This window comes from Terrapene carolina, unplaced genomic scaffold, assembly GCF_002925995.2.
Source record: "Terrapene carolina triunguis isolate 2854851 unplaced genomic scaffold, T_m_triunguis-2.0 Scaffold836, whole genome shotgun sequence".
Classification (NCBI taxonomy): Eukaryota; Metazoa; Chordata; order Testudines; family Emydidae; genus Terrapene; species Terrapene triunguis.
This window is the reverse complement of record NW_020665187.1, coordinates 1,795,705-1,855,798: the sequence shown is the minus strand read 5'-3', so window position 1 is coordinate 1,855,798 and position 60,094 is coordinate 1,795,705. Positions and strand designations below refer to the sequence as shown.

Below are 60,094 nucleotides of genomic sequence, written 5' to 3'. Positions count from 1 at the left end.
CGGGGGCGGGCTCCGGCGGCCCGGCGCTCGGCGGGTGGGGCAGCGCGGGGCTCGGCGCTCGGCGGGGGGGTTCCGGTGGCGCTCGCCACGGGGGGCGGGCTCCAGCGTGCGGCGCTCGGCGGGGGGGCGTCGTGGGCGCGGTGCTGGAAGGGGGTTCCGGCGGCGCTTGGCGGGCTCCGGCGCTCAGCGGGGGGGCTCGGGGGGCGGCGCTTTTTTTTGCTGCTTGGGGCAGCAAAAAAGCTAGAGCCAGCCCTGGGCCTGGGTTAGACAGGAGGTCAGACTAGGTGATCGCAACGGTCCCTTCTGGGCTTGGAATTTATGAATCTTTGAACCTTGTTCCAAAAATCTTGCAACCTGTGCAGATTGTTCCCATATTATATATTGATTGTCTCCGCCCCGCCCAGCCCCCAGCTCTCTTGGCCTGGTCTAAGGTCTACAGAAGTTATTACTGAAGACCATTCTGTTCAACAATAGCACAAGGGGTTGCTTAAGGATGCAGATGAGAATTGGATGGTTTAGGGGGTTGGAAATGGGATAAATCTTCTGGTAAATGCAGGAGAGGGGCTGTTTTTTTGTAATTGCGGGAGAGGGGCTGGTTTTCAGCGGGGCCCAACTTGAAGGGGATGATTCTCAGGAAATGCTGGGCACCCGCCCTCCGAAAATCAGGCCCCTTTTAGGAGACTCATGTTGGGCCCCTCAAATCACTGGCTTCCATCGCTAGGCTGTTCATTGACATCTAGCCCAGATCTAGAATGACTGAAGGTTGTTGCCATCTGAAGACTGTCAGATAGCTTATAAGAAAGGAATCTGTGTGTGTGTAGCAGGGGGATTCTCATTTGCTAGAGGCACAGATATCCATATTGCATTAGCCACTAGCCCAGTGATCACTACGTAACCCTCTGTTGAATGATCTCAGCACCCAGGCCAAGAACTGAATGGATCATGGAGACTGGACTCCGTTAGGTCAGGGACAAAGTTTACAGACAGGAGGAGGCGTGTGTATGGTGGTGGGAAGGAAGTTTGTGGGACATCTGCCCACACTGGCGGAATCAGATGCCTTTTGCTTTCCAATCTGGCACGTTGCACCAGTGCTAAATTCATTTTAAAAACATAAGGCAGATTGGGGTTTTTCCCCCCCCCTTGTTAAATATTGGCATGAAGTCCTGGTCTGGAGGAGGATCCGGCCCTTGGCGCCATTGTATTCTCAGCATGTGAACTATAAATTAAGAATCTCTGTTTCAGCCGCGACACACGAGTGTCTGTATCTATCTAGCAGAGGCCAGGCGCCACCATCGATTCCACCTCTAGGGAGTGTCAGATGGGAGCTCCAGGATGCTCCAGCTTTTGAAGTGCACTGTCTGATCCTAAGATAAGGCCAAAGGGGGCTGGGGCAGGAGGGAGATGAAATAGACATCTCTAGAGATCAAAGGATGGAGAGATAGCAGCCTAAAATCCGGAGGGAGGCTCAAGGAAGGCCCAAGGGGATGTCGTCTCTGGTTTAAAGGGGCAATGCACAACCACATTCAAACCCACTCAGAATAGACACAGGATTTTAGGAGGGGAACCGAAAAGCTTCAGAGCCAAACTCTCCTGAGCAGATTGCGCTTCTCGTTCACGCCCTCGCCAGAAATTGGCCTCCTTTTTCTGCCCCCACAAGCTACTGTTAGGATTTTGATTATGGTCCCCTCAAGCATCCCCCAACACAGTAGGCACCCCATTGTGCTGGGGGCTGCCCAGTGATACTCCCTGCCCCCAAAGAGCTTGGAGGCAAGACAAATAAAGGATGGGAGGAGGGGAAATAAGCAAGGAAGAGCACCAAGACTTCCTGATTCCCCATCCAAGGGCATACTCCTCCCGAGTACACTGCCTCTCAGCTGTTTAATTCACAGCATCACAGGCTCCGTTGAGTCCATTTCACAGCAGAATTACTCAGCCCTGGATGGGGGGGTCAGGGGAGGCAGGGAGGGCCAAAGGTGATGTGGGTGAGTGGCCAGGGGAGGCAGTAGGAGGCTGGAGCCTGAAGCCCTGTGGCCAGAGGACAGAGCCTAAGCCATGCGGCTGGAGCCCAGGGCCCAGCTCCACGCAGCCAGAGCCCGGGGCTGGAGCCTGAAGCCCCGCGGCCAGAGCCCGCCGCTCCAGGGCTGAAGTCCAAAGCCTGAGCCCCATTGCCCACAAGAAGGCGGGAACGCAGTGGCTGCCTGCTCCCCCAGCATTGTGCCCCTGGTATTTTTTTTTTTTCTAATGGAGATATCCCATCTCTTAGAACTGGAAGGGACCTTGAAAGGTCATTGAGTCCAGCCCCCTGCCTTCACTAGCAGGACCAAGTACTGATTTTGCCCCAGATCCCTAAGTGGCCCCCTCAAGGATTGAACTCACAACCCTAGGTTTAGCAGGCCAATGCTCAAACCACCAAGCTATCTCCAGTGGTGGGCAGGATCCAACCCCTGCTGGCAGCCTCAGCAACCAACACCAAGGTGGTGCATCCAGGAGCACCAGGGACGGGGAGGAGCCGTTGCTTTGCTCCTCTGCCCCCCTCCCGCAAAATCAGAGCCCAGGAGGCTCTGGCCCCAAGAAAAGCCCCTGGTGGCCGCATGGTCTAGGGTGCCTCATGCTTTAGTTGCTCATTTGAACCCAGCCCTGGTTTAAAATGACTTGTACCAGCTGACAGGAGTCTGGTGGCTCGGGGCTCGGTCCAGCTCCCCAGGCCGGTTATCTGCACCACAGTCAGTGGAGAAGCCAAGGAGTGTATGAGGCCCAGAGAGACTCTCTCCCCATGTCTAGAGGGGATCACCGGTGGTTGTGGGGGAAGGGCTGTTGGAGATGGGGAACTTGCAGTGCCCAGACTGAACCTGCAGTGTGGCTGAAGGGATGACTCCAATGATGTCAATCCAGCACTTTTCACAAGTATGACGTGCACTTAAAAATACAGGCAAAGAAATAGATGTTAGTGTGAAAGTATTGCCTGATGCTTAGAGCAGGGGAGTGGCTGGGCAGACTTGGCTCTATTCCCAGTTCTCAAATGGGGTCTATTGTCTAGAGGGGGCTGTAAGCATCAGGACGCCTGGGTTCTGTTCCTGGGGAGTGGGATCTAGTGTTTGGTGAGGTGGCTGCAGATCAGGACTCTTGGGTTCCATTCCCAATTGTGGGAGGGAAAATGGGTCTAGTGTTTAATGATACCTAGCTCTTATATACCACTTTTCATCCATAGAGCTAAAAAAATAAAAGCACGTTACCACATTTGCCCCATTTTACAGAAACCGGGAAACTGAGGCCAACTGAGTGGCAATTCTTCAACAACAACAACAACAAAACTTCAAAACAGACTCCAACGTGAAACTGCAGAACTGGAATTAATTTGCAAACTGGACACCATCACATTAGGCCTGAATAAAGACTGGGAGTGGTTGAGTCATTACAAAACCTAAACCTAATTTTCCCCCTTACTAATTTCCCCCTTCTGTTACTCACACCTTCTTGTCAACTGTTTGAAATGGGCCACTCTCATTACCACTACAAAAGTGATTTTTTCTCCCTTGGTATCCTGCTGTTAATTGAATTGTCTCGTTAGACTGACCTCACACTTGGTAAGGCAACTCCCATCCTTTCCTGTATTTATACCTGCGCCTGTATTTTCCACTCCATGCATCTGATGAAGTGGGTTTTAGCCCACGAAAGCTTATGCCCAAATAAATGTGTTAGTCTCTAAGGTGCCACAAGGACTCCTCGTTGTTGAGGCCAAGAAGTGACTTGCTTATGGTGACTCCACAGAGCAACAAATAGAACCCACAGTTCCCGAGCCCCAGACTAGTGCTCTATCCTCCGCTAGGCTACACTGACTGGTTAGAGGAAGGTGGATGGACATCAGGATTCCTGGATTCTATTCCCAGTTCTGGAATGGGGACTGAGATCTAGTACTAGCTGGGACAAGGCATCAGGACTCCTGGGTTTGATTTCTGCCGCTGCCTTGCTCAAAGCTACCTTTGGCCCCACTCCCGTGCTGTGCCTCCTAAGAGACACGGCACCGGATCTGCCCTCCTGTTGCTGACTCAGGGCACAAAGGCTGGGGGGAGGGGGGAGGTGCGCCTTTCTTTCAAGGTGGGCAAAGGGAGAGAGGGACAGTTGGGGTGGGGGAGAAAGGGGTAGGGTGACCAGATGTCCTGTTTTTAAAGGGACAGTCCTGTTTTTTTGGGACTTTTTCTTATATAGGCACCTATTACCCCCCACCCCCTGTGCCGTTTTTTCACAGTTGCTATCTGGAAGCCTGCGGAGAATGGGACAAACGGATTCAGCAAAGCTCATTGCTTCCCATGTGGCAAAGCCGGCATGGAAAGAGGGTGACCTGGGTGGGTGGGGGGGGAGTTGCTCTCTGATCGGCCCCCTACTCTGTCTAAGGGTATGTCTACACTACAGGATTAATCCGAATTTAGATAATTCGAATTTGGGAAACAGGTTGTATAAATTCGATTGTGCACGGCCACACTAAGCACATTAATTCGGTTTTTAACCACATTAATTCGGTGGTGTGCGGCCACACTACCCCATTTATTTTAATCACATTAATTCGGTGGTGTGCGGCCACACTAACCCTAATTCGAATTAACAAAATCGATTTTGACGCTACTCCGTTCGTCGAGGTGGAGTACAGAAATCGATTTAAAGCGCCCTTTAATTCGAATTAACTGGCTCTGTAGTGTGGACGGGTGAAGGGTTAATTCGGATTAACGCAGCTAAATCCGAATTAAAGTCATAGTGTAGACCAGGCCTAAGGCAATGTCCCCATACCGCAATGGGAGGAATGCTCAGCTAGAGGCTGAGGAGATACCATCCCCCACACCCACTCCCTGTGGGCAGGAGATAAGGCTGTGTGGAGGGCTGGTGCTTCTGCCTAACCCCTCCCTGCTGTGTGCTAATCTAGATGACTAGCTGGGTGAGTCACCATCCACAGCACACAGTGTGTGTGTGGGTGTGGTGAGGAGGCTCAGGGAAGGGAGTGGGGGCTGGGCTAGTGATTATAAGAGGGGACTGGGAATCAAAACTCCTGGATTCTCAGCCCATCTGTGGGAGGGAAGAGGTGGCTAATGGTTGGAGTGGGAAATTGTGGCCCTGCTGTGTGCCTCAGTTTCCCCTCAGGGCAAATAATACTTAAGAGGCGAGTGTGATGCTTGACAAAATCTTGGCTGTAATGTGCTCAGGGGACGCTCAGATGAGAGTCACTAGAGCCTGTTTTCTGTGAGGCTGGAGATCAGACCTGCGAATGGCCAGGGGTCAACTCAGCAAAACACAAGGCCAGCCACTGTGGTTTGCTGCCCAAGAACATTCCCTGTCTGGATTTTGGTGGTGGCGGTGGGAGCAGCAGGAGGGGTTGCAAAAAACCCCACCACTTCTTGCAGAAAAAAGACTATTAACTAGCAGCTGCTCAGAATAGCTGGGGCCACCCAGCAGCTGGGTGTCTGTCTGTGCAGAGTCTCTGAGGGCAAGTCAGAGCAGCTCAGGCTAGACGCCACACCCCGGCTGGCTGGGGTTTCGGGCATTGAATCCAACACTGGGCCGTCCCCCTGCTTGCCAGCCCGGCCCCAAGGGCTGGCCCAGGCCCCACAGGGAGGGGAAAGAGGATGAGAACTGGCAGCTTCACATGGCTTTGTTGTCTTTCTTTTGTGGCTTTAGTAGGATCAACCCATTGAACCGGGTTTTAAAGAGACAGGCCATCTTTTCAAACCACAGTGAAGGATTGCTACAGTTCAGCTCCCTGGGTCATGGTTGTTAGGAACATAGATTCATCATAGATTCCAAGTTCGGAAGGTTCCATTGTGGTCATCTAGTCTGAGCTGTATAACACAGGCCATAGAACATCCCCAGAAAATTCCTAAGGCAGATCTTTAAAAAAAAAAATCCAATCTTGATTGAAAGCATGGCTTGTACTCATATAACTGTAATATAATATATAATAACACCTAGCTTTGGTCTATTGCTTTTCTTCTGTTCTCAAAGTGCTTTACAAAGAAGGGTGGTATTATTATTCCCATTTTACAGGAGGGGAAACTGAGGCAGGGAGAGGCAAAATGAGCCAGCAGGCCAGTAGCAGAATCCAGGTCTTCTGATTCCCAGTCAAGTGTGCTATCCATTAGTAAACACTGCCTCCCATACTATGTTGGCTAGCATGTCTGCAGGGATGCCTTCTACTGGATGCAGAAGGATGGCAGGATGGGAGACTGGGCTGGGATTCAGGAGACTTGCATTCAGTTCTTTGTTCAACCAGAGGCTGATCTAGTTCAAGTGGTACAACTTTTGTATGTGTACAGGGCCAAAGAGCAGGGGGGGAGGGAGGAATTAAGGCACAGAGAGGGGTCATACAGCAGGTCAGTGGTACAGCTAGGAAAAGAACCCAGGTCTCCTGAATCTCCATTAGCTTCTTTTGGTTGCATTCTTCAAAGATGTATTATTATCCCTATTTCACAATTGGGGAATTTAGGTCCAGAGAGATTAGGGGCCATATATTCAAAAGATCTCAGCTCCTGTTTAGGCACTTAAATTAAGTGGCCGTATTTGTCCACCATAGAAGAGCTGGGAGTAGAACCTATGCCTCTAATATGGTGAATCAAAACTCACCCACTTAGCCGCACCAAAACAATCTACCAAACCTCCCTGGGGGAAAAAAAAAAGTGATCAGGTTGCTAAAGGCTGTCTTCTAATTCATACGCACAAAGGGGGCAGAGTTAAGGTTGGAGGGACAACCTTAATTTTGGCATTTGCTAATTATTGAGTGTTTCACTTTGCAAACTTAATAATGTTTTTGAACAAGTTTTGTTGTTGTTGTTGTTGTATGAGACAAGGTGGGTGAGGTAATATCTTTTATTGGACCAACATCTGTTGCTAAAAGAGACAAGCTTCATAGAGTTCTTCTTCAAGTTTTCACGGGAGAGGTTGTATGTAAGATATACGCACATCCACAAACACATCAGCAGCTTTCACCAAGACTCTCCAATGTACTTTAAAAATGTGAGGCCGTGTGAAAAGAGTGCCCAAATCCCTTAGGCCAGGGCTACACTAGAAACTTTTGCCAGTATAACCATGTTGGTTAGGGGTATGGGTTTTTTGCTACATTACCATACTGGCAAGAGCCCTAGTGTAGACATGGTTATTCCTGCATAAAAGTGCTTTTGCTGGTATAGCTTATTTTGCTCACTGAACCAGTATAAGCTATACTGGGCAAAAGCACTTTTTGCTGGTATAAACTGTCGCTCCATCAGGAGAGTCTGCTGGTATAGCTATAGCAGTACGGCCGCAGGCAACTTTGAAAATCTCAGTCTTAATAAATAAAGCCACCTAGCCCTTGCTGCCTGGCGGCAAATTGTCTCTCTGTTCTATAGAGGAGGGAAACTGAGGCATAGACTGGCCATGACTTACCCAGCAAGTCAATGGTGGAGCTGCGGAGAGGATGTGGGTTTCCTGACTCCCAGTTAACTCTGCAAGCCCTCTTGGGATATGACTGTTATGACAGATGCTCTGCAGAATGAAGCTGCATTGTAATAAATAGCTAGTCATCTCAATGGCTCATGGGCTGCAGACTGGGAAAATAAAACTTCTTCCAGGCAATCCAAAGTAGGAATCCAGACTCTAAATCTGGGCCTCTCTGGTGCTATAGGCCATTGTGTTTGGCTACTGGTGGTTTGAGGCCATGCAGCGATGTCAGAGCCTTGGGCTTTTGTTTGGAAGGCAATATTGTCTAGTGGTTAGAAGGACTGAGGCTATGTCTACACTACAGCCTATGTCGGCATAATGTATGTTGCTCAGGGATGAGAAAAAACCAACCCCTCTGACAAGGGCATTGGAGCCTTCCCAAAAGTGGGGAGCTGGGGGCTGGCTTCCCCCCTGGCTTCACACTGGCCTGGCCATGGGGTAAGATCTGGGGGGGGGGAAGGGAAGGGGGAAGGGTCCTCCCCAGCAAAAAGTGGACAGGGTAGGCCCCCCCTGGACCCTCTGGTTCTGGCACCCCTGCCCCCGAGCAACATAAATTACACCGACATAAGCGGTCATGTGCACAGCACTATGTGGGCAGGAGAGCTTCTCCTAATCTACTAATCCAGATTCTCTAAAAAGATGGTAGCCACTAGCAGGCTCTGCAGCTGAAGATTTGAACCAGATGCCTAGAAGGGGAAGCCCCTGAACCATCCCACGTTTTAGCCCTTATTTTCTCTCTCTCGCTAATGTGGAGGCTATAGAGCATTAGATATGTATTAAGGCCTGGCCTAGACTGTGATCTTCATCTCCAAACAGGGACCTTTCAGGAGGATGGGTGTGTGTGTGTGTGTGTAAAATATCCAAAGCAGAATTTACAACACTCAAAATTGGATTGTTTTGGCATTGTGAAATCTGTCTTGTTTTCACAATGTTTGCTTGAAAAGGGAAGCCATGCTCAAGCAAAATGGGTTTAACGAAACACACATTAACTTTTGCAGCCAAACTTCAAGCAATATGGGAAGTAAAACAGGTGAAAACAAATTTTAGAAAAATGTGCGCCTGACCTTTCTGCAATTTCACCCTGTCCTGCAGCTTTCTCGATTTCAGCCTTAATGGGCAAAGGGAACATGAAATGCACCATTCTAAGTTGAAAGCCCAGCATGGCCTTCCTTCCCTATCATCTGTTATAGAGCCATTGACCCATGGCCTTGCTCTGCCAATGATGCCAACCTTCATTATCCATGTGCTGAATTTTCCATGTAGTTTAAACTAAATTAGCTCATGAACACTCAAACCAAGGTTGTCCTGTACAACCAGCAGTTCTATGAGGTCCTCCCTACTCACCACTACGAAATCTAAAATGGCATCATCTCTTGTTGATTCGGCAACTATTTGATGAAGAAATCTGTCAGATATCACATCCAGGAAAATCTGGGCCCTACTATTATTAGTAGCACTTGTCCTCCAATCTATAGCTGTGAAATTAAAATCTCCCATAATCACACAATTCCCAGTAGTATTTATTTAATTAAAAACATTAAAGAGGTTTCTATCCATATCCAGATCAGATCCTGCTGGTGGTCTGTAGCACACCCCAAGCACTACCCCAGGGGAGGCTCTAGTAGCTTTCTCCCCCCAAAGTGATTTTGGCCCAAACCGACTCTGTCTTATCCATTCCATCACTTCTAATTTCTTTACAGTCTACCTCATCATTGATATACAGTGCTACTCCATCACCTTTGCCTTTATTTCTGTCTTTCCTGAACGGGTCAGACCCTTCAATACCTGTACTACAGTCATGACTACTATTCCACCAAGTTTCTGTTAGCCCTATAATATCTGGTTTCACTTCCTGCACCAGTAGTTCTAGTTCCTCCATTTTGTTACCCAGGCTCCTTGCATTAGTGTACAAACATCTTAATTGTTGCTGCTTGGCTTCACCCACATTCCTCGCCTAATTGGGTACAGTCATTCTACTGCCTATCTGACTGGTATCAGCACTATCCTTCCTCTTAATGTCCATTCGCATTGACCACTGCTGTTCCTTTCTCCATTGCTGTTTCCTTTCTTACTGGATTTTCCTCCCTCTCAATGTTAAAATCCAGTGTAGAGATTACCTGAGCATCTCCCAACCATCTTCCCAGAATTTCTAGCTTAAAGCTCTTTTAATAAGTTGTGCCGGCTTCAATCCCAGAAGCCTATTTCCTTCAAGTGGAGTCCATCTCATGAGAACAGTCCTCTGTCCATGAATGCCTCCCAGTGGTCAAACATCCCGCCAAAGCCCTCCTTAGAGGACCATTGCCTGGGCTATCTGTTGATCATCATAATCTTGTCTTCCCTTTGTTCTCATCTTGTAGGGACAGGCGGAATCCCACTGAAGATCACCTGAGCCTCCATTTCCTTAAGCGTCTTCTCCAGCCTGGCATAGTCTCCCTTAATACGTTCAAATCTCTCCTTAAAACTTCCCTCTATTGTGAACCCTCCAGAACACAACAGCTAGATGTCCGGTGTGCTCTGACCACTGCTTATTAAAATTACCATCATCCTTTCAGTTGCATTGAGCACTTCCCAACTGTTTGTTGTATCCACCTGTTGTCTCTCATCTTATATTGTAAGCTCTTTGGGGCAGGCACCATGTTTTTGTTATGGGTATATACAGTGCCTAGCACAACAGAGGCCTGATCCCTGATTGGGGCCTCTTGCCACCCCAGTAATACAAATAATAAGAACCGGTTTGACTTTTTGCTTATACTGGATCCTTGTACTTTAAAAACCCGTCGGCGTTATTTTAATCACTAAAGCTGTTGCAATCTGTTGGCTGGGACACACTGTTATTGGTCTTTTGCTGCTCTCTGATCTCCCGGAGTGAAAAAAACAAAAAACAGTTCTGTCGGAGGTAGAGTGAGGTCATATTTAGTGACAGCAGAATTTTCCAGCTGCTGAGAGAAAGAAAAAAAAGACAGCCGTCACTCTTAAGAGAGTCAGTCCAGGAACACTGAGAGGGATCAGACCAGGATTTTGACCTCTGACCCTTTGGTCTCAATGAAACCTCCAAAATCAACAAGAAGCGAATGTTTCACTTCATCTCATCAGCGTCAGGAAAGCCTATCATGAACTGCTGCAGAACTGTTCCACTCACTTAAAGGGATTGTACTCACGCTGTGGCCACTGGCCGAGTGCACCAGACTTATTTGTATTTGTCATCATGGCACAAACAATAAAAGACATCAAATTGTCTGCAAACCTTGCCGTTTTCAGTCACCTCCACTTTTTATGTTGGTGTATTGCATTTCCACCATACACAAGTGCAGCAGCTTTCTGATTTATGATTGGTCTCTGTAGGCAGTACAAAATAAGAAGAATTGTGAAAGCATTGAGAACAACTGCAGAAAACTGCTGCCAGCCAAGCAAAAGTGTCTTTATGCCCCTACCTCGGGCCCATTCATCTCAGCTAGGTGTGAACTCTACCCATTCAGCACCTCATTCGTTCAAAAAGGTGTCAATTTCACCTTAGTTGACCCCATTGACTGCCACAATATTAGGATAAATCAAGAAACAACATACAATCGGGAAGGCAGTGCAGTAATTCATCCCTGGTGGAACTCCAGCTTCATTGTTGGATGTGAAGGAGATTCCCAAACCTGAGCCATTCTTTTTAGGTGACAGATCTGAGGAACTGGCCCAGATTAAGGTATCATTAGAGGAGGTTTTGGAACAAATTGATAAATTAAACAGCAATAAGTTACCAGGACCAGATGGTATTCACCTAAGAGTTTTGAAGGAACTCAAATGTGAAATTGCAGAACCACTAACTAGTCTGTAACCTATCATTTAAATCAGCTTCTGTGCCAGATGACTGGAGGATAGCTAATGTGACACCAATTTTTAAAAAGGGCTCCAGAGATGATCCCAGCAATTACAGGCCAGTAAACCTGACTTCAGTACCGGGCAAACTGGTTGAAACTATAATAAAGAACAATATTGTCAGACATATAGATGAACATAATTTGTTGAGAAAGAGTCAACATGGTTTTAGTAAAGGGAAATCATGCCTCACCAATCTACTAGAATTATTTGAGGAGGTCAACAAGCATATGGACCAAGGGGATCCAGTGGATATAGTGTACTTAGATTTTCAGAAAGCCTTTGACAAGGTCCCTAAACAAAGGTTCTTACGCAAAGTAGCTGCCATGGGATAAGAGGGAAGGTGCTCTTATGGATTGGTAACTGGTTAAAAAATAGGAAACAAAGGGTAGGTATAAATTATCAGTTTTCAGAATGGAGAGAGGTATATAGTGATGTCCCCCAGGGGTCTGTTCTGGGACCAGTCCTATTCAACATATTGATAAATGATCTGGAAAAAGGGTAAACAGTGAGGTGGCAAAATTACTAAAGATAGTTAAGACCTAGGCAGACTGCGAAGACCTACAAAAGGATGTCTCAAAACTGGGTGACTGGGCAACAAAATGGCAGATGAAATTAAATGTTGATAAATGCAAAGTAATGCACATTGGAAAGCATAATCCCAACTATACATATAAAATGATCGGGGTCTAAATTAGCTGTTACCATTCAAGAAAGAGATCTTGGAGTCATTGTGGAGAGTTCTCTGAAAACATCCACTCAATGTGCAGCGGCAGTCAAAAAAGCGAACAGAATGCTGGGAATAATTAAGAAAGGGATAGGGTAATAGCACAGAAAGTATCATGTTGCCGTTATATAAATCCATGGTATGCTCACATATTGAATACTGTGTGCAGATGTGGTCGCCCCATCTCAAAAAAGATATATTGGAACTGGAAAAGGTTCAGAAAGGGGCAACAAAAATTATTAGGGGTATGGAATGGCATCCGTATGAGGAGAGATTAATAAGACTGGGACTTTTCAGCTTGGAAAAGAGACGGCTAAGAGGAGATATGATTGAAGTCTACAAAATCATGACTGGTGTAGAGAAAGTAGATAAGGAAGTGTTGTTTACTACTTCTCATAACACAAGAACTAGGGGTCACCAAATTAAATTAATAGGCAGCAGGTTTAAAACAAATAAAAGAAAGTATTTCTTCACACAACGCACAGTCAACCTGTGGAACTCCTTGCCAGAGGATGTTGTGAAGTCCAAGACCATAAGAGTGTTCAAAAAAGAACTAGATAAGTTCACGGAGGATAGGTCCATCAATGACTATAGCCAGGATTGGCAGGAATGGTGTCCCTAGCCTCTGTTTGCCAGAAGCTGGGAATGAGCAACAAAGGCAAAGAAAAAGCAGACGACTTTTATTATTTTGAAGCCATCTCATGATTTTTGGGAGCCTGTGTCATGATTTTTGAATGGCTCATGGGCAGGTTGGTGGGAAAGAACATGGCTTCCGTTCTCGCACAGTGCTGGGCCTGGCCTTCCAGTGAGGCCTGGCAGGGAGAACATTGTCCACACTAAGGTGGGCCCAGACCCTCAGAGAACTCTCGGTGGCAGCGTTTTAGGGGACACAGGAGATGTGGTGACAACTCAGGAAACACCACAGTGTTTTGGGGTGGCAGGGAGTGGTGTGGGGAGAATTTTTGGGGGATGCGCAGGCATCTAGGGGAAACACATTAGCATCTTGGGAGAACATGGAGTGGATGTCTTGGGGGGACGTCTGTGTCTCAGACGTTCATGCTGACATGACAGGGTCTCAGCGTGTTGTGTCAATATCTTGACGGGAGGTGTGCGATGTGACAGCTAAGAATAACATGTCTACATCCTGGGGAGACATGGAAGGACTCTCAAGGACACTACAATTAGGGTGACCAGATGTCCCCATTTTATAGGGGCAGTCCCGATATTTGGAGCTTTTTCTTATATAGGTGCCTACAGGAGCGCTGCCAGCTTTTCTGCCGCCCTAGACGGCGGAAGGTCCCGCCCCGAAATGCCGCCCCCCACAGAGGCGGCGGAAGGTCCTGCTGCCGAAATACCGCTGCGGTCGCCACCCCCCAAATTGTAGCACCCTAGGCGACCGCCTAGGTCACCTAATGGGTTGCGCCGGCCCTGGGTGCCTATTACCCCTCACCCCCTGTCCTGATTTTTCACCCTTGCTATCTGGTCACCCTAACTACAATACCCACGAAAGCTTATGCCCAAATAAATCTGTTAGTCTTTAAGGTGCCACCAGACTCCTTGTTGTTTTTGCAGATACAGACTAACACGGCTACCCCGATACAATGTCCCGTAATAATGTCTTGGGATGACGTGTAAATCCTGAGGAGACGTGTGTATTAGTCCCAGTGGGATATGGAGGGCTACACACTCATGGGATGCTGTGATATTTGGGGGTGACAAGGCTGTGTCTGTGCGGGACAGACTGTGACAAGACTGTGTTCTGGGGTGATGTGTCTGCATCCTGGGGATGGATATCCTGACATGATGGAAGCACGTGCTGTCAGGACAGGAACTCAGGGAGACGTGTTGTTGAGGGTTACGCGGGAGGTGCTGACATGACAAGATCTTGGGGCGACACATGTTGTTCTGATGGGGTCCCACTAGGGGAACACGCTATCACGACAGGGTCAAGGTTGTTATCATGACAGGGACTCGTGGGGACATGTGACAGGCTGTTGTGGTGGAGGCGCTGACATGACAGGGTCTCGGGGTAACACGTGTTGCTCTGATGGGGTCCCACTAGGGGAACACGCTGTCATGACAGGGCCTCGGGAGGGAGGGGGCGGCACGTGCCATCGTGACGGAGTCGGAGGGGAAGAGGCTGCTGCCAGGGCACGAGTCTGTTGCGCCGGGCTCGGAGGCATGTGCTGTCGTGGCAGGGTAGGGCGGCTGATAACACGTCTCCGGGGCTCGGCGGGCTGTGGTGGGGACAGGGTCTGCGGGGCTCGTGCTGTTGTGAGCGGGGCCGGGGCGGGCTGTGCGGGGAGCGCCGCGCCAGACGCCGCTTGTGTGAACGTGCGGACGAGCAGGGCGGCTCCTCTACTAAATGGGGGCGGGGACAGGCGCTCGGAGCTCAACATAAAATGGCGCCTTTTCAGCCACATTCCCCAGCGCCGGCCAACCCAACCCTCCCTCCCGGGGTTCAACCGAACCCTTTACAGCCGCCCGCACGCCGTTCCCATAGGTCGATTTCGGTCTGCTCGCCTTCCTCATTGGCTCTGATCCCTTTCCTGTTATCCCGCCCGATCGCTGATTGGCCGCTCTACATGTCAGACTCTAATCCCGCCTTCCCTCGTCTTTCACATTATTGATAGCTCATTGGTGTTGTCTGGCGTCAATTAAATTTTAGTCCCGCCTTCCCTACATAGCTAGCGTCTTAGAAGCCCGCCTAATGGACGATTGGTCAAATTGCACGTCAATCACGACTTCGTTCCATGCTCTCCAAGCCTCTCCCGTACGGGGTTTCCTGAGGAGGCTGCATGATCGCTGATTGGCCATCTGTCACGTCAGTTGTTCTTTAGCCTCATCCCTTCGTCCCTCCCTTCACCGAATAGGCCTTCTGGTTTCCTATTGGCCACAGCCTCCGTCAGTTTCTCCCGCTGCCCTCCCTCATTGGGCGGAGCCGCGAAGGGGGCGTATCCTAGGGCCGGGGCTTTTCGTGGACTGCTACCACTCCCTCTTAGGATCCGCCTGGTTTTCCATTAGCCATGCAATCTGTCATCCGCCATTAGTCCCGCCCACAGGGTGCCTCCTTGCCTCCTGATTGGGCGGGGCCGAGTCGGGAGGCGTGTCTCAGGGCCGGGGCCGTGTCGCACAGCTCCCCCAGTCCCTCCCTCGCCAGCCCTTTGGCGGTCACCGGCGGGGTTAGGCTGCCTCGTCAGCGAGTCGGACTCCCCCGCCCCTCCCCCCGCCCCGAGAGCGACTTGGGCTCGCCCCCCGCAGCGACCATGAGCGGTAAGGACGGCACCACCCCGGCCCCGGGGGACGCGAGTCCGGCCGACTCCGACCGGTCGGCCCCGCCCCAGCCAGCCCCCACCCCCGGGCCGAGGGGACCTGAGGGGGAGGGACTCGGGGGAGGGGGGAACCCTCGGGGGTGGGGCCCGGGGGGAGGGGGCTCGAGACGGGGGAGGATCCCGGGGGAGGGGGCCTGGGAGGGCCAGGATCCCCGGAGGGAGGGGAACTCTCGTGGGGGCGGTCCCGGGAGGGATTGGTACCTGAGCCCGGGGGGAGGGGAGAAACCTCGCGCGGGAGGTCACGAGGGGAGGGGGCTGGAGATGGGGGAGGATCCCAGGGGAGGGGGGACCTTTGTCCCCTCGTGGGGTGGGTCGCCGGGGGAGGGGGTAAACATCCGGGGGGGGGCATCCTTCGTGGGGGTGGATCTCGCAGGGACTGGGAGCCCTCGTGGGGGAGGATCGTGGGGGAGGGCATCCCTCGTGGGGGTGGATCCTGGGGGAGGGCATCCCTCGTGGGGGTGGATCTCGCAGGGAGCCCTCAAGGGGGAAGGACCTCAGGGGAAGCGGAGTCCCTAAGGGGTGAATCCCTGGGGGAGGAGGTAAGGATCCCCGGGGGAGGGGCTTTTGAGGGAGGACCTGGGCTGGGGGGGGGGGCGGTCATGGGGGGGGGGCCCAGGGGGGGGGGGGGGGGGGGGGGGGGGGGGTTGCCAGAGAGGAGAGAGCTCCAGGAGGGCAGGAGTGAATCTTGGTGGGGGTGGATCTTCTGAGGAACCTTGTTGGGGGAGGTCCCGGACAGAGGAGGAGTTTTTGTGTGGTGGCTCCCATAGGGAAAGGAACCAGGATCCTGGGGAAGAGCCCTCATGGGGAGGGAGCCTGGGCGGAGATGGCCAGGAATCCTGGTGGGAATAATCCTGGGGGAAGGCACCTGGAAGTGGGGAGGGAGGATCTCAGGGAAGGGAGTGGAACCTGCGTGAGGGTGAATCTCACATGGAGCCTTTGTGGAACAGACCCGGGGGAGAGGCAGGATTCTAGGGGTGAGGGGGGATCCTTTGTGTGATGGATCCTATGAAGAAAGGGGCTGGGATCCTGTTCCTGGGGGTATGGTGGGGAGGAGAGGGGAACTGGGGAACCCTCATGGGGTAGTCCTGGCAGGAGGTTAGCCCTTGTGGAGAATCTAGGGGGAGGGGAGAATCATTGTGGGATGGATTCTGGGAGGGGGCAGGAACTTGGGGGAGGAGAGAAGCCTAGTGGGGCAGGATCCTAGGGCAGTGGTTCTGAATCTTTCCAGACTACTGTACCCCTTTCAGGAGTCTGATTTGTCTTGCGTACCCACAAGTTCACCTCATTTAAAAACTACTTGCTTACAAAATCAGACATAAAAATACAGAAATGGCACAGCCCACTATTACTGAAAAATTGCTTATGTTTAATTTTTACCATATTTATAAAATAAATCAATTGGAATATAAATATTATACTTACATTTCAGTGTATAGTATATAGAGCAGTAGAAACAAGTCATTGACTGCATGAAATTTTAGTTTGTACTGACTTTGCTAGTGCTTTTTATGTAGCCTGTTGTAAAACTAGGCAAATATCTAGGTGAGTTGATATATGTACCCCCTGGAAGACCTCTGAGTACCCCCAGGGGTACATGTATCCCTGGTTGAGAATCACTGTCCTCAGGTGTAGGGGGAACCTTTGTAGGAGTGGAATCTGTGGGGAGGGAGGTTGGGAAGGTCTGTGGGAGGGGGAACACTCAGGGCAGGGGAGGGAGGGAGCAGGTGCAGTGGGGACCTGAGGAAGGGAGGGCATGGGGATAGAGGGGAGAGCCCAGGGGGTGGAGAAGGGAGCAGAAGGGACTTGCAAGAGTGGAATGGGGAGGAACCTGAGAGAGGCAAGGGAGTGTGTTCCTCCCACGTCCTCCTCATTGAGGTTCTGTGCTAACCCCACATTTGTCAGTTTCTTCCCCATTCTCTTTTCTCTCCAGCTTGCCAGTCCCCCTCCCCTCTTCTGCTTTCCCTTTCTAGCTCCTTCACCATCTCCCCCTTCACCATCCTCTCAAGCCTTCCCTTTACCTCTCCTGCCGCCCTTTACCTCTCTCTGTCCGGTTGAGTGCCTAGATACTAGGGGGGTGGTTAGTGCCCTTTAAGTACTTAGAAAGACCCTCCTTCCCCTTTCTAGTCCCACCTCCCTTCTTTCTGTTTTTACCCGCCTGGGTGTTCTCTGTTCCCTTAACTTTCCTGTTTTTAAACTGTTCTCATCACCCTTCTCAGTCCTTCCCTGTACTCTGCTTCTCGTAAACCTTTTACAATTTGATTGTAACCGTATTTATCATTTTCCTCCCCATGCAGACCAAGAGAGTCCAGAAGAAATGGCTGTTGTGAAGTCTGAGAAGGAAGAAGAAAGTGCTTGTAGTAGAAGCAGTAGTATTGGAGGCAATGGTGAGGGTCAGGTGAGTGGAGTCCCTATATGGTGTCGGTGGGGAGTGGGATCGAGATCTTGGGGGATCGCATGCATACTAGTGAATAGCTAAATGGGACAGCCTCTTACACCTTATTGCTGTTGAAAGGAGGCAGGTTGGTGGTACCCTGGCAGTCCTCATGCACACTGTGAGACTGCAAAAACCTATGACTTCTGTTTGGCGAGGCTCCCTGTGGTGGCACCTATAGTAAAGGGTAGGGACTAGCTTTGGGATAGAGAGAGGAGAGTTTTAAGACTGGGGATATCAGTCACTTCTTTGACCTTGCATAACATATAGCGTGCGTATAATTTCAAAACAAACACTTCACTGCACACATGTCTCCCCCTGGGGGGAGGAGGCGAGAACAGGCATGTGACATGTTAGTCATGTTGCTTAATGCCCACCTAGAAGGTGCTCAGATGCTATGCTGATGAGCACGGTACGAGAACCTATAGAGAATGGAATGTGGCTGTTCATATACAAAACCTCTGCCAAGGTTAAAATGTCTGCACCTCCTCCAAGAAATAGTGGTGGTAGCTCCTTCCTTAAACCTCTTTTCTTTCTAGGGGATGCGCGGTCTCAAGGCCCATAGGTGCCTAGTAGCAATAGTACTGCCTCTTAGGATCTCTCCTCTGGAGATGTGCCAAATACCACGGCAGAGGGAAACTTCCTGGTCTTGGGCTGAACTATGAAGGCAATTTCTAATGTCTCTCCTTGTGTTCCTTGAAATCCTTCCTCCTTTGATGTTCCTCCACTTGCTTGTGCCTGATAGCCCTGTTTGCCAGTTGTATTTTCCAGCTGTGTGTGTGTGTGTGTGTGTGTCACTACGGGGTGTTTCCCTGGTTTTTAGCTGAACGCTTCTCCTTGTTTTTGCTTATTTTGCACTGCCAACTGGGCTGGCTAATGGATACTTAACTCCTCCTCCTTGTGTGTCTTTAGGAATCCCAGCCTTCACCCCTGGCTCTGCTGGCAGCCACGTGCAGCAGGATTGAGTCTCCCAATGAGAACTCCAACAGCTCCCAGAGCCAGCAGGGGGGCTCAGGTGAGCTGGACCTCACAGCTGCTGCCGCTCAGCTTGCCCAGACTACAAATGGTTGGCAAATCATTTCCACTGTCCCTGGGACATCCACCTCCTCCAAGGAGCAAGGGAGCAATGGCAGCGAGTCGTCACCAAAAAACCGACCTGTGACAGCTGGGCAGTATGTGGTTGCTGCTGCCCCCAATTTGCAGAATCAGCAGGTGCTGACCAGTTTGCCTGGGGTTATACCTAATATTCAGTACCAGGTGATCCCACAGTTTCAAACTGTTGATGGGCAGCAGCTGCAGTTTGCCACCACCCCAGCCCAAGTCAATGTCCAGCAGGATGCCTCTGGCCAACTTCAGATCATCCCTGGGACAAATCAACAGATCATTACAAACAGAGGCGGGACAGGCAATATCATAGCCGCCATGCCAAATCTGCTGCAGCAGGCTGTCCCAATCCAGGGGGTTGGCTTGGCCAATAACGCCCTCTCGGGACAAACTCAATATGTGGCAAATGTCCCAGTGGCTTTAAATGGTAATATCACCTTGCTGCCTGTCAGCAGTGTTGCCGCCAGTTTGGCACCCACTTCTCAGACCGTCACTTTAAGTAGCTCTGGCTCTCAAGACAGCAGCTCTCAAATAGCGACTTCTGGTGCTGCAATCAGCTCTTCCAACATAGTGACGTCCCTGGCCAGCTCTGGTGCTTTTTTCACCAATGCCAACAGCTACTCTACCACGACCACCAGCAGTAACATGGGCGTCATGAATTTTTCCAGCAGCGGGACCATGGGAACAAACGTTCAGGTCCAGACACCCCAGAGGGTTAGCGGCATTCAGAATTCGGACTCTCTACAGAACCAGGTTTCTGGCGTGGCACTTCAGCAAGGTCAGCAGAAGGATGCCGATCAAAATCAACAGTCCCAGCAGCAGATCCTAGTACAGCCTCAGCTTGTCCAGGGAGGGCAAACCATTCAGGCCCTCCAAGCTGCTCCACTCTCTGGCCAGACCTTTACCACCCAAGCCATCTCCCAAGATGCTTTGCAGAACCTTCAGCTTCAAGCACTCCCCAACTCTGGGCCAATCATTATTCGAACACCTACTGTGGGGCCAAACGGGCAGGTCAGCTGGCAGACTATTCAACTGCAGAATCTTCAGGTGCAGAATCCCCAAGCTCAGACAATCACCTTGGCCCCAATGCAGGGAGTATCTCTGGGGCAGACGGGGCACACCAACACGCTCACACCAATAGCCTCTGCCTCGCTCCCCAGTGGCACTGTCACTGTAAACGCCGCTCAGCTGTCTTCTATGCCAGGCCTTCAGACCATTAACCTCAGTGCCTTGGGAGCGTCTGGAATCCAGGTACATCAGCTACAAGGGCTGCCGCTGGCTATAGCAAATGCCACTGGTAAGTTGGCCGTTTTGTTGAAATGGCTCTGAATTTTTCTTTTTGTTTCTGATCTCACTTCCTATAAGGCAGTGTGTCTCAACCGTTCTGTGCTTATGACCCTCTTTGGACTTAAAAAAAAAAAAAAAAAAATCGCGACCCCCCCCCCCCCCCCCCCGCTAGAAAAAAATTCCGAGCCCCCCATCTTAAGCTCGGGGCATGGGGCTGAACCATGTGAATTAGCTTTGCAAGGCCCTTTGGCAATTGCCCTGGTTCCTACCCCCTAATGCTGGCCCTGCTTGTGACCCCCCTCAAACCTGTCCTGTGACCCCCTGAGGGTCGTGACCCCCCGGGTTGAGAAACACTGCTATCAGGGGAGGAACCCAAAGACATGGAGTGTCCAGACAACACAGCCAGCTGGGGGAGAGGTGTCAAACACCCAGTCTGCACGCCAGATCTGACCATTTTTGTTTGTGGCCCATGTGACCGGTTCAGATTCAGCAGAATCTAAGCTTCCATTTTAAAAAGTTTCTACCCTTCATAGTTGTGAAGATGAAGTCCCGCAATAGGAACAAAGTATTACAGAGGCAATGTTGGCTCCCTGAATCTTCAGACAACCTGAAATGAACTCTGAAGAAGTGTGAACTAACTGCCCACCCTCCCTTAATCTGGAGTTCACACCAAAATCCAATTATGAAGGTTAACTCCTTCATTGCTGATCATTTTAACAAATGAAATGGAGGGAAGTGATTGTGGCAGGCATGTCTTGTGTTTCAGCTTTGGGGTTTCAGCCAGTCACCCGCAGGGGTTAGGATAGAAAGGGATTCCCTCTGCTCCTCTCCCCAAATGCATTTCTGGGAGGTGTTATTTTAATCTCCTCCTTCTGAAGCTACAGGTATGGCCATGGCAGGGTGGGTCAGGGCTGGGTGGCACCAAGCATCCTGTCTCTCTCAGCTGTTTGGCTGGCTGGGTCTTGCTCACATGCTCAGTGTCTAACTGATTACTACATGTGGGGTCGGGAAGGAGTTTTCCACAGGTCAAACTGGCAGCGACCTTGGAGGTTTTTCACCTTCCTCTGCAGCCTGTGAGTCACTTGCTGGGATTATCTGGGTATACCTCATTTAATCCTTTCCCTGACAGGGCAGGAGCTGCAAGCACATGGTTGTCTAATCCGTTGGTCTCATATATTTTGGTCTCACTTCCGTTGTTGAGTTTAGTGTGTGGGTGGTGTTGGTGGCCTGTGATATTCAGGAGGTCAGGCTAGATGATCTGTGATCCCTTCTGGCCTTAAACTCTGTGAAGTGTGGGAGTGAAGCCCAGGGAAGGAGGGAATTGGGAGAGATCTCAGCTAGATAGGGAAGAGGGAGATAGATAGAGAGGAGGATGAGGAAAGAAGAGAACCAAAAGGCAGAAATAACCATGATTCTAAAAGGGAAGATGTTCTCCCACTAAGTAATGCTGAGTGCAACAATGAAGCCCTAAACAAATTATGGACAAGTAAAATTCAGTTGCTAAATAAAGCCTATATTCTACTCCTGATCTTTGCCCAAACCCCGTATTGACATGAGTAAGAGATCCATTGTATGTTGGAGGCAGTATATGGTCATTATGGAGGCCTAAGCAAATACGGAGCATAATTAAAAGTGGAATTCAGTATGAGTTTGACGCCCTTGACCCAGGGGATAAGCCAGACAGGGTTGCAAACTACAAGGCAAAAGAGTCAAATTAGGGGAACATTATAATATTTCTTCCTCATCTTAAATTACGAATTTCCATACAGTGGCTTGAAGTGTGTGGTCAGAAGAAAGTGGGGGTGGGTATAAGATGCTATGATCTCATTACTTGGAGATGTTCAAACGTTGAGACTGGCACAAAGAACCCTGATTGTTTCCATTGAATCACTACTGTCTTCTCACAAATGGTCCCTCTCAACAATTGATAGTTGGTGTAGCCTTATGGTGTCATAGTGCAATGTGCATTTATGGTCTTGCTAGTCTTGACGCTCGGAAATTTTGTTCCTACTTTTGAGACTGAGCATTTCTTAAGTTCACTCAGTGAAAGAAATTAATGCTGAAAAGTAATTTTTTTTAAACTCTCGTCTCTGCTTGGTAATAGCTTCTTAGGATGGTGCATGTCACATCATTTTGTATCTTACTTAAAAATGCAGCCACTCAAGTGAGTCACATAATTTAGAAGCAATTTAAATGTTGCGCAATTCAACTTCAGTTTCCTTCATGAAAGAGAATAAAGCCACTTCCTTGGAATTGTTTTGCAGTGTTTTGTGACCTCTTGAACTGCTGTTAAATTGATTTGGGTTTTGTATGTCTACGAGCTGTTTTCATATCTGATTAACCGTAATTGTTGGTTTTCCACTGTATAAAGTCAACGAAATAACATGAATGTGTATCTTTCTCATAAGCAGTTTGTGTGCGTGGTATAGGGCCTGTTTTTGTCATTTCATTTGTCTGATTTCTGTGTTCAGTGGATTCACTAGTATTGTCTAGTACTCGGACATCGTGATCCTCCCAAGTACATCCTGTGCTGCCTGCTCTGAGCCTATTCAGCTTGCTCAGTTTTAAGCACGCTATATGGTACAGAACATGCTTTGAAGCATATAGGCAACTCCTAGTTCCTGTATTTGTGAGCTGGCTTTGCCCTTGATGGGTGGATCAGGGAGGAACTGTCTTGGAGATGACCCATCAGATCGGGGTGGGAAAACTTTTTGGCCCAAGGGAATAGAAATTGTATGGAGGGCCATGAATGCTCACAAAATTGGGGTTGGTGGGCAGAAGGGGATGAGGGCTCTGATTGGGGGGGGCAGAGTCTGGGGGGGCCAGAAATGAGTTCAGGGTGTGGGAGGGGGCTCCGGGCTGGGGTGCGGGAGTGGGGGGGTGAGGGTTCTGGGGTGGGGCTGGGGATAAGGAGTTTGAGGTGTAGGAGGGTGCTCTGCGCTGGGACCAGGGGGTTCGGAGGGCGGGAGGGGGATCAAGGCTGGGACAGGGGGTTGAGGCATGGGGAGAGGCTCAGGGGCGCAGGCTCTGGGTGGCGCTTACCTCAGGTGGCTCCCGGAAGCAGTGGCATGTCCTCTGGCTCCTATACAGAAGCGCAGCCAGGCGGCTCTGCGCGCTGCCCCTGCAACTCCCATTGGAATGCTGGAGGGCGGTCATTGGAGCGCGTAAGAGGGCCATGCTGCTGCTTCTGGGAGCCTTGTAGAGCGGACCCAGAGCCCGCTCCCCAGCGGGAGCTCGAGAGCTGGCTTAAAACAGCTGACGGGCCGTAGTTTGCCCACCCCTGCCTTAGATGGCTTATTGCTGAGCAGCCATGTTCCCTTTTTCTTTTTTTTAACCCTGACAGCCAGAAAGAGGGCTGCTTTTAGTGGAAAACCCCTCATTTGTGATGACACGTTTGCTGCCTTACATTTTAATTGTCTGACCTAATGAATTCTGCAGCAGAGATGGCCAGAGGCCTTTGTCCTCAGCTTGGAGGATATGATGTTCAGGTGACATTTTGATTTGGTTTAGTTCGGTGTGTTTGATAGATATTGTGGTGCAGGCTTCAAGGGACATATGGGAACCTAGTTTGGCCAAGCTCTCATGTGGTGAGATATAAATAGGCGGAGCTGAAAGTGATGCCTATTGTTAAAGTTGCCTGACGTTTTCTATTCTGAGCCCCTGTTGCTTATCACTCTGCCAAACTTTAACAATTTGTGCTGGGACTTTCCATGTTTGCACTCTGCGTAAGAACTGATTTTTTTTTTTAACGTTTTGGCACAAACTGTTAATGCGCTTCAGACAGTGCGGTGAAGGGAAAAGTGAAATTGAAATTTTGTCAGGAGATAGCCGTATATAATCAGTAGTGTGCTGGCCCCTATTGTCCGCATCAAAACCTAACCGGATCTTGCCAAATTATGCGACTCTGAACATCATAATTTGTACATGCTCAGGAGAGATTGCTCGAGGTTTGCTGCTAAAATCGCTGAGCATTTCACCCGCACTAAGAATACTCACTGACCCATCCTGTATGCTGTGCCTGCTCCTGGACCCCACAGAGATCAGATGGGGAGGAGCAAAAGCTGCCCCCCTGTCCTCAGGGAAGCAGTGGGAGCTGGGAGAGCAGAGCTGTCAGCTTGGTTCTTCCACTAACACGGAGTACTTCCTGGCTTTTGGCTGTATTATTGAGTAAGAATATTGTTTTTCTCCTTTAACAGAAGTAACTGAGCTGTTGCACAAGCTCACTTATAGAGAGCTGAGGGATAGAACCCTGGTCTCTAATATTAGAGATTCGAATCTTCTCCGCAGCCATTCTGAATGAGTTTGCTAAATGCGTGTGTGTATATTGGTGCTGTCTGTAACCACCAGATCTCATTCCCTCCAGAGCCAGGAAATAAAACTGTGGAATCCCGACTTCCAGTGTTTCAAATAGTTGTGTAAGCCATTGGCGAGGTGTGTGTTGTATGTACCTTTAATGGCTAGTCCATGCAGAAAAGATAAGTCTACTACTGCTATTAGTTATACTTCTGTAGCTCAAGTGATAATGGTTTGTACTGTGGATCTAATGGTCCTGGTTTCCAACCCTGCTGATCATCTATGCAGGGAATCAGTATGGCGCCACGTGATACAATTTTTGTCTTTCAGTTTTCTCTTAAAATCCAAGGGAATTAAAAAAATTAAAAGAACCAAGGTTCAAAGTCAAGTGCTAAGGAGTTGGCAGGTACCAGAAATAAGGGTGCCTGTGCAATATTAATTCTGCTCTTGTATGCTATGCGATTTCATGTAGTACTTGTTCTATAGGACTTCTGCTTCTTCATTGTTGTGGATGAATAGTAAATGGGGCAGAGGGTTATAAGAAGAGAAAGGATGTTCTCTTGTGGCAAAAGCACTGGATTGGGACCCAGGAGAGCTGGATTCTTAATTGGCTCTGTTATAGACACTCCCTGTGTGATCTTGGGCAAGACTTTTGTGTATGCCAGAGTGGGTATAATTAAATTTGCACAGACTACCTTAATTCTAGAATTCCCTAACTCTTGTGTGGCTAAATCCTCTAGGACAGGGGTTCTCAAACTGAGGGTCGGGACCCCTCAGGGGGTCACGAGGTTATTACATGGGGGGTCGCGAGCTGTCAGTCCCCACCCCAGACCCCCGCTTTGCATCCAGCATTTATAATGGTGTTAAATATACTAAAAAGTGTTTTTAATTTATAAGGGGGGTCGCACTCAGAGGCTTGCTATGTGAAAGGGGTCACCAGTACAAAAGTTTGAGACTCACTGCTCTAGGAAGCCTTGGAAATCTCCCCCAATAATTCTCAGAGGCTGTCAGATTCACAAAGTACCCTTAATGATTTTCAGCCTTAATGGTGTTTTTTAATATAGCTTTTTGCATGTAATAAATATATACATGGAAATAGGCTCAAGTATTGTGTTGAGGATGTAATAGTGCCAGGCACTGTTGCTTGGTGGATAGAACGCTGGACTGGTATTCAGGAGACCTGAGGTCTATTTCTGACTTGACCACTGGCCTGGCTGGTGTCTTTGAACAAGCCACTTAACCTCTCTGTTCCTCAGTTTCCACATCTGAAAAATGGGGATAATGTTGTTTATCTCCTTTGTAAAGTGCTTTGAGATCTACTGGTCTGAAGGGCTATGTAAAAGCTCAGTGGTATTATTATTATCTCAATAGTCACTCTCAAACTGTGGCTGCTTCCATATCTTAATAGGAATGAGGATTGTCTTGATGAAGTGGGGATTGTCGTCAAACTTTGTCCTGCATCTAGCTCCAGGACAACTCCAGAATTTGGTTTTAATTTTACATGTTTGTGGAGTGGGATTGCAACCTTCAGATGCCACTCATCTAAGGATCGGTGAAGGAGACATAACTCCTGCTCTACATCTTCTAAAGATGTCATTAAAATGTCACCTGTGTCCAAAAAATGGAAGCCTGCATAGAGCAAGGAAGCCAGTTTGAATGTTGATACCTTTTTTGTGATGTAGCAAAGACTTTGTGGACATTCTGGGGCATATGACACTTACAGATTAACAGGGCTACCACTCTGAAACCTGATCCACTGTAATTTCTTTTCCCCTTTCTGCTTCACTTTAAGAACCCAACCTTTTAGCTTTAGGCCATTAACTGCAAAATCTATGGCATAAAGCACTTTTATATAGTACTGTAAGTGCTGCTTTGCTTTTGGTGCAGGTTGCCTTCAAGATAGGAACCGTCTCTACTGTCTGGTTAAAGTATGTGCTAGGTAAACCGATTACTGTAATGTGCTCCCATTAGGTGTCATTGATGCAAGGCATTCAGGACATTAACTGATGAATGCATGCGTTAAAGTACTCAGCTGAGGCTCTTTTTGTGGTGCAAAACAGCTGAGTACAAAAGAGGAGGATGCCACTAGCAACGCCCATGCAGCCAGGGGGGTGGAGAGTGGAGCTTACAGGGTTTTCCACCTTCCAAACAGAGCGGGCTAGTGGCTGGAACAAGGGCTGGTCTACACTGTGGGGGGGATCGATCTAAGATACGCAACTTCAGCTACGCAAATAGCATAGCTGAAGTCGAAGTATCTTAGATCGAATTACCTGGGGTCCACACTGCGCGGGATCAACGGACACGGCTCCCCCGTCGACTACGCTACCGCCGCTCGCTCTGGTGGAGTTCCGGAGTTGACGGTGAGCGCGTTCGGGGATCGATATATCGTGTCTTAACGAGATGCGATATATCGATCCCAGATAAATCGATTGCTACCCGCCAATACGGCGGGTAATGAAGACGTACCCCAAGGCTGCATTTTTAAATTTGCAAAGCATTGTTTACCTTTGTGATCTGGAAGGACGCATTCTGTGTGAACCGCTGGAGAGCACAAGCTCAGAATGGCTACTTCTTGAGTCAGGGCCCTTGTTTCCTAATCAGGGAGTCCCACAAAAGGGAGCAGGAAAACAGAATTATCATAATGTGTTTGTTTACAAAATCTGCACCAAGGAAATACCCTGACATGCGTCTGACGAAGTGGGTATTCACCCACGAAAACTTATGCTCCAATACTTCTGTTAGTCTTAAAGGTGCCACAGGACTCTGTCACTTTTTACAGATCCAGACTAACACGGCTACCCCTCTGATACGTGACACCCTGACTCTGTGTCACCAGTTTCTCCTCCTACACTCAGTTTGGCTGTCATTCGACCACGGGCAGCTTGGGCCCCAATCCTGTAGAGCAGTGGTGCCCAACCTCTTTCGTTGGGCAGGCGCCAGACGAGCCACAGAGGAGCATGGCGGCGGATGAGCATCCATCGAAATGCCGCCAACAAGCGGCAATGTTAATAGGCGGTGGCGCCGAAATGCCACCGACAAGCGGCGTCATCCAGAGGCGGCGCTGCCAAAATGCCGCCAAAAATCGCTGGCATTTCGGCGGCAACGCCTCTAGATGACGCTGCTTGTCGGCGGCATTTCGGCGGATGCTCGTCCGCCGGCCAATACGCGGGCGCACTTAGACGCCCCGGCGGGCGCCATGGCGCCCACAGGCACCACATTGGGGACGCCTGCTGTAGAGGGATCTGTGCAGGCAGACCCTTATGCTCTCACACTGTCCCATTGCATTATGAATGGCACTGGATATTCTCCTTCTCATGTTCCCGTCAATCGCAGTCTTGAGGCATTTTGTAGGTACTAGCTTTGAGCCTATGACATCAGTTATAGTGAGAGTTTCTGCTAAGGATGGTGTAAAATTTTCACCACTTTAGTTTTCACTGCCATTCGCTGACTGTTTGTACCTCAATCCCTCTGATTAGTTTTGCAGCTGTTTGTTTCCTCTGGCTTCGAATAGTGAGCGTTTTAGCTTCCTGTGAAGCAGTTAGCAGAGATGGTGCTTTTGCACCATATTTTGGTGAAGGCTATAGAGATAGTGTATCATTCATGTTTCAGCCATGTTTGAGAATGTGAACCAGTTTCTTCTCCTCTTTCCTTCAGAAGGAACTTGGCTTCAGGGTTCAGTAACGTATTTGAATAGCTGCATGTTAAGCTATTGAATGTAGGAGAGGAACACAGCAAAAATGTTATTTTTAAAGGCCCACGTCAAAGAAGTAACAGAGGGGTAGCCGTGTTAGTCTGAATCTGTAAAAAGCAACAGAGGGTCCTGTGGCACCTTTAAGACTAACAGAAGTATTGGAGCATAAGCTTTCGTGGGTGAATGCCCACTTCATCAGACGCAAGACATGTCAAAGAAATAACCCTTTGAAACCTGTTTCCTTGTGGTTACCAAATGCATCCCTAACTTGCCCAACTTTGTGTCATAACTCTGTTCTTGTGGGGCTTCCCATAGCTGGTGGACTGCTGGCACAAATACATGATGTTTTTTTTTATTATTACTTTTTAAAGAGACCTTGCATCTGGGGGAGATGAGACCTCCACATGGTATGTACTCCTGGGGGTGGGAAGGGGGTAAATTAGGTTCCACTTTAGGGTAAGGAGCCTTGACAAGATCACTTTTTAACTTACTGTAATAGTTTAATTGATCACATCAAATTACACAACTTGAGAAAATAATTCAGTTGTGTAATTTTATTCCACATACCTCAGCTGCGGCAGGACTTAACGTTCAGTATCTCCGCTTCTTGTAGATGGTTCTTTTCTCTCCCCTCACTCCCCACAAAAGATAGTTTCATTTTAATACTCGTGATCTGAGAAGTCAAGTCACCACCTTGTATGATTCAATAAGAGGAAACCAGTTTGTTTGGGAGTTTTTCCCCTGAAACTGTCGAAACAAAAACTTGGTACTGGGCTGCTGGCTTCAGCCAAGTTTGAACTCTGTTCAGCTTCAAACCCTTGATAATAGGAAGTGTATACTGGAAATACTCAGAACATCTTGCTCATATTACAGCATGGTATTTGCATTGGCTTTTATACTGTCTTTAAGTCAGAAGCAAGTATAAAGTAAAGCCATTAATTAGTGAAAATGCTCATGTCTTTCATATAACAGTGTTCTGGAAATGTTCATTCCATCCATTGCATTGTTCAGGTTTTGCCAATTTTAAAGTTACTCTCCCTTCTGGAACCAGAGCAAAGTTTCTGAGAACTGTAACTGAACTGATTTAGCAGACAGATACCACAAGGCTGCTGCAAACTAGTCTGCTCAGAGACCTGTTCCTTAACTTGCACCTTGCTTTAGAACTTTGACTTGTGCAGCTTACGATTCAGGAAAGTATTGGCAGCTATACTGGTTTGACAGGTTTGGTATTCTGCGTAAGTGTCCTGCATTGTTTACGTCAGTTCTGACTGTACGTAGCATCTATTAACCAGGGGTTAGAATGGGGGACAGGAGATGTTCATTCCCTCTGGGGCACCTGGCATTGGCCACTGTCAGAAGACAGGATACTGGGCTAGATGGACCTTTGGTCTGACCCAGTATGGCTGTTCTTATGTATTACTCAGTTGCCACTGTGAAACCAAACTTGTTCTCTTACAGCAGGAAAAAGTGGTTAAAGTTTTGTGTTAGACCAAATAACTTCATTTTTTTTTTTCCCAGAAGGAATTCAATTTAATTTAACTTGCAGCATAAAAACCTCTAACAATTAAAGGATATCATAGAACTTGCTGAGTAGCTTCAAGTCATTAAACACCAAACTAAAATACAATTACTCAATATGCTTTAGTATAGCTTCGAAGCAGCACGCTCTTCTCCAAGGAGTACCATGTGTTCCCCACTCAGCTGTCCATAACTCAAAAGAATTAACATAGAGCCTCGCCGGTTTACACAAATGACTATGATTGCAGATTAATGAATTTTGCAAATTAGCAAGTTAAGCAAACAAGATAAAAATCAAGGGTACTGCATTGCAAAGTGTCACTTTACTTCTTTATGTGGCTAGTGTAGTTTAATTTTATTTGATCCTCTATAGTATCTGTAGTGCAATATATTTTAGAGAAATTACAAATACTGGATAGTGTAGGATCTTGCTGTCGTTCTGGGCTATAAAATCTGCAGAGAAATGGGAAGGAATGGGATCTTGGGAGAATTATTGGGTTTGTGAGCTAGAAAGCTTCTTTTAATGTTTTTCTGAAGGTACCAACTACCACAGACCAAAAATAAACTTTCGTACACAGAACTATTGCATGTATAAGAAATATTTTGGGTGCGTTTGGATTGGTCACATTAGTTCCTCTTTGCTTTATTTGTACTTGGCAGTGTCCCTTTAATTAAAAAAAATCTTGTGGCTTTTTTGGTCTCTTTGTAATATCCCTTAAATTTCAGAGTTAAAATTTATGTTCTCATTTAGTGATTTATTTATTTATTTATTTTGCTTTCCTCTTTATCCAGGATGGGTTTAACTGTTGTCGCAAACATTGCAGAGTTTGCATAAGACACAGTTGTGTTCGGATCCTACATAAAGGTGAATATTGTGGGCATTTTTTTCAAGGTCAACAGTGGTGGATCTAAAAATATTCTGTCTAGAATCCAGAGGGCATTCCTCACCCAGTTTTAGAACATTTAAAAAAAAAAAAATCCCAACCTATCATTTTGCTCAGACCAGTGGCTTGAAAAACAAGAAACCACTTTGTCTGTAAAACCGTCTGCCAAGATGCTCTCGTTTTTGGGTCTTCCGTCTTTAACATGAGACTGATGCAGAATTAGCATCATGCTTACAGCATTTTGAACTCCACTCCAAAGGCAGTGGTAGGCCCCACGTCCATCTTCACACACCGTTACCTACAGGATGTAGTTTCAGTCTGTTTCTTCCTGACTGTTTTGCTGATTTGTGTCATCCTCGCTCTTCTTCCTTGCTTGTATCTTTCATTTGTACTTCATCCCGTTGGATTAGTAATGGCCACCTACATTGTGCTGTGGCACATTTGGTTACACTTTAATGCCTGCCTTGCTACCGCTTCACCATTTATTTTTAAGCACCGGGGTTCCCGTTTGACATTTACAATGCCTGAGTTAAGGTGCTCCAGTGCCTCTTGACCAGGCCTGTCAGTGAACTGACACCTGCTTGGTATTTCAGCACCAGAAAGGGGTGGGTGTACCCTGGGTGTACTCTGTCTGCAGATATTTCTGTGCAGAAGGGAGGAAGACTGCTTAGCATGTTCAAACTGTGTCCATACAGCAGGATTATGTCCATGATGGGCAATCCTGTTTCACCCCGGCTTTTGCCATGTCAGATGAAGGAGCAACAGATACATATGGCCAAAGCAGGGGTGAAACTGCTGCAAAATTAAAGGGACTGTATTAGAATTGGGTCAGCTTCATTTTGAAGATGCTGGAGCTGTACATCCATGGAAACTCTCTCATCAGACTTGTCTGAAAAAATATTCCTTATTGTTTGGAACCCAGAGCATTGAAACATATACCTGCATAGTTAATACACATCAGTAATTCTCAACATATTTACTGTTGTAGGCCACATATGCAGCGCTCTGTGTTATGTAGGCCGCATTCCCACAATATATATACTACTTGTATGACCCTGAGGATGTCACATGGGTTGCAGCTGTATGCTGATCCTGCCGTGGGTTGAGAACCACTGATATACATTCAATGCTTCTGTAACCTGGGAATGGTCTGTGATCTGGACAGTAACCATGACAGCTTTGGGCAGAATGATTTGACAAGCGATCTGTATTAATGAAGATAATAAAAGTGAATTGTCGGCTTTATTCCTTCTCCATAAAATACTGCTGTACTCTGGTGACTTCAGAACATTCTGATATGTGAAGAATGCATGTCTTCTCTTTTTTTAGTGGTCTTTTTTTCCCCCTCTTGTAAGAATTTGTTTATACCATGGTTAGAATCAAATAATTGCTTGCCAGAATGAACCCTTCCCCCCCCCCCCCCCCCCATTTATGAAATGCCAACAGAAGATGGAGTAGAATGTAGTTTTTTGCATGTTTGAAGATTGGAATGAGGCTAGGAGCCCAGTAATGACGGGAAGTTGGGGTTTTTTTCAGGCCCATTGTTGTGTTTGTACATCTCTTTTGTGCACATTTTTACTTATGTAACAGCAGTTCCTCAAAGGCAGCACATAAACGATAGAGTGCATACACAGTGCTATACAGGCTGTTGTTAATTTATGAAGTTAAAAAAAAAAATCCTTGTTTCCCTCCGCTCTGTTGTCAGAATGTAAACATGTTGCAAGAACTTGAGTAATGAAAATGTTCTGTCCTAAAATTGCTAAACTTTGTCGGGAGCCTGGAATGCCGCTGCTGACTAGGTACAGGAGCTCCAAGCCAAGACTTTCAAAAGTGCCTGGAAAGCTTGTGTGGGTTTTTTTTGTTTGATTGGGGCTCTTTTTTGGGAGGGCGGGGGTGGAGCTTATCTGGAGACATCAGCCCTCTTTAAAGGGTTACAGAAAGTGCTATGCTGCCTATAGTGGCAAACTAGTGTATGTGCTTCTGCTGATATGTCTTATACCTGGTTCCCAAACGAAACAAGCGGTAGCAGCAAAAGCATTTTTACAGTGGTATAACGGCATAGGGCTTTTGCCAGTATAGAAATACCATTAAAAAATGACACTCTGTAAGTGACATTACTGTACCAGCAAAAATTTCTGGTGGAAACCTGTCCTGAATCACTAGCCACTTAAAAAAATCATACCTCAGTTCATGGCGGTAGCTGTTTTAAATAATCTAGCAAGTGTTTTCTGGGGCAAGAGACTGTATTTGTGTCTAAAAATTGTTACATTGTGTTTAACCACGGAAGCCAATGCCAGTACGGCCTGAAAAGGATGACCACACTGTCCTAAGAACTTGAATTTAATTGTGTGAATGGGCTAGTCACATGGATTTTATTTGCAGTTTTTTTTCAATTGCTTCTAACCTTGTCAGTCAGCCTAAGCAGTGTTTGTCGTTTCCTTTCCCTTCATCCTTCTCAATGGCGTTTGTATCATGCCGTTTGTTTACATATGTTCCTAGAAGGAAGTATGCAGCATTGAAGAATTTGGAGTTGATTGTGTATGTTCAGATACCAAGTGACCAGATCAGATAATGAATTGTACTGCGCTTCAAAAATATCAGAGGGAAGTGTTGTGCAATGCAGGGTTGCTTCTGAGAGCTCCCCTGAGGGACGCTTGTTCTAGGACTGATATTTTGTTGGGTTAGTTGCTGCTAACTTGTGTAACTGTTAACAGAAGCGGTAGGGGCCACTTGAATGCAAGCAACTGGCTGAAGAAGGCAGAGGGTCTTGCATGGATTCATGACTTGTGGACCATCTGGATTTCCTCTTGTGGCAGTGGGACTACAGAATGATAATTTGCTTTCCCAACTTGTAAAAGTACGATTATCTTTACATAGCTGCATAGAGTTGTATCTTACATCCACATTTGGGCTGAAGTGTTGATTTGACTGTCACTGTTCTTTCTAGCTTGTTGTTCTGAGATTTCACCGACATAAGGGCTGATTCCAGCAGGCAGGGACTGAGCAACTCGTAATCTCTCCTCTAACCTGTATTCTCAAAGTATTCACTGATGATGACCAACCTTCTGAGGGATTGTGGTGGCTCCATAGTTTCCCCCCGGGCCCCTAAAATTGGCAGCCCCATCATGCATTCACTTTCTGCCTTCCTGCTTCATACGCCCCTCTGTATCTTACTCCGGACAGACCTGCTGAGCTGCTGCCCTTCTTCTGTTTTAAGTTCCCACTCTTGAGGTGCACACTGAGCTCCCACATCCAAAGAAAAGTGTCCATTAACTCTTTCCCTGTAAGGTAATCAGGCAAGAGAGTCTCCTCCCTCCCGCTCACCCTCCCGTTTGTTTTGACTGGTGCTCCTGGCCATATACTGGTTCTCACAGCCTAAGGGCCTCATCTAGGGGCTTCACTCTGATTACAGCCATGAGTGCAAGCGCTTAGTGCCGGCAGGCAAAACCACCAGTTTCACTAGTGGCACTTTGCCTACTTTCAAACAGTGGTCAGCTGCCTTGGTGCAAATAGTGGCTTTGCCTGCAGACAGTAGGGGTCGTATTGATGCTGATGGCTGTAAGCAGGGTAAATCCCTTGCTTGTAAAGGCCTAATTTTGGAGGTGGGGGAGGAAGAGAAAACTTGTCATGTTTAAAAGTATATATAGTAATATTATACGTATTCTCTTGCCCACAGTCAAATATGTAGCTCTTCATGCACTTCACAGGTCTCTGTAGCCCTTAACACATGTTAGATGGTCACTAACATCTGAAATTAGCCATTCATTCATATAGATATATATTGTTCGGAGCTTGGCTCTTGGGCCTCCTGACATGTCTTTATTCTGACAGGTTTAGGACTATAGTGACACCTGCTGGTGAAAGCAGACTTATTAATCAATTACGAATAGTCGGTTAGGCAACTTTTTGTGAACCTTTTACCCAATCAGTATTACTCAAAACCTGACGCTGTTCTTCAGCTAGAGGAATAGAACAGAATATCAGGGTTGGAAGGGACCTCAGGAGGTCATCTAGTCCAACCCCCTGCTCAAAGCAGGACCAATCCCCAGACAGATCCCTAAATGGCCCCCTCAAGGATTGAACTCTCAACCCTGGGTTTAATAGAGTATGATACTGATCGATAAGTGCTGTGCAGGGACTGGAGAGTCTCAATATTTAAACTCTGTGTGACTGTAACCTCTCGTATCTCAATGAAGACATTTTCATGTTTGAAGTATCTTAGAGTGAAAATTTCACAGTGGTCTGGGTTTAAATCTAATAATCTTTCCTGTTCTGCAAAGATAGATGTGACCTTTTCACTTCACACCTAATCCCTCTAACGGTCTCATTTTTTCTTTTAAAGTCTTTGCACTGTGGGTGGGTGGGTGGGTGGTATCAGGGGGTAGCGATGTTAGTCTGTATCCACAAAAACAACAAGGAGTCTGGTAGCTTAAAGACTAACAGATTTATTTGGGCATCAGCTTTCGTGGGTAAAAAACCTCACTTCTTCAGATGCATGGAGTGAAAGTTATTATATGCTGCCTGCATCTGTAACTTTCACTCCATGCACCTGAAGAAGTGGGGTTTTATACCCACGAAAGCTTAGGCCCAAATAAATCTGTTAGTCTTTAAGGTGCCACGGGACTCCTTGTTTTTGTGTATGTAGTGTTCTTTAACAAGGATGTTCTAACTGTGGAGAGTGAAGCTTCTCGTCGTTCTGTATAGAGTTATGGGAAATAACAGCTGGGTTGAGGCTGCAGAGCCGCTTCGACAAAGAATGTGCGTGGGCACTGCCTTTGCGGCCTCTGAAGGCTGGTAATCTGTAGCTCTGCTTCTCTCCATAATCACCTCGTAATCCCAGAGGAAGAATTGAATTTTCAAAGGATCTCAACCGAGTCTAAATGACACATGCAAGGTTTTGAAGCAGCTTTTGAAAATGGGGGATCAGGCATTCCAGGATAGCTGGGCTGTTATCCCTTCCGGGTAGGCTTCTCCAAACACTAGCCTTTGAAAATACATCCCCTTTTCCATGGCACCCCCCCTCCCCCATTTATTACAGTAGTACCTTGATGCTCTAGCTAAAACAGCACCTTAGCACGAGGGGGCCGCAAACATGAAGTGACAGGATCCCTGCCCAGCAAGCTTTCAGTCTAAGTGGAGGAATCCATCAAAGGATGAGAGGGGAGACAGAGGCATCAAGAGGTGGAATTGCCTAACGTCACGCAGCAGATGGGTACTAAGAACTGGGAACAGAACTCTGGTCTTCTGAGACCTGGACTAGTATGTTCTCCACTGGACCATGCTACACCTCTCTTCCTTGGTTTTCTCTGTCTTGAAGAAGACTTGAAATCAGGAATTTTAAATGGTCCCACAGACTCTAATGGGTTTAAGCTAGTCCATACTGGAAGGCTTATTTGTGAGCCTTGTACAGGTCTGTTGTCTATATACTTGAATTGCTTTGGCTAAACTGAGAGCCTGGCTTTGGATCTGCTAAGCTTTAGCTAGACTGGTCTGTATTGTGCAGAATTAATTCATGTGAATTGTCTGTGTCCAGTTGGTAGATCTGTCTGTCTATGAATTGTTTTTAATGCACAGTTCCTTAACCTCGTGGTATTGTTTATTGATTTACAGGGATATAGATAATCTCTTAGGACTCTAATAAAGACAAATTATTCATCTCACTTGGTTACAATCTGTATTAATCAGAAAGCACTATACTTGTGGTATCCCAGGTCCTTCTCTTCATAACCCTTCCCCATATCATTAAAATAATGCCATACTTTATCAGCAAGCTGAGCAGTAGCTTATATGGCTGTTAATGAGAGGGTTAGCCTCTCATTTTGCTCATGAGCACTGCACAACAGAGGATCGATTCACTTTTGTACGTGGACATTAACAGTCATTTAGCTTTGAATCAATGCAGACTGCGGCAACTCCACTGAATTTCTTGGAGATGCTTTTCCCACTGTCTTGCAGTGTCTGCTTCATTCAGATGCACCTTATTGGGGCTCATCTACACATGGAGCTATTGCTAATGAATTGCATGTGGGCACTTTTTCCAGATTGATTCCATCTGTGGACTCTTACTCCAGAATAAGAATGTCTACACATGGAGTTATTCAGGAATAGCGATTGCACTTTAAATTCACACCCCTCCCTTAATAGAAACCACTTTCAAGCGTAGATGGGCCTTTATCAAATTGATATTTGAATTCCAGATTTAGGGCCAGTTCTTGAGGTGCTGAACACCTGTGTGGTCTGTTAGAGAGGAATATGAGAGCATTGTTGGAACTTTGGGCTGCCAATGCGGTGCATTGTGCCTGGAACAACTTATTTTTAAATGAGAATTTCATGAATAACAATTTTGTTTAAAAGGGATTAAGGTTGGGTAAGTGCGACATATGGCTGAAAGAGCGATCTACTAAAACGTTAGACAGAAATCTAGACACTTTTGAAAATAAGATTCTGGGCATTGGTTGGAAAGACTTAAGGTATGTCCAGACTACCCTCCGTATCAGCGGGTAGCGATATATTGCGTCTCGTTAAGACGTGATATATCAATCCCCAAATGCCCTCCCCATCGACTCCGGAACTCCACCGGAGCGAGCGGCGGTAGCGGAGTCGACGGGGGAGCCATGGCCGTCGATCCCGCGCCGTGTGGACCCAGGTAAATCGATCTAAGATACTTCGACTTCAGCTACGCTATTCACGTAGCTGAAGTTGCGTATCTTAGATCGGTTGCCCCCCCCCCCCCCCCAGTGTAGACCAGTCCTTAATCACCAACTATGACATCTGAGAAATCCACAACCAGCAGTTTGTTTCCACCAGAATCAGAAGAAAGTGCTGGACGTATTTGAGGCATGTATCGCTGGATGCCAATACATGGACTCCAGCTTGAAGCTGTCAGCTGGTGTGAGGGTGCTGTGACAAAGTTCCTCCTCTATCTTGGTGGGTCCTGCGCTTATTGACGGATTTTCTTGCCTCAGAGTTTCACCATGTGGGTTGGGGAACAGCCCAGAGACCTTCCCCTCTGGAAGAACCCACAGTCCAGGTCAATTGGGAGGTTTGGGGGGAACCCAGGCCCGCCCTCTACTCCGGGTTCCAGCCCAGGGCCCTGTGGACTGCAGCTGTCTATAGTGCCTCCTGTAACAGCTGCATGACAGCTACAACTCCCTGGGCTACTTCCCCATGGCCTCCTCCAAACACCTTCCTTAGTCTCACCACAGGACCTTCCTCCTGGTGTCTGATAACGCTTGTGCTCCTCAGTCCTCCAGCAGCACACCCTCTCCCTCTCAGCTCCTTGTGCCTCTTGCTCCCAGCTCCTCACACTCACACCACAAACTGAAGTGAGCTCCTTTTTAAAACCCAGGTGCCCTGATTAGCCTGCCTTAATTGATTCTAGCAGCTTCTTCTTAATTGGCTCCAGGTGTCCTAATTAGCCTGCCTGCCTCAACTGGTTCTAGCAGGTTCCTGATTACTCTAGTGCAGCCCCTCCTCTGGTCACTCAGGGAACAGAAAACTACTCATCCAGTGACCAGTATATTTGCCCTCTACCAGACTCCTGTACCCCACTGGTCTGGGTCTGTCACAGTGCCCAAGAGAAACCTTAGGAAGAACTCTTAGCAGGGAGAATAGAAGAGTCAGTCTCAACACTGCAGAGCAAATAGCAGAGAGGAATGGACGAGACGGGTTTCTGCTCTGTGCGCCAACATTGGCGTGGGAAGGATGTAAAAAAAAAAGTGTAATTCTTTGCCCCATGAAAACTCTAACAGGTTATGAGACACTTCCTAACCATACCTTAGTGCCCAAATTCACATTGCCACAAGAAGCTTCCTTCTGCCTCTAACTGATAAGGAAACTCGCAACACATTAATCTCCTTCAGACTTGCCTACAGAGAGACTGTAATGGAGTGGCACCAATTGCAAGCTGACTGGAGTCTTACTGTCTTCATTTATTTGCTCTGATACAAGCCATCTGTGATAGCTGTTGGTGCACTGCACCAGTGCAAACCCCAAGCCGCTATAAAACAGTTTGCACAGGCTCGGCCGATTCCAGTTTCCTGCAGTGTAAGCTGCACCTGTGCAAACAGCGGCTGATGATGGTTGTGTTTTTTAAAGTCAGGTCACTCTTTGGGAGAGGGCCTGTATCTTATCAACCAAATGACCCCCCCAGATTTGCACCTCAGACTACACCCAGGACCCTGAAGCGACATTCCAAATTTCAAGCTGATCACAGTATGGATTTTAGGAAAGGATCAAAAATTTGGCTTTTAAACAGCAACTATATTGCACCCTTAACTATGCTACAGCTATTACCATGCCATAATCACTTCATGCATCAGTCCAATGAAAACATACGAGTTTAAATCTGTTGTTGGACCTATTGGCATATGTTAATTGCAGCTGAAAACAGATTACACAGCCCGCTGTTTTTGCACCACTTACTGTTTTTTCAGCATTAAAATAATCGCGCAGTGGAGCTTGAAGGGAAATAAAACACTTGAGAAGTGTAGCTAGGGTTATTGAAGAAGCAATTAGATGACAGCATAAGCGTGGAGCAATAAAATGGAAATGAAAATTGATAGGCTTAAAAGCTTGCCATCCCTCCCACCCCCCCCTTTACAAATGTTTCATATGTTCGTCTGTATTTGGAAGCTTGTCGGTGACACGCTTTAGTTCCCATGGTTTTTGTAATTAGGTATCGCTCCTTGAGATGGAGAATGCCTCGCGTGAACCGTGCCAGACGATTTTTCAACTTTATATATCTCTTTCTGTGCTCACAGTCATTAGCCAGCTAGCGTGCTCCAACGATATCTTCACTGATAGACGCTACTAAAACTACAGTCTCTCCCAGGCTGCTTTATTTATTGCTGGTTCTCATTTTATCGTTGGGAGGCTTCGCATCTGTTTTGTGGATTAGCTCCTGGATTGTTGCTTTAATCATTTTAAACTAAACAGATACTTAAAAGAAAACGGTCCTCATTCTGTTCAGCCTAGCAGTCTAAAAGTACCAAAGAGAGAAACTTTTTTGCCTTGAATAAACCATGAGACATTATTAAAACCTCTAAAATTTGCACACAGCTGGGCCTTGTGTTGCAAGTGGAAACTGACTACGTTTTCTTCCATTCCTGCTTGCTGCCAGTGTCTGAAATAATGTCATTTTTGTGGTGTGGCTAGCACTGGGCTCAGAAATGCCAGCTTGCAATAGAAAGACTACTCCATTTCTGTCTAGGCAAGGTGAGAACTGCCCTTAGGCTCCTGCTGCATCTTCGCCTGTAAGCACATCAGACACACAACCTACAACTATTGCCTTGAGTTGGGAATAATGTTAGCTAAGTATGAGTGACCTTGACGAAAATACAGGCTGTGTTATGCCCTAACTTTCTCTCCTGCCCATGAGACACAAGTAACCAGCATGATAGGATGTTGGCTATAATAGTATTCTCTGTTATACCCTGTATTACTCAGGAGTCTGGCCATTTCAGAGCTGTGCCAGAGGAAACTGTCCATTTTCCATTCAGTAACAATAAAGGAGTTCTTTAGTATATTCTGATGCCGACCCTGGTAACGTGTATTTAACATAGTTTGAACTTTTTACATTCGCAAACGTATTGCAAGCACTTCTGTCGTAAGTAGAACTTGTCAGAACTTCTGAGACAGAGCTTTCCATTAATCCAAGGTCTGTTTTGTTGCCTTGAAATCTGCATCGCGTTAGAATTGTGTAGATTGCCTCTGGGGTCTGTACGTTTAGAATACTAAAGTTCTAGTTGGACTTTATGCTCCCAGTTCTTGCCAGAAGTGGTACATGCTCGGCCTAGGGAAATGCTGTATAATATAACTTGGCTGCAGACTCTTGTGTCTAGTCTCAGGTTTGGCTTTAAAATCATAGAGACTTTTTGGAAGTTGGGGGCGAGAGAAGAGTAAAGTCATACGTAGTAATCCAGAGTGCATTTTATCGAAGTACACGTTTTCATGGCTATCATTATGCAGGCCAGCTAATAAAGCCTCAGACTTACAAACAAGTAAGAGAAGAGACTCATGTTCTTTGGAAATCTGAACATCTCGGGGGAAATCATGGCCCCAGGGGAGTCGATTGCAGTTTCGCTACTGACTTCGGTGGGGGAGTTTTGCACGCTTGTTTTGTCTCTGTTTTCCAGAGTGGGTTAACCGAAATGGTTGAAATAGTTGGCAGATAACAATATTGACTTGCTCGATTCTATCTTCCTGAAAAAGACACATGCCCTACAACTGCCTTAAACCTCGATAACTCGGGCAAATCTATGGAGTAAAGAAAGCAAGTTTTGTTTTGATTGCCACTCCTGGGCCCATTTTTGATAAGGATATCAGTGATTCGCTGGAGGAGGATAAAGGCAAAAAGTAACTTGTTCAGTGTTCCCTAAGGGGGGGTGGGGGAGGATTGGACCAGGTTGTTTCTTTTTGACCCTGACAATGGTTTGTGTAAGGAAGCTTTGTACAGGAAACGGGGTGGGGGCCCCAAAATTAATTACTTCCCAAATGTAAATTGAGACAGCGAAAGGGTCTGTAGAGGGGCAGCTAACTCCTGGCTCCGCGGCTGTCTAGAAAATACAGCGGGAGAAAGGTGCTCCTTCGGATGTGTGGCGTGACGCTCCATCCCACGTATAAAATGCCTAGCAATTGGTAGTTTGTTTTTCCTTCTTTTTAATTCCCTCATTGCTTAGGGTTTGCTGGTTAAGATTCTGATCCAAAAGTAATGCAGATATTTCCCTCTAGGTGATCATAGTGCTCAGCTGGGCCTGCATGGTGGAGGGGGTGACGGAATGGGAGACGAAAACGCTACTGTGGAAGAAGGGGAGACTAGTCCCGACCCACAGCCACAAGGCCGAAGGATGCGGAGGGAAGCCTGCACCTGCCCATACTGCAAAGACAGCGAAGGACGGTAGGATTTGCTAACTGGGTACCTCAAACTGTAGTCGGGATCGTCACTATGATGTCAGGGCATTTCAGAAACCCAGAGGGATGGAGGCTATAGGTCACTTAGCAGCCTTGGCCTTCGAGAACTAAAGTCAATCCAGGTTGCACTCTTAATAAAATAGGTTGACAGGTCGGATGGTTGCAGTAGTGCTCTCTCCCAGGAGCCCTAGGCCAGCTCTGGTGAAGGGTGGGTCACAGCAATTTTGGGGCACGTGCTGGGTGCCTCATTTTAAACTGCCATTGTCGGACTGGAATAGCAGCGTGAGGGGCTGATGATGTCCGAATGGGTGGGCATCAGCTCAGTTGCATGAGAGAAGGAGGGAAACTTGCACTAAATCCACTAACGCTCTGCTAGTGTTCTAGTCCCTGGGTCCTCCTGAAACGAAACTTACACATGAAAGCTGTTGGGAGTCTTTTGTTTTGGTTTCCCCCTTAAAACTTTTAACTGAAAGATTTTTACTGTCTCTGGATTGAACATGCACTGCGTACATGGTCATCAGGTTATAAACTGTTTGCTTCAATGGCTTCCTTTTCCATCGCTAAAGTATTATCGGGTGCAGAAAAAGGGCTAAATCTTATGGCTGAAATGAGCACGCTCCTGTTGTGAGCAACTGAGGGCTGAGCCCTGTATATTCCTGTGGCCTGGGTTCTCCTGCCAGAGAACAGTGCTGCAGAGTGTCAGGGTTTGTTTAGTGGAGTCTAGGCTCCTAGTGTCTACTCTGTGCTTCGGCTCCTGCCTTGGAGAAATGCAGCTAGCTCCCGGCCTCGCTGGTGATGAGACCTTGGTCTGTGTTAAAGCTTTGAGAGCTGTATCGCGGAAGGCGCTATCGCAGGGCGGTAACAAAACACGCTGCACTGAGCAGCATGAAGGAGTCAGCGTCAACCCCACAAGGCCAGAAATGTTAATCGGAGGCCGTAATTCCCTCCCTTTTGGCACCTCGTCATGCCTAGGGCTTTAGGGGGTATCTCCAAATAGGGGCAGGGCCATGGGTGTACATTAAGGACAGAATTTCAGTCATCAGCTATGTGACGGGTCTGCCTGGCCAGCAGGGTCACTCAGAATGAACAGCTGTTTGAGCTCCCCTTTAAAACCTGTGAACGCAGCCATTCCCATTCCCTCTGTCCCCCTCCCTCCCACCACCTCTTCCCACTTCAATCATTGGTTCCCTCCCCTTCCTTTTTCCGTGGACTTGCTGTTCATGGCATACCCCATATTGGTCATTGCTGGGCCCATCCCACATGCCCCATTGCTGGGCCCGTCCCACGCGCTCTTCCTCACTTGCACAGCAGCTTTGTTACACTGGAGAATTTTTAGTTAAAAATGTGCTGAAAAAGGGACTCTGAGGAGAGACCCCATGGAACAAAAAGGTTTCTTACGCACGCAGTGAAATTAGGGACAGATTTGCTGAGGAGCCACCTGTTGGACCATGTCTTCTGACTGCTCCTGAAGAGGCTCCTGGTTGCAACCTCTTCTGTTTTTTCACTGAGGATTTAAGTGACTCCTCTGTGGCCCCTCTGAAGCCCTCACACCCACCGTCTTCCCCCCCCCCTTTTCCTCTGACTTAGACTTTTTAAAACTAGTGATTTACCTGCTCGTAACAGTTCCCACTCTGACTTTAATTGGGGAGTGTTTTCGTGCACATGTGGTACAGGTTTGAGTCTCCCAATAACACTTCAATCTTTAGGAGAACCTGTCATCCAAAGGTGTGGATGCAGTTACCAACCTGAGAGTGCTCAGCACCTTTGATCTCTGGAGTACCTTGTAGTCACCAATCCCCAAGGACACAGACGTCATCTTCATTTGACAGAGGGTTAGACTGAAGTGTTGAGTGGGAGCTGACTTGCTTGTGGTCACTGAGCAGAGCCAAGACTAGAGAACCCTGATTCCTCTAGCCAGGAGACCGTCCTGCCCACTCTCCTGTATTTCTAATGTCAGCCCAGTATCTGAGCAGTAAGTAGGCGTGTCTAGTCAGTGCTCTGATCAGCGACTGGTAACCTGGGGTTTCCATTGTGCGAGCTCAGCAGCCACGCCGGATGCCACATTTAGGAAACTGATGTTTCACCTCCCTGGTAGCGAGAGTGGAGAGGCTCTGTAAATTAACGCCTTGATTTCTTTGGATTCTTCCAGGGGTTCTGGGGATCCCGGTAAGAAGAAGCAGCACATCTGCCACATCCCGGGCTGCGGGAAGGTGTACGGCAAGACGTCCCACCTGCGGGCTCACCTCCGGTGGCATACCGGGGAGAGGCCTTTCGTCTGCAGCTGGATGTTCTGCGGGAAGCGCTTCACGCGCAGTGACGAGCTGCAGCGGCACAAGCGCACACACACAGGTGAGCCCGGGAACCTGCCCTGGCTCTGCGAAGGGAGCACCTGCCAGATGCACTTAGAGCAGGGGCGTGGGGGAGCCTCCGCTCTTTCTAGCCTTGTATGTATGCTGCAAGGGGTTCCAAGATCCCTTAGTGGATTGCCAACACTCTCCACTATGGGCCTGGTGTTCACCCAGTGTTCATCATCTATTGCTTTGGGTTTCTGCAGTACAAGTATATTTACAGGTTCTGTCACCAGCTGGACAAAACCATGACTCTTCTGTTCGTTGGCAGCTGCATCAAGCGAATCCTCTGCAGTACTTTCAGCTGAGATGTTTTCCCCAGCTTAGGAGCCCCAAAACAAGGAACAGCTAGAACTGTTCAGAAAGCCGCCCGCAGGGGGAAGTAACATTCAGAGTAGGGGGAGATCAATGTGAGAGGGTCTGAGAGGCCATCATGGAGACAGAGCCAAAGAAATAACACGTCAGAGCCTGATCTCACTCTTGAGAGCGTCCACACTGAGCGGAGCCCTGTTGAAATCCGGGAGGCTCTGTGTGAGTGCATGATTCACAGTTCAGGGTTAGGGCCCACAACGTTTTGGGGAAGAGGGTGTGTTTTACTCCACATAATAAATTCAGTTTGGCAACTGGGTGGATGAATTCTTCCTCGCTACATCCCTCGTAGTTCTGAGACTTTGGTTCTAGTGCAGTAACTAAATGTGGCTTCTGACACCTGGTATGTTTTCATCACCAGTAAATCTGCTTTGGTCAAAAGTTGTATAAAGTGAAAGAGAAAGCCGGTGAGAGGAGACTATGAAGACCCTTGGATGTTAACATGGCAAAAGGCACTGACTGCAAGTCTTAGCAGGGCTCTGCCCCTCAGAAATAACTCTGACATCTTTCACTGAAGGGCAGTTGAAAAGTGCTGCACTCCTCTCTCCCTTAATACCTGTCGAGGTTGCTCTGTGAGCTTCATCCAGGCAATAGCTGAAAATTGCTTCTTACTCAGAGTTTGGTTTGTATGTTGAGCCCTTGTTTGTTTGTTACAATGTGGTGGAAAGGTTTGGCTTCCCATAAGGACGTTAAGCAAGCGCGTTGTTGAAATAGCTGAGCGGTTCTCCTCTCCCGTTGCTGTTCACAGGTGAGAAGAAATTTGCCTGCCCGGAGTGCCCAAAACGCTTCATGAGGAGCGATCACCTGTCCAAGCACATCAAGACCCACCAAAACAAGAAGGGAGGCACAGCCAACAATGTGGCCATGAACGTCTCTGCGGTCTCCATGGACACCGGGACTTCGGAGGGAAACAGTGGGCCAACCCCATCGGCCCTCATCGCAACCAACATGGTGGCCATGGAAGCCATTTGTCCCGAGGGCATCGCACGCCTTGCCAGCAGCGGCATCAACGTCATGCAGGTGGCAGATCTTCAGTCCATCAACATCAGTGGCAATGGATTTTGAGACTGTGAGAACCACAAGACATGGACGATGTACAAATCTGGGGTTCAAGGTAGTGTGCTGAGAGGGTAGGGTCAGTTACACCTTCTAGCACGAGAGCCCAGTTCCTCTCTGCCAGGAATGCTACCTGAAAACAAGGCCCAGCGATCGGCTCAGACCTCTGAGGCCCAGTGACTACATGGGGATGCCAGAGCTTTTTTTGACTCGACTTTCCCTCCTCCCCCATAACTTCTCCCCTACCTTTCCCTCAGTAGCTACCCCTGATGCCAACATGCCTTGGTAAATGTATATGATCATTGAAATACTTTTTAGCGCAAAAAAAAAAAGATTCTATATTATTATTATATATATAAAAATATAAAATGTGTTCATTTGAGCAAGGAAAAAAATTGCTGCGACCAAAGTGTTTTTGGTCTATTTTGGATGCCTTATCTTTGAACAGATGACCCCGTGGGTAGTTAATAAGACAATACCCAAGCTGTTGTTCAGATGCTATATTACATTTTACATTGTAACCTTAAAAAAATTAGCCTTTTGTATGCTCTGCTTTTAGGTTTCCTTTTTTCCTTAATTTTTTTTAATTATTTGGGTGAGGTTTTCTTCATATAAAACAGTCACCCTCTTCCTTCCCGTCACCCCTTCGTTGCTTTATTTTAAATTGTATTCGCTGCAGAGATTCTCCTATCCGACTTATTTTAACCTTGCTCTTTCATTCTGAGCATAAGTGTACATGTAAAATTGATTGTAAAGGTTTTTGTGCGGGTTCACTCGAGCTATTTACCAGAAGAGGGTCCGGGACCCATAATGCATTCTGAGATTTTTGCGGGGGGGGGGGGGGGGGGGGGGGGGGGGAAGGGGAAGTCTAGGGCAAATTTATTTTTCTGCAGTCGGTCTTAAAAACAAAACGCCAACGTCAGTGCGACCAGGGCTGGTGAGATGAAGACACCTTGAGTGTCGAGTGGCAAAAAATAAGAAAATGCAGTGGAGAAGAGACCACCGATAACATTGTGTCTATCCAGAGTAACGTGCCTAGTCCGGTTAAAATGTAGCGTGAGGGGATGCCTGTTGGCATCCCTAATCTGAGGGTTACTGCAGAGCAGCTGATGCTAGTGCAGAGGGTGTGTTGAAATTGACTGTTGGTCAGACTGGCAGGCTGCTGGTACATTTGTAAGTGGCAGGGCGTTTGTCTGCCAGACATGGACTTCAGGCATAGGGTGCTTAGTGGACATGTCACACGGCCCCGGGCTGGGGCTGTTTATTAATGGGAGGCGTGTCTCTTATTCAGATTAAATCATCACATCATCTTGCAGGATTTTTTTTTTCTTCCAACACTACATTGCTTTTCTGGCTCCAAGGCTTCCCTGTTCTTGCAGAGATTTCCAAACCAGTAATTGGAAACAAAGGAATTTCCCGGCCGTCTTTGCCTCTGTCTTTTTCAAGCCCATGGTGGGCTGGTAGTACTGAACCCTGCTAGACTCCTCTGTCCAGCTCACTCTTCGTCCCCCGCCCTTCTCTTCCTGCTGCAGCCACAACAAAGTGGGTGTTCCCGATGTCCCCTCCATTTCCCCTAGCCCTTCTGTGAAGCCCAGTGGAAAGTCCTTACAACAGCATAAAATTGTAGGAAGAGGACCTCGTGCCCTGTAGACTGGGGGGGGTGGGCTTCAGGATTTAGAATCCCTCCAGTTGAGAATTCAGACACCTTCATGTGTGTCACCCACCCTCCCTCGGCCCACAAATCATCCTTGATAATGAAGCTGCGTGTCATTCATGCACTCATGCATTTCAGCGCTTGGTGACTTCTTCAGTAAATCATTGGTTCAGAGACACCTGATGGAAAGACAAGGGCTTGAGGAATCCTCTAGGAATAGGGTGAATTTTATTTAATGAGGACGATAAGCAGTGTTCGGGTGTGTTTTCATAGAAAAATAAGTGCAGGAAACTGCCATATACTCCAACACCCTGGTGTTCGATAGCTTATTAGTGCAGGCAGGTGGTGGTGGTTTTAATTTGTAAGCTGGATCTTCTGTTGAATCCCTTTGCTAGGGAAGGTAGAAACATTGGGGTTTGCATTAACCAGAATCAAGGCTGAGCTGCAATAGAGCCCTTGTCTGGAAGAGTGGGAGGGAAAGGTCTGTCTCTAATGTGTGGAAAGGTTTTTATATTTGGAACTCTGTTGGAAAGTGCAGCAGTTTTGGAAGTTAAAAATTAAAACCCCTTCGTATGGGTTGCTGTTGATTATGTAACTATATCAAATATCTATCAAAGCATTTAAAACAAAAATCTGGTGGTGTGTGCAGAGGATAGCGTTAGGCCAGTGTTAATTGTTCCTCTCAAAAAGAGGAAGAAAAGAGGTAAGTAGCAGGTGGGAGGGCAGATATTACAGTGGAGTCAGTGTCTCTCTTCACATTTTGGTCCCACAGTTCTTGCTAATTTTCAGCACACATGGAGGTGTTGGACTCCCGTTTCATGCTTTTTGCTGGGAGACTTCTAGGGAGTTTTGTATGCATGTGCATGGAATTGCAGGAAGACAACCTGTTTGGTAGGGAGAAACAACGTTGGAGTGAAATAAAACTTTATATGAACCTGAATCACACCTGTAAATGGTGCTTACTTTCTCTCTAACTAAAAGCAAGTGTGATTCTGCTGTATATTTTATATACACCTTGCATAGAAACACTTCTTTTAACCTGTTCTACCTAAGGAGAATACACTTGAAATGAGGCAAATGCCGTGTGCTTCGGGGCTTTATAAGAAAGTTCAGGAAGAACGTCCATTATTAATTATTTCAAAAGCTCTCCTAGACCAGTTGCTGAGAGCACAGAGCCAGTTTTGATAAGAGCCATTCTGTCCTGTGTCAAACCAGCTGAGTTCTAGAGAACTGAATTCTGGGCTAGGTGGGGAAACAGATGTGTTAGTCAAACTAGTGTCATGGGGATAGCCATAAAAGATCATTCTAAAATGACAAGGGTCTTCTGTGCTGTTAGCTTACAATACCACAGATGGGCAACTTCTCTGTGAATTCCCTTTTCTCTTCCACGAGGGCCAAATTCTTTCCCCTCTTCATGGGATGTGATGCAACCCAGAACATCAGGAGCGGGTATTTGTAATCAAGCTGCCATTAAGACACCCAGGCCGACCATGGTTGCCAAGGTAGCTGGGCTCTGAAGAGCCGATCACTCAGAAGTAACTTTTTTTAGTGTAATGCAAACCTCAGCACTAATCCGCAATTGTCTTGTTTGCTTTAAAATCCTGGTTTTTTTAACTCTATATGCAAATTCCCTGCAGCTGGGGGATATTACAGGTTCTCTTTTCAGATCTGAGTTAGATTTTTGGCAAGGTCTGTCTGTCAGCCAGCTCCCTTGTCTTCATTCTGGGTGCGGCTTGCTCATTTGGGTTTGGAGAGAGATTTCTTCCACAGCGGGATGTGAGAGTTTTGTACCTTTACCAATTCAGGACTGCGTGGTGACCTTTCCTCACCAGACTCTGTGTCTGTGTTGTCAGAGCATCAGCATGCCTTGTCAGTTTCAAACAGCAGTACCTCCCCTTTGCACCTGCAAAAGTCCTCCTTGTCTTCAAAGCAGGAATTGGTGCATGCCGGCAGGAGGCAAAATCCTGCCAAACTGTGAAGTGTGAACACATTTTTACCTTTTTAAAAAATAAATACAGGGAGGGAGGAATCTTAGCTATCACTGTAAATTCCTCAGGCTGATTTCTTTCATCTCTCTATCTCTATTTTTGGATTTGTATATTTTTATATAGGAAACTTTAAACATTTGTATTTTTTTAACAATCTGTGAAGCACTATGAATTCCAGTTGTGTCAAATGTCAAAATCTTCCACATCTTGTGAATACTGGAAGCTACGGATGGTTAGTAGAAAGCAGTGTTTAAAAAAAACAACCACGTTTCAGTAACTCTGCCTCGTTGGGCTATTTGGGTGCCCGTTGCTAGAACAGCTACCTGAGAACATTGCCAATTCCTCCTTGTCACTTGCATTCTTTAATGTATTGAGGTCCAAGGTAGATTTAGAGAAGTTCTGGAAACTACGCCGGTTACATCGCTTGGTGACTACATTGTCAAGTACTTATCCGGTATGTCAATTGCAGTGGAGTGCTGCGCGGAGCCCTTGTCTCCATTGAGAACATAATGTACTTTCATCTTCCGTCCACATAGCTGTCCACTAATCCAGGATAGTCCCTTAAGAAGCCTAGTATAACCTGAGAAGGGCTCGAAAGGATCGCTAATGGTAATGTCCTTGTCCTTGTGGGGCTGTGTAACCTAACTAAAAGGGAAAGTGCTGGTCAGCCTGGATGGTATTGTCTTGTTTCTAAGCACCATCTTTGAGGAATATTCTTTGGACTGAGGTTTCTCCTGGTTTCATTGTGACAGCGTTGAACAGGTCCCAGCAATGGACAGTTCACCACAGAGGAATGGTGCTTTTTTTTTTTTTTTTTTTTTTTCCCCTTTAGGGAACCAGAATTAATCTGTAGTTTCCTGTGGAAACAAATCGCCCTGCACGTGTCTCCGCTCCTCAGCGATTTAGGCCTGGTCTGCACTTAAAAATCAGACCCATTGCACGTAGTGACGTCGCTCAGGGCTGTGAAATATGGTGGGCCCTGAGTGCTGTAGATAGGTCACCCTAACTCCCGGTGTAGATGGGGCGAGGTCAATGGGATCTTCTGTTAACCCAGCTACCGCCTCCGAGAGGCGAATTAGCTCCATTGACAGAAGGAGTTTTTCGGTCTACGTAGGAAGCACGGACGCTTCGGCACAGCCGCAGCATTGCAGCTGTAGTGTAGACGTGGCTATACCGCGTGTCAGATCCAAGAGCAGCAGCACCCACGTAGGCGTTAGGGCAACTGTTTATAGATTGGAGCTGGAAAACAAGCAGAAGAACGTGGGTATGGACCGTACCTTGAACCTATGTGAAGTGGCTGGTCCTAGCTGCAAGAGCGACGCAGTTCTTGCCCAAATCCAGGCAAACTGTAGGAGAGATGTTTGCCAAAGGCTAATTCCCAATGTCCCCACCCCACCCCGGTCCTGTTAACATACACGATGGACCAGCGAATACAAAGAATGTAAAGTATCTGAGAACCTCGGTACAACCCCATAGCGCCTCTGGCCCAGATCCACAAAGGTTTTTGGCTCCTAACTTTCATTGATTTCAGTGGAAGTTAGAACCCTAAATATCTTTGTGGATCCTGGCCTTTGTGTCTTAGATGAGGCTAGCTCTTTGGGGGCAGTGGGAAGAAGAGGTGGCAGAGGGAGAATGTACTCCTGGGCTGCTGCAGCAGCTCCTGAGGAGCTGAAGATACTCTCCATTTGCAAAAGAAAATTTCACCCGTGGGCTTAGAAATGAGATTTCTCCATCACTGCTGACCAGCCACCGCTCACACGGGAGCCTCACTGCCATTGCCCCGCTCGCTTTGGCATGCGTTAGCCTCTCCGTTCTCATTAGACAGCCGCTCGTTAATACCCATCGCCCTCCTCTGCTAATTCGGCTTGCCCCGTTTACCCATCTGCTGTCGAGGGTCTGGTAGCTGGCTCACAGCAGGCTTTGTCTCATGCTGCACAAAGTTGCCAAGTTCCATGTGCCATACTGGGCTTTGTATCCTATGGTAACAAGTTTGGGTTGTTTCGTGGTTGTTTGGGCAGCAATGCTGAGGGCTGGTGTTGCAAACTCAGTGGGGGAAAATCTTGACCTCGTTTACAACCGAGGCAACGCTCCCATTGACGTCAGCGTGTCTGTTGCTTCCAGTAAATGAATTGCACTGTTCACCCTAGCACATGACTGGCTGCTTCTGTGTCAGGCTCTCAGGTGCGCGGGGAGCGCCTGTATAACTTTTAGATCTGCAGTTCCCTGTGGAATTAACTGTGCCTTTTTATACAGGGGTTCCAAGTGGCCAAACCATTTGCAGGCAGGATTGCACTGGGCTGTTTTTACCAATTATTTTTTTTACCCCCACCATGGCTCAAAATGGTCTCTTCCAGCTTTAATCTACCCAGCCCTGTTTTTCCTTAAACTTGGTTAGCAATTCACTTCCCCCACCCCGCTTGCTGGGGAAATAACATGTGTCCACTATTCTATGCATTACAATGGGGTTGTGTGCATGGGGGGAGGCTAGTTTAGGCCAATGCCTGTTGCTTTTGTGAGTTAACCTGCGCCAATACCCCCCTGAGGGTTAGTGAAACCGTTTCACCAGCACTTCCTGTAGCTCCCTGGTCCCTCCTCTGACCGCCGCCCCCATCATTCCAAACAGGCGCCTTGATTCGATTCACCTTTTGGGTGCTGACAGCACACGCTTCGCGCAACCTGTAACACTGGCAATAATTCTCTCGCTGTGTAAAGACTGTTTTATCCTGTAATAATGTCTTTGTGCTTTTTTTTAATCCAATTGCCGATGTAATGATGTCTGAAACACATTTTAAAAGTGCTATTTTTTTTTTTTTGTACAAAGATTAGATTAAAATGTAGTTTGGCTCCTTTGTAAACAGATTACAACTTTTTTTTTTTTAAGGTAAATAAACAAGCGTCTACGGATGGCATGGTGAAGTTTGTGCTTTAAAGAATAAAGAATATTTCAGTGCCCTTTGGCATTCACCTTGAGCTCAAGCGCCTTTGCCCAATACCGGTTGCCTTGCTTCTTGGTGACTGCAGTTTGTAAATGTATTTTTGTTCCTAAAGCACTGTAGTAAATAAGAAAGCAAGTGTCGCTGGATGGCGGTAGGCTATCTTTCCATTGACTTCCTCGGGCTGTGGATGTTGGAATCTGCGGAGAGAATCTTCATCACAGATGAAGAGACAAACCCAACTCGTGTGTCCATCGGTCTTGAACTTTATTGTTCATAAGAACTGCCATGCTGGGTCAGACCAGTGGGCCATCTAGTCCTGTATCGGGTCTTCTGATAGTGGCCCGAACCAGAGCGTCAGGGGGCGAGTACAGAACAGGGCAATTTTGGAGTGATCCACCCCCTATCTTCCACTGCTGTTTTCTGGCAGTCAAGAGGTTTAGCATCACCCTGAGCATGAAGTTCCAGTCCCTGACCATCTTGGCTAATAGGTCCAACAATGGCTATCTTCCATGAACTTATCTAGTTCTTTTCTGAAGCCTGTTATACTTTTGGCCATCATAACATCCCATGGCAATGAGTTCCGCAGGTTAATTGTGTGTGGAGTGAAAAAGTACTTCCTCTTGTTTTGTATAAAACCTGCTGCCTATTAATTGCATTGGCTGACCCCTGATTTTTGTATTGTGGGGAAGGGTAAATAACACTCCATTCATGATTTTATAGACCTCCATCACATCACCCCTTAGTCGTCTCTTGTCTAAGCTGAACAGCCCTGATCTTTTGACTCTCCTCCTACAGAAGCCATTCCATACCCTTGATGGCCTTTGTTCCCCTTCTCTGAACCTTTTCCCAGTTCCACTGTATCCTTTGGTGAGATGGGCGACCAGAACCGGACACAGTATTCATGCCTACTGGAGATTTCCTAGCAGACCCACTCTGCAGTCTCTGGGATAAAGCCTCCTATCAAAGCACTTGACAAAGGGGAATCTATACAGATAGTGACTCGCCCATCAGGCCAGGGGCAGAGCTGGGAATAGACCCAGGTCTCCTGAGTCCCGGTCCAGGGCTCTACCCACTAGCCCGCCCTCTCTCCCTCCAATGTACTAATGTTTTGACCCTCTGTAATGTCTCTTGGTCATGGGATACAAGGTGCTTTTGGACACAAGTCACTAAGGGTATGTCCACCCAGGGATAAAAAAGGTGGGACTGGCCCAGGCTCACAGGGCTTGGACTCTGGGGTTGAAAAATTACAGTGTAAGATGTCCAGCCTCGAGCCCCAGCTTTCGGACCCTTTGAGGGGAGAGACCCAGAGCTCAGGCCCGAATGCCTACACAGCAATTTTTAGCCTTGCGGCCACATGTCAAAATGTCATGCCCTGATCTCCAAGCTCATAGATCGTGATCTCATTTACAAACGTTCATTCATTAACTTCCTTCCATGAGATCTACCGCTTACAAGATGTAAGAGTGGGGCATTGCTACTATTTAAAGGGGCCCCAACAACTTAAGTCACACCTTTCTGAAAAACCGTGAACCAAGTAATGTGAAATGGGCGAAGTGAACAACATGGGGAAAACAAAAACTGCCCCTTCCTGCACCCTTCCTTAGTTGCTACTCGGAGCTGCAGCAAGTTTGTTTTTTTCCCCTCAGAGGGGCATGGGGCTTAGGTTGATTATCCCTCCTGAAACCTCTGACCGAGAGCTGAGTCAATAATATCCCTGTTTGTCTAGCTGTGGAAATGGAGACAGAGGCGGTTGCCTTGAGTTTACCCATCGAGGAAAGGGCAGAGTTGGGAACAGAACCCAGGAGTCCTGATCTCTGTATTCCCTGCTCCAGCCAGCCTCACTCCCTTCCCATGGGCAAGTGTAGAACTCTCTCGTGGGGCTTGTGCTGACCACTAGATAGCACTAACTTATGACCTGGCCCACATGAATAGCTAACCCCTAGTTCTGTTGCCCCACGGCGGTTCCCAATGTTGAGGGCTCCTAGGTGTTTCTAGCCTCTAGCTCTGGTCAGCACAGGCCTGACCCTGGGTTAAAGATGTTGGCCCCAGTGTAGATGAGGAGGGCTACAGAGAGGGAAGGCTGCCTAGTGGTTACTGTCAGGCTCTCCTGCCTCTGGGGTGGGGTGGGGGAAATGTTCTTGACCTGAGCAGGGGCCTGGCCCTCAGAGCAGTGCAGGGAATTGATTAGCTGACAGGTGCCCGGATGATCCCCACAGGTGATCCACACTCCATGCTGCAGAGGAAGGAAGGTAAAAACCCTTCTGAGGTACCGAGAGATCCAGATTCAATTTCCTGCTCCTCTGCCACAGACTTCCAGTCTGACCTTGGGGCAGTCACTTAGCTTCTCTGTGCCTCCGTTCCCCCGCTGTACAATGGGGATAACAGCACTGCCCTGCCTCACCGGTGCTAAACACATTAAAGACTTGGAGGTGCCCAGACACCATGGTGATGGGTGCCATGTTGTACATACCAGCCCCACAACACAGCTCTCCTGCAGGGTTGCTAAATCTCACAAGTCACTGCTACCCTTGTGAATTTCAGCCCTGCTGGAGTGTAAGGGGGGTGGGATGGGACACCCCCTTCTGATTGGCTGCCCTTCCCCACTTGCCTGCCTCTTAGGAAGAGCAGCCAATCAGGAGCACTGCAGGACAGTGGCCGAGTGCACTGTCCCCTGCAAGGCGCAGACATTCTCACCGGGGTGCTGCCCCGACACACGGGGGAGGGGATTGAGAACTCAAAAGCCAGTGTAATGATTTGGGGGGTGAGGCAGAAGGAGGGAGGGTGGCTGTAGGCTCCTGGCCTGACTCCCTAGAGCGGGAAGGACTGACTGTCGCATCCAGCACAATTTGTCTCCAGACAGAAAACTCTGGCAAAACCTCAACCACAGAACAGCTCCTTGGCCTACCCTGGGCTACTTCCCTTGCGCCCCTCCTGCTTCAGAGCCGTGGGCCGGAGCCCAGCTCCCACCTGCCGCTCCACAGGCCGCTGGCCTGGGACTCCCCCTGCTCCAGGGCCCACCAGGGTACGTCTACACTGCAGGTGCAAGTGAGCCGCCCAGCCCAGGTAGACCGCCAGGCGCTAGCTCCGCTCCAGCTGGTGCACTGAAAGTAGCAGTGTGGACATTGCGGTAGCTCAGACTAGCTGCCATGTTCGCTCTGGTACTTTTAGTGCGCTGGCACATGTCTGTCCATCTGGACTGTGTGACAAAGTGGGACTGTTCTTAATGTTTCCTCTGAGGACTGAGTGGGGAGATTGCAGGGGAGTTTTGCTGGGACTGTCTGCATTGGGGATGAGGGACTTTCCTTGAGGGAAGATACTTGAGCAAGTAACATGAGAACCCAGAAAGGGGGTTGGAGGCCAGGTGACACCTCTGCCCGGGAAACTGGACAAAGGCTGGGGGTGGAGCCGGGGGAGAGGCTGAGTGAGACTGCTGGAGGGAGTTTCAGTTTGGAGCTGGCTGGGGACGGGAAGTGAGTGCAGACATGGTTGTCTGGCTCGCTGGGCCCCAGAATGGACCCCGCTGAGGGGTCCCGTTCTCTGTACCTACAAGCTCTGTTTTAGACCATGTTCCTGTCATCTAATAAACCTCTGTTTTACAGGCTGGCTAAGAGTCACATCTGACTGTGAAGTGGGGGTGCAGAACCCTCTGGCTTCCCCAGGACCCCGCCTGGACAGACTCGCTGTGGGAAGCGCACAGAGGGGCATATGCTGAATGCTCCAAGGTCAGACCCAGGAAGGTGAAGCCGTGTGAGCTTCTTGCCCTGAAGATAGTCTGCTCCAAGGGAGAGGAGGCTCCCCAGAGTCCTGACTGGCTTTGTGGGGAGCAGTTCCAAAGCATTGCCCGGGGACTCCGTGACAGACTGAGAGGCACGCTACCAGCTGCAGTGTAGAGATACCCCCAGAGAAGCCAGCCAGCCACCCCTCTCCAGCTTCCCCGGCAGCTAAGCTATCCCCCTTTCTAAGAATCCCATGAAATTGCAGAATTACGAAGTGTAGTCTGTAACCTATCATTTAAATCAGCTTCTTCACCAGATGACTGGAGGATAGCTAATGTGACGCCAATTTTTAAAAAGGGCTCCAGAGGTGATCCCGGCAATTACAGGCCAGTAAACCTGACTTCAGTACCGGGCAAATTGGTTGAAACTACAGTAAAGAACAAAATTGTCGGTCACATAGATCAGTGGTCTCCAAACTTTTTTGATCGCGCACCCCTATCAGTAAAAAATTTTTGAGCACGCACCCCCTGCTGCGCCGAAACAAACAAACAAAAAAGCTGCTCGGACTCCCACCCGAACGGCCGAAACAAAAACAAAAAAAGCGCTCCTCCTGCCGCGCATCCCACTTTGGAGACCACTGACATAGATGAACATAATTTGTTGGGGAAAAGCCAACATGGTTTTTGTAAAGGGAAATCATGCCTCACCAATCTACTAGAATTCTTTGAGGGGGTCAGCAAGCCTGTGGACAAGGGAGATCCAATGGATATAGTGTGCTTAGATTTTTCAGAAAGCCTTTGACAACTTCCCTCACCAAAGGCTCTTAAGCAAAGTAATCTGTCATGAGATAAGAGGGAAGGTCTTCTCATGGATTGGTAGCTGGTTAAAAGATAGGAAACAAAGGGAAGGAATAAATGGTCAGTTTTCAGAATGGATAGTGGTAAATAGTGGGGTCCCCCAGGGGTCTGTACTTGGACCAGTCCCATTCAACATATTCATAAATGATCTGGAAAAAGGGGTAAACAGGTGGCAACATTTGCAGATGATACAAAACTACTCAAGATAGTTAAGTCCCAGGCAGACTGAGAAGAGCTACAAAAGGATCTCACAAAACTGTGTGACTGGGCAACCAAATGGCAGATGAAATTCAATGTCGATAAATGCAAAGTAATGCACATTGGAAAGCATAATCCCAACTATACATAGAAAATGATGGGGTCTAAATTAGCTCTTACCACTCAAGAAAGAGATCTTGGAGTCACTGTGGAGAGTTCTCTGGAAACATCCACTCAATGTGCAGTGGCAGTCAAAAAAGCGAACAGAATGTTGGGAATCATTAAGAAAGGGATAGATAATAAGACAGAAAATATCATATTGCCTCTATATAAATCCATGGTACACCCACATCTTGAATACTGAGTGCAGATGTGGTCACCCCATCTCAAAAAAGATATATTGGAATTGGAAAGAGTACAGAAAAGGGCAACAAAAATGATTAGGGGTATGGAACGGCTTCCGTATGAGGAGAGATTAATAAGACTGGGACTTTTCAGCTTGGAAAAGAGACGACTGAGGGGGGATACGATAGAGGTCTATAAAATCATGACTGGTGTGGAGAAAGTAAATAAAGGAAGTGTTATTTACTCCTCAACACAAGAACTAAGGGTCACCAAATGAGATTAATAGGCAGCAGGTTTAAAACAAACAAAAGGAAGTATTTTTTCACACAACGCACAGTCAACCTGTGGAACTCCTTGCCAGAAGATGCTCTGAAGGCCAAGACCATAAGAGGGTTCAAAAAAGAACTAGATAAGTTAATGGAGGGTAGATCTATCAATGGCTATTAGTCCGGATGGGCAGGAATGGTGTCCCTAGCCTCTGTTTGCCAGAAGCTGGGAATGGGGGACAGGAGATGGATCACTTGATGATTACCTGTTCTGTTCATTCCCTCTGGGGCACCTGGCCTTGGCCACTGTTGGAAAACAGGATACTGGGCTAGTTCTTATGTTGGCTGTTCTTATGTTTTTATGACCCCTTTCCAGCTGGGTCTAATAATTGAACAGGGCCATATGATCAGATGGGAGGGTAGCTGATCTGTCACCAGACCTTGATACCCCCTACAGGGCCAGCCAGCCTGGGACAGGATCTGGCTCATGAGTTTTACACCTTTGGGGAGAGCGATACCGTCACCTCCTTGTCCGTAAGGGGGCATAGGAGCCCCTGCTACCCTGCAGCTCAGAGGCTGCTGGTGGTGGCACCGGCAAAAAGCAGGGGATCGCTCTTTCGAGCAGCTCTGATGCAGCCCTTTTCCCCCGGGAAACGCTTTTGCCAACACTTGCTGAATTGCAGCTGCCTCTGGGGTGGGGCACGGCAGCTGTTAACAGCCACACGGAAGTTCAGGCCCTGATCCACAGAGGTATTTAGCTCAATCCAGCTGCAGCTCAGTGGGGTGGGGGCGTATTTAGGGAGGCAGGATAATTACACCAGTTGGCATTAGTGCTGTATCTGAGGGCCTTCTGCTGGGGCTAGGGGCACGGGGCCCAGTGTATGTACCTGACTCCTGGACCCTGATTATAAATGGAGACTGGGCTTTATGAGGAAGGCTCTGGGCTGGGAACGGGCCTTGGAGCTGTTTGCTTCCAGATGAGGGCCCCGGGCACTGAAATTGCTGCCCAGCTCCCAGCAGGCTCTGAGCAGGCAAGAGTCGCTGATATCCCAGCAGGATACGCTATGCTCTGGGCTGAGCGCCAGCCCGCAGGCCAGGGGCCAAGGTGGGGAGCAGAGCCCATGGGGTCAGGCTGGCTAAGAGTCACATCTGACTGTGAAGTGGGGGTGCAGAACCCTCTGGCTTCCCCAGGACCCCGCCTGGACAGACTCATGGGAGCAGGATCAGAGCGGGGTGCGGGGGAGCGCCATCCTCCTTCCCTGCGCTCCTTTTGCATCCCGTTGACAGTGTCTCGGCCCCATCCCACGCATGGAGCCGGCCAAGTCCTTCCCACCTGTGCTGGGCCTTGGGGGAGGGCTAGCTGGGCTCACACGCAAGCTCCAGGTGCTGGAAGAAGGACCACTGGCTGGATGGGGTGACCATGTGTCCCCGGGCCCTCCGCCTGCTTCGGGGGCTGTGCTTCTGGTTGAGCCTGGGGCTGCCGGGTACGGGGCAGGGTGGGGGCCCCCCCGTGCTCTCCTAGGGCCCCATGGCAGCAGGGCTTGCACAGGCAGGGGAAGACGGATGGAGGGCCAGGCTGCTGCCCCCGGGGGGTGTGGGAGGGAGAGAGCGAGTGTATGTCCTGCACCCACCCAGCTGAGCCTCCTGTGTCTCTCCAGGCACCCTGAGCGGGAACCGGAGCTGCGTCTTCTATGAAACCCCCCACAACCTGCAGGGCTCCATGCGGCACCAGGGGCGTCTCCTGGCGGGCGCTGAGCACGGCACCATCCTCTGCCACTCCAGCCACTGCTGCTTTGGGATCTGGAACCAAAGCCACGGCCGGCTCCAAGCGGTGATGCAAGGTGAGGGGCTGCTGAAGTGATGGGGTGGGGCATAGGGTGACCAGACAGCAAGTGTGAAAAATGGGGGAGATAGTTGCCTGTATAAGACAAAGCCCCTACTATTGGGACGTCTGGTTACCCCAAGGAAGCAGGATGCCTGGGTTCTATTTCTGCTCTGGGAAGGGAGTGGGGTCTGGTGGCTAGAGCGTTGGGACTGGCTCTGTCTCCCAGGGCTGGGAGTCAGGACTCCTGGGTTCTATCCCAGCTCTCCCAGGGGAGAAGGATCTAGTGGTTTGAGCAGGGGGGGCTGGGAGCCAGGGCTTCTGGGTTCTATCCCTGGCTTTGGCACCAACCTCTTGGGCGACTCACTTCCCATGTGTCTGTGAAAAGTGAGTCTAAAAGCAGCTGGAGGGTTTATTGCCCCTGCAACTCCCCATGGAGGGAAAGGCCTGTGCGGTGGCTGCCCCCTGCTCAGACTGCCCCCCGTGTCTAATTGGGCTGCGGCTGGCTCAGGCCAGCGAGGAGGGAGGGTCTTTCCCATCCCCAGGTGGCTGCAGGGTCAGGGCTTGGGCACCCCAGGGCACTGCTGGGGGAGGGAGTTGTGCTGGGGTGGGGTAGAAGAGATTAGGCTGGGGGGGACTCAGTTCTCTATTGGCTCTGTCTGTCTGTCTCTCTATGGGAGGCCAGGTTGCTGGGGCAGCGACCGAGATGGCTGCGACTCCCCAGCCTGCAAAACCAGCCCCGTCCACACCGCCGGGGTCATCTTCCAGCGCTGCCTGTGCCGCTCCGACTTCTGCAATGCCAACGTCAGCCAGCTTGGGGCCCCTGCAGCGCCGCAAGGTGAGGTATCGCCGGGGAACGGGGGGCCCAGGGTGGGGTTAGCAGGGGGCTGCAGGTCAGGACTGAGGGGCGCTGGCAGAGCTGGGGACGGAGATGTCTGAGGTAGTGGGGAGAGGGGTGTCGGGATTGAGGGGCACTGGCAGAGCTGAGGGAGGGAGATGTCTGAGGGAGCGGGGGGGGGTTGTCGTGATTGAGGGGCTC

The 60,094-nt window shown here is 48.3% G+C and overlaps 2 protein-coding genes across 3 annotated transcripts in view; both read left to right on the top strand.

Moving 5' to 3' along the window:
- Positions 1-15,250: 15,250 nt before the first annotated feature.
- On the top strand, positions 15,251-45,751 carry SP1 (Sp1 transcription factor). Of its 2 annotated transcripts, none has more exons than XM_024218246.3 (6): positions 15,251-15,322; positions 17,676-17,776; positions 18,725-20,213; positions 41,321-41,486; positions 43,650-43,849; positions 44,966-45,751. In XM_024218246.3, the coding sequence occupies exons 1-6, from the start codon at positions 15,316-15,318 to the stop codon at positions 45,280-45,282; spliced, it is 2,280 nt and encodes a 759-aa protein (XP_024074014.1). In that variant the 5' UTR covers positions 15,251-15,315; the 3' UTR covers positions 45,283-45,751. The 2 variants fall into 2 exon arrangements, with proteins under 2 accessions (XP_024074014.1, XP_024074015.1); XM_024218247.2 differs by lacking the exon at positions 15,251-15,322 and adding an exon at positions 15,879-15,920.
- Positions 45,752-58,653: 12,902 nt separating this feature from the next.
- AMHR2 (anti-Mullerian hormone receptor type 2) overlaps positions 58,654-60,094 on the top strand; it is a 10,848-nt gene continuing 9,407 nt past the window's right edge. The window contains exons 1-3 of the mRNA XM_024218250.2: positions 58,654-58,717; positions 58,892-59,074; positions 59,741-59,893. Of these exons, the coding sequence (XP_024074018.2) occupies positions 58,654-58,717; positions 58,892-59,074; positions 59,741-59,893 (400 nt within the window). The remainder of the gene's footprint in view (positions 58,718-58,891; positions 59,075-59,740; positions 59,894-60,094) is intronic.

Excerpts from the sequence above, each read along its gene's own strand:
- SP1 (XM_024218246.3), top strand. Across the intron at positions 17,777-18,724 it reads GAGGCAATGGTGAGGGTCAG|GAATCCCAGCCTTCACCCCT; the intron begins GTGAGTGGAGTC and ends GTGTGTCTTTAG. Across the intron at positions 43,850-44,965 it reads GCACAAGCGCACACACACAG|GTGAGAAGAAATTTGCCTGC; the intron begins GTGAGCCCGGGA and ends TGCTGTTCACAG.